Genomic DNA, 72,089 nt, shown 5'->3' on the forward strand with positions numbered 1-72,089 from the left:
AAGGAACACAGACAAGTGACCACGTTCATATGTGGAGGGGCCCCTCCTGCTCACCTAGTGCTTGCCCACCGTGGTCCTCACAGGGTGTGCTCTCTAAGAAGGGACACTTCACCATGGCCATTGCAAGCCGCCGCTCCCTCAGAGGGCTGAGGTGAGGGTGGAAAGGCATGGAGTTTGTGAAAGCACTTTGACAAGCGGAAGGGTTCTGAGTAATATTGTGTCACTGTTAGCATTATATGATCCTCGTCCATGGTGCCCCGGGGGAAGCCATCTTCCCAGATGGCAGAGGGGAGACCACCAGGTGTGGCCAGGTGACCCGAGCCTGCCTTCAACACCGTGTTGTGTGGAATGAGTCACTTCCTCTTTCTGAGCATCTGATTGACACTTTATTACCCCAGGTCTCAGTTTCCTCACAGATACAATGTAGGGAGGGACTGATAATTTGTCTGTTGCAGCTCAGACATTTAAGAGATCTCGTCCACACAGCCAGGTGGGAGCAGGGGTGTCGTGTCAGCTCATCTTACTAGAAGGAGCACAAAATTGCAGGAAACTGGACACCGGCCCAGCCTCTGACTCCAGCTCCTGTGGGACTTTCCAGGCCCCCATTCCTTCTTCTAACCAGCAAGATCATGAGGTTTACGCCAGCCCCCCCACCCCGAGCCAGCAGCCAGTGGCATCCCCCAGCCCTAGAGTGTGGGGCCGGCACAGCCCAGGTACAGACGCAAGGGGCTCAGTTCCACACACTCGCTCTTATCTGGTGGCCTCCTGTCTTTGTCCATTCTTGGCTCCACTGTTGATTGGGGACGAGATATCCAGGCACCAGACAAGCCGAGTGCCTGCCCCCCTCCCGACTCACTTTCACGCTCTCCCTGCCAGGGTTCACTCCGATGGAGCACACAACAGGGAACAGGTGAAAATTGCTTCCTCCAGCTTTACCCCTCACAAGCATGCTCCCTACAGAGCCCTCAGGAGAGTGTCACAGCCTCTTTCTCTTCCTGTGTGTCCGCTCTGATGGCACAAACAAAATAAATATCTCTGTGGATGTGGGGGACGTGGCACAGAGAGGTTGGTGGAGAAGAGCCTGGGAACACTCAGCATCCTGGAGATTAATCACGCAGCCGTCAGTGAGGGCCTGAGAGGAAGTCCCCGTGGGCTCACGCACTCCACAAGGCACTGCCTGGCCTGGCCCGGTGCCTGTACTTCCTGGACATCAGCCAGGCCATCCAAGCCAGACCCAGACCACAGAAGGGACAGCAGTGGAGCCCCGTAGACCTTGGACCCAGGGGGATTTTATCCTGCTGAGTCGTGGACTCATGGAGTTCCGTGAGTCCTCAGAGTTCATTCTTGCATGGAAAGGTCCTCCACAGTGTCCCCGTCTGCTGGTCCTTTGGCCTCTGCTTGGCCACTTCCATTGACAGGGTGCTCACTACCTCACAGGGCAGTCTGCTTCACAGTGGGACAGCCCTGGATGACCAAGTGGAATTGTATAGAATAAGGTGCCTGCCTGACCACTACCTCCCTCCCACCTCCTTTAGCTCCGTGGCTGGGGCATGACTTGGGGCCCCTTCTCTGCAACCCACCTTGGCAGCTCTCCAGCAAAAAAGTACAGAGAAATGACCACCAGGAAGAACCCTAGGGTGCCTGTGGCCCTTGGCGTTCTAACTTTGCAAATGATAAAGAAACATGAAAAAGAGCATCTTCTCTAACCTAAAAAGTGGGCACGGCCCCCACCCCCATGTGCTTTCCGTCCTCCCCTGCTTGATGTTGTCCTCTCACTGCACTCAGAGTCATCGAGGAGGCGGAGTAAACAGAGGAAAACCATGACCAGGACCAAATTCTGGGTTCTGGTCACCTCAGTCTGCCAAAAATAACCAGTGAACTGAATAACCACGTGACCTTGACAAGTTAACTTTCCTCTTCTGGCTTTCTTTGACTCACGCCCGGGGACCATCCTGGGTTTAGACTCTGGATCACAGTGTCTGATAGATCCTCTTACCGCCTCATTGGGAGAGGGTGGGAATCACGGAATTCCTTCCTGAAAATTAAGGACGGTCCCATCTTTGCCATTCCATCTAGACACAACCTAGGGGTAGGGGGTGGTCTCAGGTCTTTCTGAGAAGATCTCCATGTGTCTGAAGAGCAAAATTGGGTCTTGGGTGACATCCCAGGGTCTCTGCACTGTGAAACATGTAGCAAAGACAACATGCTTTGCTATCAGGAGGGCTCAGAAGGAGGACAGCCTCTATAGGTGTCTTGGAGACCCGCTGGGGTGCATTATCAGCCTGTGTGGGTCAACATATGCCGTGGTAAAGCGGACAGCAGGGATTGGCAAATCCCGGACGCCAGCATGACCACAGCGCGACGCTCTCTCATCAAGATGCCGCGAGTGCATGGTGCGCCGGATGGCGGCTTTATTTGCAGATCCTGGCTCCTGCTGGGCCCTCCCCCACCTTCCTGAGCTGTGAGTGTAAAATGACTTGGGCCAAGGCAGTTTTTCCATGTAAGCAGCCTAAACTAAATTTGATGCAGATACCACCATCCCAGCTCAATTCTCCAGTCCTTCCAGACACTCCTAACCTACTGTGCCATGTGTGCTGAGGGACCCCTGCCTTCTCTGAGGCCCCATGTTAGAAGGTGGGGCAACTGGTCCCACATGAGCAAGTGGCTGCCTTCTTGCAAGTATATCAGGAGTTCTGAAAGACCCTCTGGCAGGACCTGTCCTCCTTGCTGGCTTGTCACCGTGGGATAAGCAATCCTCTCCTCAATTTCTAAACGTAATTTGGGGAACTAGCCCTCCTTACATGTCCAGTCCTATATTTGGGCCCAGTGCATGACCTCACAGTCCTTCCTACTTCCATGACTACGGCCTAGCCAACCAAAGTCAAGGTAATGGCACATGATGTAAGACAAACTCAAGACAAGAGCTTCTAAGTGAACCTGTTGCAAAAAGACACGCCATTGGGGATGCTTGGCCGCCATTACCTAAGCTAAGAACTTTCTTCAGTGTCCATTTTGTTACCTTAAAGACGGGTCTCCCTGACAGTGGAGCCACTCCAGAAGAGAGCAAAGTGATAGAGAGAGAGTGTCTCAATATCACTGTCCATCTGGAGCCAACCATAGCTTAAATGGCTCTCCGTCTGAGCTTTAGATCTCTGGGTTGGAAGAGAAAAGGGCTGATACTGATTTCCAACATCCTTCCTGGCACCTCTGTGCCTCTTCATTAAGTGTGAGAAAAGTGAGCCCTCCATTCTTCTTTCCCAATAGGACACTAAATAATCCAAGTCACCAACACCAGCCCTCAGTAGACTACAGAAAAATCCTCAAGGACTGTGAGAGGACATATTGGATGGATTGAAGAGTGAAACAGCATGAATTTGGGAGTCTGGCAGATTTCTCTTGCTGTGAAACCATTGACATATATTATGATGTGCATTGGGGAGGACACCTTTTGCTTCAAAACACAGATCATTCATAGATATACCACTGTAAAAAATTTCAACTTAATACCATAAAAAAACCCACCCCCCCCCACACACAAAAACAATAGATTAGATCCTGAAAGCCTATCTTATGTTACCATCTCAAATCCACTTCCTTTTCTAGAGGTAGCTTTAGAGTGTATCCTTCTAGATGTTTTCCTTGGCATTTGCATAAATGCACACACACACACATACACAGGTAGTTTTACTTTCTTTTTTATGTAAACAATGTACCAGGAGCCATATCATAGTATGCATTCACCACATTATTACTTAACCCTGGGCATATGGCAGAAAATATTTCCCAGTTTCCTTTGCAGTTAGCTTAGGAACATGGGGCTGAGTTACAGACAGTGGGAGTGTGAGCAGAAGTCACATGCCACTTCTGGTTCAAGCCAATTATGTTAGGAATGCCTTCTCTGTGTCGCATCTTTTTCATCCCTTTGGCCAAAGTAAATAATTCTGAGATTATGGGATTCCAAGATGGAGGCCACATGGCTTCTTGGTCCCTGCTTGGAAGAAAGCCACACCAAAGAGCCAATGGGCCCACACTGGAGTGCGATGTGAGCAAGAAGTAAGCTTGGGAAGTCTCTCAGATTTGATGTTTATATGTCACTGAAGAATAGTCTGGACTATCCTGACTAACAGAAATAAAATCATACTGCTCCTACTTTTCTGCATTTGTTTTCTTCTTAATTAACAGCATGTATTTGCACATCACTTATCCTCTCTTCATCAAGACGACCTACAGCCGTTGCGAAGGGATTAAGCAAGAGCACTGAACATAAATCCTCTCAAACTCGGGTAACCCTTTCCTCTTCCTCTCCTGTATTCCCTCCTTATAGCATCAACTAAGGTTCCCCAGGAGGCCTGAAACGTTGGCATTTTCTTATTCCTCTTGGAAACAGTAGATTCTATGCTTTGAGATGCTCTAAGAGACATAATTTCCCCCATCACATCTCTTATGCTGGACCCAAAACGGCATCATTAGCCATGTATTCCTTTGGGTCTGGAGGCCTTAACATCTTCTACAAATACTTCAAGAAACATAACATGCTAAACTTCACCTAGGTAAGTGGGGATTCATGGTCCACGCTGAGAACTTGCTCATAATGGAGCACAGCGTAAGTAACAAGAGTACCCAGATAAGGAGAGGTGAAAGAAGAACACAAAGTTCTTTGATTCTTCACAGTTCTATTTCATCCAAAAAAAGGCACATTTTTTCCAGGAGAGCTCTAGTGTTTGGTACAGTCTGTTGTTTCTAATTCTTGGAAAAGTGGTCACCCACGTAGGGACTCCCTGACAACACTCCACTAGCCAGAGTGTCCAAGTAACCAGAAGGCCCCAGGGATGTTCAGTTGGGAAGAGCAATGATGATGAATTCTGTCCATATTGTTTATGATTTAACAACTGGTTTATTATGTAGGATGTTCTGGGTCACTCCTGGGAAACTATTTAAACAAATAATCTGCAGTTAAATGATCTAATAGAACAAGTGTTGTCAGGTTCTTGGAAGAGAAGCATGATCTAAAGCTATTCATAGATTCTTGGAATTGGAAGGTGCTTTCAATATCTTCTGAGAAGATCCCTTTATTATAGCAGTGAGTAAACCGGGACCCAGAGAGGTTAAGGAACTTGCCCAAGGTCAAAATTTGCATTCTTCATGCGTATCCTGACCACCAAAGGGCTGATGTCATTTTCACCGCATTGACATTTCCCTGGTGTTATGGAAAGTGCACTGGAATGTGAGCCATAAGGCCTGTTTCTAGTGCAGCCTCTGCCGCTCTGCAGTGCATGATCTTGGCCAAGGGGCTTAGACTTTCTCAACCAGGTCCACTGTAAAGCTCTGAGGAGTCTGCCAGTTAGATGACTCCCTTCATGCAGTCATTTCCTGAAAAAATTGCTGTAGTTTAGACTTTGAGTTGAGCAAAACCACCTCCTGACAACCTCTATGGCCAGGGAGAGGGGCATAGTCAAAGGCAACCCTGACCATACTCCAGCTGAGTATGGGCAAGACCACTGACCTCAGAGATGAAACAGAATGAAATCTCCCAGGAAGCACATGGGTCCTGGCAGTTCCCTTTGGGGATGCTTAAATGCTGGACATCATAAACTCACTTGGGTATCCATCCAGCATCTCTCACCCCTTTCGCCTTCCTAGAAGGCTCCTGCTTTGCTCAAGTGTCTGCTCCCCCTTACTTGTTCTACATGCCTTCGGATGTGGGTTCTAAATATACTACCTCAATCATAACAGTCTCATCTCCCTCACCAGTGTTCGGTTTAGGAACTCAGGTTTAAGCCATTCAGCACATAGCATTCCCTTAACATGCTGTTATTATCCCTGCTATTTTGTTTGTCCAGTGATAGACACATGACTTAAGTAGGATAATCGTGTAGAAGAAAACGAATTTATTCCATGCTGGAGAAGGCCTTTTATTCCATGCTTTCTCTAGCTGCCTGTATGTGAAATATTTCTCCAAATGCTGCTAGCAGCCATCTTGAAACCATGAGGGAAGATGACCAGAGCCAAGACCAACCCTTAGAGGGAAAAATAGCTGAGCAAACCACAAAGAAATGGATCCAGATGAGAATCCCTTGCTTGGAGTCCTCACTACCTCTAGATTTTCTCCATGTGAGATTTTAAATGTCTCTATCATTCAAAGAAGTGTGAGACTCTGTTTGGTGCAGTTGGAAACATCCTAACCAATAAACAAGGTCAATTAAAACACATATAAAGAAAATGTCGGTAGGTGTTGAGATATCACCTCACACCAGTCAGAGTGGCTAAAATGAGCAAATCAGAGAACTCTAGATGCTGGCGAGGATGTGGAGAAACGGGCACCCTCCTACACTGTTGGTGGGAATGTAAACTGGTACAGCCCCTCTGGAAAACAGTGTGGAGGTTCCTCAGGAAACTAACAATAGAACTCCCCTATGACCCAGCAATAGCACTGCTAGGAATTTACCCAAGGGATACAGAAATGCTGATGCATAGGAGCACATGTACCCCAATGTTCATAGCAGCACTTTCCACAATAGCTAAAACATGGAAAGAGCCTAAGTGTCCATCAACAGATGAATGGATCAAGAAGATGTGGTTTATCTATACCATGGAATACTACATGGCAATGAGAAACAATGAAATCTGGCCACGTGTAGCAACATGGATGGACCTTGAGGGTGTTATGCTGAGCGAAATAAGTCAGGCAGAGAAGGACAAATATCATATGTTTGCACGTATAGGAGGATTAGGAGGAACTTGACGGAGGAACAAGGGGGAGAAGAAGGGCAGAAATGGTGGGGGAAAGGGAGAGAAGCAAACCATGAGAGACTCTTGAATGCTGACAAAAACTTAGGACTGATGGATGTGGGGGGAGGGGGGATGGGCATGGAGGAGGACACTTGTGGGGATGAGCACTGAGTGTTATGTGGAAACTAATTTGACAATAAACTATTAAAAAAAAAACCACATATAAAGAAGACAAGTTCTTGGAAATCACAGTGTGTCCTAAATGGGGTCAAGAGATTGCTCTAGTGCCATATCTCATAGTCCTGGAAGCACCAGGTCCCACATACCATGCTGCTGAGAGGTCATATTCCATGCCATGCCACATACCTTATTCCTCTGTATCTCTGAAACAACCCCAAGAACTGCAATTTGGTCTATTGTGTCAGTTCTTATAATGTCTGGGGAACTTAGCCAACATATTCTCTAGTCCTCAGTTTCCATATGTAAACTAGCTTGATACTACTTGTCTACATGACCTTCACCGTCCACCTAAGCCCATTGGCCATTTCCAAAATCTCACCTCTTTCCCTTCTGCTCATCCCCTCTCTGTTCCCCTGAACCTCTCAACCAAGAAGAGGGTCAGGTTCAGAAGGCAGGGGTAGGATAGAAGTCATGGCACCGGGGCCATGACCTGAAAAGATATGGTCTTGCTCTATGGATGGCCAGAGCCTCTGAGACATAAATTCATTCAGATGCAAGTGCATCACCCTTCAGCCTCTAGGCCACTGCCTAGACTGGGCTAGAATCAACACTCTGTAGAATGCTGAGGGCTCCAGGCCTTGCTGTAGAGCCATCTCCCAGTCCTTTTGCCCTTTGAAGCCCCATGCATTCCATCCCAGGACCCAAGATGGGGTTGGAATGTAGCCAGTCATTTCCACTTCTTCCCTGAGAACTTCTGCCAGGTACGGACTAAGCTGTGTTCTGAGAATGGGACCCCACCACCACCACCACAGCCAAGTAGAAGAGGTACATCAAATTGCACCATATGCATCTCTTTCTTTCCTCACCCATCACTAAATGTTTCAGCCAGAGGTCCCTGAGTAACAGTGAACACTGAAGACAGACTTGCAGATCCAACATCGCATAATGGAGCGAGCGTGAGAGGCTCCATGCAAGCCTCCTCCTCTTCACCGAGGATGGATGAGGCAATCACTTTTCTCTGACACCCAGAACAGCATCCCCAAATAGTTTTCCATTCCTTTGGGACAGGACATAACAGCATTCACACGCTTTATGTGAAAAACAAAGTTGGAATAAAGAATCACTGAAGCCACTTCAGACCACGTATTCTTCATTATAACTTCTCCTAGAAAGGAATTCATGAGACTTCTGGAATTTAAGATATGAGCCAACATATCTGGGCTCGGTGTCTTCTACTGTTCATGGAGCTCTAACCTGTCCACCAAGGTCTGCCCAGAATCACAGGAGGTGAGTGGATGTGTGAATAGAGCCTAATCATTCTGTCTCTTTTCCTTATGCGAGTGGAATGGAAACATTTCTTGGGGTTTCTCTCTCTCTTTCTCCCTCTCTCTCTGCCTCCAGGGAGCATAAGAAGGGGGTGACTTCCCACCCTTGGTCTTCCCTCCATGTTCTGCCTCCAAGCTCAGCTTTCTCAAGGGCTCATGGGACCTCTTTCCTCAGATCTCTCCAGTTGGGAAAGACAGCCCAGCCCCGGGATATCAGCCCGCCTGCACAGAGCAGTCTCCACCAGCGCTCTGGGGGTTGTGTCTTTCACACGGTGCTTTCCTGCCTCTGGAGCGACTGGGGGTATTCGCACCCGACCTTAGCAGCTCAGCTGTGAGTCATGCAGGCCCCACACACATCCTATGGGTTGTGGGTTCCCAGGGTCAGGGTGCTGTCAACCAGCTCCAGGGGCCTCCTAACGGCCTTGGAATGCACGGGCAAGATGAGGGGGTTGTGAGCAGGGGCATCTCTCTTTCCAGACCAAAGTTCAAGTCAGGGTCAGGGCAAGGGACTGCTAACGGACTTCAGATTTCAGGCCCAGAAGGAGCTGAGAGCCCATTTGGGGCCTCTGCTTAAAAACGTCATATAGGACATTTTCTCATTTTTCCCAGCAATCACTTGCTGAGTACCTACTATGTGCTAGGCTCTGTGTCGAGGGCCAGGGGATACTGGGATGGGTCCTGTGAAGCATAGAGCAAGGGGACAGATGCACTGATGTGACAAAGCTGCCAACTGTGGGCATGTTTTGCATGCCAACCATGCATGGGGCTGTGAGCTCCGAGAGAGGTGACCAGAGCTAAGAAAGGCTTCAGAGGTATGTGCCTCTCTAAGGCAGGGTGATGAGGAAGGAATACTTTCTCCCATCTGAAAGCAGAACCCATCTACAAATCAGACACGGTTTCTAAAACAATCTTCCGCCTTGCCCTAAAAACAAGCTTCACATCTTGTCTCTGTGAATGAAGTCCCTGAAGTTATGCAGGACACATGACCCACGTGACCCCACACAGCAGCCCTGCCTGATGCAGGCTGGCTTGGAGCAATATTGTCTTTATCCTTTTATTCCGTCTGTCAACAAATAAATGTTAATTACATGCCTACTATGTACAATGTTTGACAATTGCATGTTTTACTAATTTGATTGTAGCTCCATCAGACTGTAACTTCATGAGGGCAAAAGATCAAGTCTGAATTGACCCCTAATCCCAGCCCTGGGCACAGTACACACAGGTTCTCAGTAAATATTTGTCGAATGAATAAACGAAATGTTGCAACCGGTGCAGAGACTGACAGCCGTGCCAATAAAACTGTGACTGCAGCCAGTACTTGTCTCTGCTTTTCTTCTCCCTTCCCCAAGTATCCGACACCCACCCAAAACCCACACACAGGGTGGGCATGGTTAGCAAAACTGGGAGAGAATTCTTTTAATTTTTTTAATGCTTATTTATTTTTAAGAGAGAGAGAGAGACAGAGTGCAAGCAAAGGAGGAGCAGAGAGAAAGACACACAGAGAATCTGAAGCAGGCTCCAGGCTCTGAGCTGTTGGCACAGAGGCCGATGCGGGACTCGAACTCACAAACTGCGAGATCATGATGTGAGCCGAAGTCAGACGCTCAACCAACTGAGCCACTCAGGTCCCCCTTAACTGGAAATTCCTACCAGGAGTGTCTGACTTCAGCTCAGGTCATGATCTCGCAGTTTGTGGGTTCGAGCCCCGCATTGGGCTCTGTGCTGACAGCTCAGAGCCTGGATCCTGGAGCCTGCTTCAGATTCTGTGTCTTCCTCTTTTTCTGACCCTCTCCTGCTCATATTCTCTCTCTCTCTTTCTCTCACAAAAATAAGTAAACATTTCTAAAAAAGGAAATTACTATGGTGGGAGGGGGGCCACGATAAAGATATCTAATCACAGTACATACTTAATCCTCTTTCTTGTTCCTTGCCTCCCCTCCTTATGTGCCTAGGGCCTAACCTAGGGCCTATTTTCACCAATCTTTGCCAAATTGTAAAAAGTTTGGTGAGGCATGCATAGGGAAGGGCTTACCTCACTAAGGAGTGCTTGCACCTAGGTAGAAGGCTCTGAAATTTAACAGTTCAGCCAAGATCCAGCCAGTAGAGCTTCTACACCAACTGCCTGCAAATCAGAGATAAGTAAGACATCTTTGCAAGGATAAAATACATGACACAAAATACAAAGCCAAATGTTGTAAGTCTAAGAAGCCTACAAGAGGAAGGCTGAGGGGTCCAAGGAGGAAAAGCTGGAAACATCCAGGAAGTCTTTGCAGAACAAAAGGCATTGAGGCAGATTTTGGGTGTGTGCAGGCATAGATGGTGTGGGCCGGGCATTCGGAGTGGAGGAAAGAATATGAACAGAGACGGAGAGATGGCTGGTCAGTTTTTCCCTTTCTGCTGGAGCTCAGTATACACAGAAGGCACCAGGACAAAATGTCAAAAATATTAGCAATAGTAGCTGGTGTTTATTGAGCTCTTGCTCTATAGCAGGTACTTTGCGTTTAATCTTAATAGAGAGTATTACTTGTCCCTTTTGACAGATGGAAGACACTGAGGCATGGAGAGGTTAAATGATTTGCCCAGGCTTGCATCTCTTTTAAGTGCTGAAGCTAGCATTTAAATCCAGATCATCTGAAGGGTGGTATCATATCACAAATAGACTGCTGTTTTAGATTGTGTTTCTCAAACTATGTTCCAGAGAATGTTGGTCTTACAAAATGACAGCTTCCCCATGTGCCCACCCCACCCCCCCAAAAATACTTTTAGGAGACCCTCTATACTATACTGCCCACCCTCTGGGAGAACTACTATGCAGAATTATTTACTAAATGACTTCTGACAACTCCTATTGTTAAGAAACATGCTTCACTTGGTCTACCCCACTGTTTTCCAAATGCATTCACCAGAAAATTCTACAATCGTGTAGTACTTATCGATGACCTAAGGCATAGAGAGCCATAGAAAACTGGGGGGAAACTGCCTCAGGACATTATTCCTCTCCCTCTCTTCCTTCCTTATAGAAATTAAAGCTTCTCTTCACTTTATTCTACAGTTTTTCCAAGTGCTTTAACAAATATCATCTCATAGCATTTGAAGATTTCAAACTATCTTTCAAATTTTCTTCTTTTTTCTCCTTGGAAACAGAACCCCAAGCAATCACAGTTATGTAGGTATATCTCAGAAAGTTAACACCCATGTCTATCTTTTATTCAGATCAGAAAGGTGAAAGATTCTACTACTTAAAAAAAGAGAGAGAAAATTTTTCTTCTAACAGATTTTATCAGTTTCTAGGAATCACTTAAAATGTGCTTGTAATAGTCAATGTCAAAGATTAATACTTCTCAATTCCTGTAAGAGAACTGCCCAACATCTATTCTGATACGAACTACTTTCTGTTAAAGATTACTTTGCAAGGAACACAAGTAATTTAAAGTAAAACATCCTAAAAGAAACTGAGACTTGTTTTTGTTTTCAACAGAACATTTTAATAGCTAAATGGCTTCCCGTCCCAGAAATATTTGTATTCAAAAACAGGGCTTTGCTGCACTCCAAGGAATGACTCTATAATATAGGTTTCAAGCTGCAGGCGGAGTATCTGGGGAGGGGAGGGATATTATTTTTATCCCACGAATCTCCCCACCCAGACCATTGCATCTCTATCTCTTAGGTTTGCTGGGATCTCTCTACTCTCTATCTCCTCCTGAATTCCTGGACTTGGTGGACATTGAAATTTGAATCCCAGCTCCATCGCTCACTCAGTGGATAGTGTTTCTTTTTTTTTAAAAAAAAGTTTATTTTGTTTTTAATCTTTATTTATTTTTGAGAGTGAGACAGAGAGAGACAGAGTGTGAGCAGGGGAGAGGCAGACACAGAATCTGAAAGAGGCTCCAGGGTCTGAGCTGTCAGCACAGAGCCTGATGCGGGGCTTGAACCCACGAACTGTGAGATCATGACCTGAGCCCAAGTTGGATGCTTAACCGACTGAGCCACCCAGGCGCCCCTGGATAGTGTTTCTTAAACTACTTTCATCTCAGTTTAGTTATCACTAATTATAAAATCACACTGTTTGATAACGCTGTGTTGTCGTGAGAATAAAACTGGAACAGGTGCAGAGGCCCTCACATCCTGTCTGACACATAGTAGCCACCAAGGAAGTGTCAGGCTGCAGACACACACTTGCCCTGGCAAACTTCAGGTGGGAAGGGCAACGAGGAGCCAAATGTTGCCTCAATGGCTCCAGAGCATGGTCTTGGGGATTTCTACTTAACACAGAAGAGTGGGTACAGGTTTGTCTTCCCAATGCATCACAACCCAAGAGGAGACTCGAGAAGACTGGCTCACCACCCACCTAATTCTCTAGCACCAAATCCCATTCATTCCACAATGGCAGCCATTTGCGCCCCGGGCTAGGGTGCCTGGCCCTTGGAAAGGGAGGCTCAGGGAGTCTTCACTGCTTCTCCTCCTTTGCGGCTGTGGACACAAAGCCACACAAGAGACTGGGGCACAGAGAGAGGCTTAGTAGGCTAGGATGGGGGCAGGGGCCAGGGAGAAAGCATGTTCTCAGCCAAATGCCAAGTTCAGTAGCTGGAATAAAAACCATCCTCACCAAGACCCAGAGGTCCCCACCTGGAAATGGAAAACCATCCCCTATAAATTGTCGCCAGCCACGGTATCTCTGGATTGCAAAAGAAGCTGGATTGCCTGAGTTCAGCCTTAATTTCTCCCTTTCACTGCCCCCATTTTTATTCCTTAAAAGGATAAAAAGCTTTTGCACTATTAGGTATTCACATGAAGGATACAAAAATGCTGATTTGAAGGAGCACATGTACCCCAAGGTTCATAGCAGGATTATCAACAATAACCAAACTATGGAAAGAGCCCAAATGTCCATCGACAGATCAATGGATAAAGAAGATGTGGGGGCACCTGGGTGGCTCAGTCAGTTAAGTGGCCAACTTCAGCTCAGGTCATGATCTTATGGTTCATGGGTTCGAGCCCCTTGTCAGGCTCTGTACTGACAGCTCAGAGCCTGGAGCCTGCTTTGGATTCTGTCTCCCTCTCTCTCTGCCCCTCCCTGGCTTAAGCTCTGTCTCTCTCTGTCTCAAAAGTAAATAAATGTTAAATTTTTTTTTTTTAATTTAAAGAAGATGTGGTACATATAAACAATGGAATTCTACTTGGTGATGAAAAAGAATGAAATCTTGCCATTTGCCACAATGTGGATGGAACTAGAGAGTGTAGCAGGGTCGGGCCTGGTTAGTACTTGGATGGGAACTAGAGAGTGTATTATGCTAAGTGAAATAAGTCAGTCAGAGACAAATACCATATGATTTCACTCACACGTGGAATTTAAGAAACACAACAGATGAATGAACATAGGGGAAGGGAAGGAAAAATAAGATAAAAACAGAGAGGGAGGCAAACTATAAAAGATTTTTAAATACAGAGAACAAACTGAAATGTTGCTGGAGGGAAGATGGGTGGTGGCATTGCCTAAATGGGTGATGGGCATTAGGGAGGACACTTGTTGGGATGAGCACTGGGTGTTGTTATATATATAAGTGATGAATCACCGAGTTCTACTCCTGGAACCCGTATACACTGCATGTTAACGAACTTGAATTTAAAACATTTAAATAGATAGATGATAGATAGATAGATAGATAGATAGATAGATAGATAGATGAATGAATAAAGACTTTTGGACCAAAGAGTGACTGTGAGTGCCCTGAAAGGGGGGGACAGGTTGCTGTGATGAGTGTGGCCTTGACCCAACACATCCCTTTAACAGCTTTACCCTAAGGGGTGGTCACAGCCCGCCATTGCTATTTTGTTCCCCTTGGTTTCCAGAGACTGAGCTCTGTGGACAAAGCCAGAAATAGCAAGCGTCTGCCTCCACCGACCGTGGACCCCTCCACCCTTCCAACCTCTACCTCGCATGGCCCAGCCTAAGGGAGAGGCCTTCTTTTCCTCTCTGTGTTCCTCCAGAGATCCCCCTGGGGAGTCTCAGTCGTCACCTGCAGCCAGAGCTTCCGTCTGGCCTGTGGGACTTTGTGCAGCCCCTGAGCCCCATCTCCCCAGCCGGACCAGAAAGCTGAAAGGCCTGGTGTGGCCGACGACAGGAAGATAATGGGCCTGCCGGGCTGAGAGCATTCTAGTCTCCCACATTCAGTAGGAAGAGGTGTGTGGTGAGGAGAGGTCACTAACGCCGATGGTTTATGTTTTCCCAAACCAGCATTCCTTGCAAACAGCTGTGTTTATACAGAAGAGGGGAGAGGGAGAGAGTGAAAGGACAGTGTCCTGGGGATGACATCACTCTGTCCCGTCTGTTTCAGCTCCGGCCTCGGGGGCAGGACGAGGTGGGCTGTGAAAGTCACAAAGGCTGGCGCTCCAGGGTTTGTACTTGCATGTGTTTATTAGGTATATAATTTTCCCACTCTCCACTCTGCACCCTCCCTGCTCTGTCCCAGACCGTCCTAATACATTTAGCAGAACACAGGTTTCCCCAGCCCAGCACCCCCCAAGGAAGGCTAGATTTGGGGGCTCGTGTTCACTCCTTCTAATCTCTTTAACAAACCCGCCTCGCCGAAGGAAAGCCTGACAGGAGGCAGAGTCATTAAAGTGAATTAAAATGCATCCAAGAAGAGATTAGCCCCCAAAGCCATTCCCATATCAGACAAAGGCCCCTTTCATAAAGACTCCAGCCGCTTGGAGCCCTGTAAGCAGAGATTAGGGAACAAATTCTCAGAACCCAGAGCGCTGGTCCTCGGGACACTGGCCAGCACAGCCTACTCTGGCTCGACCTTAAGAACTCAGCTTCTGCTGAGGCTACATTTGGCCTCTGAACACTCAGATGGAAAGGGAGGGGCTCCAGGGGGGCAAATGCACCCCCGCTATGTGGAGCCGGGTCTGTCCCTGACACAGCTCAGAGGCCCTCACCTGTTCTCGTACCTTTCGGAGGATATAATGGTAATCCCAGCCTCCTGCCTCAGTGTTTCAGGTAGGACGTCCTTCTTCCCTGGGGGTCTGGACACAGTCCCTGCTGAGCACCCCCGCCTCATCTGCAGCTGCCTTGGTGAACATCTATTTTGTGTTGGGCTGAGCCCAACATGGTGCGTATATAAGGAGATGACCAGAATAAGACCCCTGCCATCAAGGCACTTAATGTATGACTGAGGAAGACAGATACGTTAGGAGCGATTACATGAAGTATTATACAGACCTAATGAAGGCTGTCTGGAAAGATGCAGGAAGTTCACCAAATGGCCAATGCTCTACCTGGGAGGCGTGGGACAATTTCACAATGAAAGTGACATGCGAGCCGAGTCTTAAAAGAGAAGTACGTGCTGGCTAGGTAAACATGGGCCAGACATGGAAGAGGGAGGAGGAGGGAGAATATTCCAGGCAAAGGGTGCAGCGCCACCAAAGGCAGAGAGTGTGATGGAGTGTGCTGCCCTACACAGGCTCCACACTATTCACTAGAGGAGCAGAGTGGCTGAGGAGCAGTCATGCAAGAGATAAAGCGAGGGGCCCCCAGGAGCCGCTGAGAAAGGACCTTACGTGCCAATCTGCAGAGTCTGAAGCAACGTAGTGTTTGAACTTGGGAGCTGCTGGGGGATTTTAAGCAAGGGACCGTCCTTAGTCAGCCATGCTTTTCAGACAGATCGCTCCAGGCCATGTCCAAAGCTGGATGCAGGGATTCAGGTGGAAACTTATCTTAAGAACCCAGAGAAGAGTTGGTGAGATTTGATGGGTGGTGGTGACAACACGGGTTGGGGAGAAAGAACGTGTATTTAAGACCTGCGAAAGGGAGAGAAAAATAGAAGTCACTAGCCTTAATCTGATACGACAAGACTGGGAAATGGAAGAATCTAGAATGACTCCAAGACCTGGTGGCTGGAGGATGTAGCATCAGTGTCCCAAACAAGGGTTTCGGGGGAAGAAGGCTGCTGGGGAGAAGACACCTGTCCCCTCTTGGGCACCAGCTCCAGCCTCTCAGCCTCCCTTTCCACCCCCCACCCCCACCTCCCACCCTGGCTCCAGCCAAAATTTCAGCTGCTGGTTCCGGGCAGTTGTACCAGTTCAGAGGCGGTGCGGCCTGGCTCCACCTCGGTCTGGGCTCTTTCCCTGGGACATCTCTTCCCTGGCCCACAGTGGTGTGCGTGCCTGATGGAACCCCTGGGCACCCACACGTGTACAACCCAGAAGCACAGGAGAACTAATGCCCATGGGGCACCCAGTAGGTGATGAGGATGATGGGAAATGTTTCCCCTTCTCAGAAGGTACCACCGCAGGCTGGCTCACCCAGGGGTCCATGGCCAACTTGGCAATCTATCTTTGTACTGGATACTGTGTTCTATCTCCTGTTTCAATCTCCTTTTCCCTCACTCCTATTTGGAGTCCCACATAAACTATTCACATATGGGATGGTTGATTTTATATGTCACCTTGGCTGGGCCACAATGCCAAGATATGTGGTAAAACATTATTCTGGATATTTCAGTGATGGTGTTTTTGGATGAGGTTAACATTTAAATCAGTGGATTTTAAGAAAAGCGCCTCATGCAGGTGGGCCTCATCTAATCAGCTAACGGGTGGCATAGTGTAAAAGGCTGCCCTCTCCCAAACAAAATGGAGTCCTGCCAGGAGATGGCCTTCTTGCTTTGCACTGCAGCATCAGCCCTTCCTGGATCTGCAGCCTGCAGGTCTACCCTGGGATTTCGAACTTGCCAGCCTCCATCATGTCATGAGCCACTTCTCTAAAAATCAATCTCTTTCTATGTAAATATACATTCTTTTAGTTCTATTTCTCTGGAGAACCCAGACTAACACGACACATAAGTCTCTGCCTCCGGGTCTGCTTTCTGGAGAACCCAGCCTTAGAGGAATGATGTTGAACCAAGATTATAAGAAGGTGAAGATGGATGTCCATCAGGAATGCGGACTTGGGAGTCACCCATCTGCAAATGGTACTAGAAGCCAGAGGATGGATAGAGGGAAAAAGATAGGACATTGATTCTCCAAAGACTCAAAAATGTCATTGTTAGATTCCCGGTCTTCACCCAAAGTAAATGAACTCAACTACCTTGCACAAACTTATTTAAATGTTTTGAGAGGAGGAGAAAGGGAAATCTCATTAAAATAAATAAAAGCATCACTGTGCCCATGAAGGATGAGTGCCACCAGGAGGATCACAGCTTCAACTTGAGATGTTTAAAAACCATTGCTCTCTTCCCCTGGCTCTTCCGTATGAAGTCCCATTGCCTGCAGCCCCCGGGCGACAGTGGTCACTACAGCGGGCTAGACTTTCAGTCTCCGTCCCGTTTCCATAGTAGCCACATCATTCTGGCCCCCAAAGTAGATGAAGGCATGGCTTTGCCTTCTGGAAGAGAGTTAATTTTTATTTTATCAACCCCTACTCCAAGGCTCCTCAATGGCCACATTCTTCACTCTGGCCCCCCGGTGTCCTGGCAGAGACAGGGGTGGGAATGGCAACAATGAAGTTCTTGGCCTGGCTCTAATCACTGATTCTCCCTGTACGTTCCTTCCCTTCCCTGGCCTCAGTCTTCTCACACAGGAAATGGGAGAGTTGAACCAGCCGCCCCTTAAGGTCCCTTTTATATCTGGCATTCTAAGATGTCACATGCTTACTCCCAGCATGTCACTTCCTTTCAGAGCTTGCGGTAACTCCCATGATGCTCTTCTCCTCAGCATTGGCTTTCAGGCCGTTTTATGAGCTGACCTCATAAAGCATGTGTTCAACTCAACACCACACACACACATGCACACACACACACACACAGCACATGCCACATATCACATACATGCCACACACACTCCACACATACATACACACACCACCACCACCACCACCACCACCACACACATACACACCACACGCACAACATGCACATACTTCTCTATAGGTACTACTCTGTGCTATGTGTCCACTCCAGTATTCCTGCCCCCACATGGCCTTGCCTCTTCTGTCTTCATTTGCATCTGCATAGGAAAGTTCTGGAGCAGGCTGCAGATGCAACAGCTCGGGGACAAGAGAAAGGAAACAAGCATGCCAATGAATATTTAATACAAATTCCCCCCAACCTACCCTTTAAAAACTGAAAAAGCTATTTGTCTTTCATATTTGACTTAGCTACTTCATCAGCTATCAGAGAAAATCCTTTTCTTATTTAGTTCTTGGAGGAATTTTGACTCGCTTTCATCTTTTAATTATTTGTACTGATTTTAACATCTGTGCAACATTCTGCAGCCTCCAAAAGCTATCTGTTGCTTATGCTCTCCAAAACACTGAGAGCCTACGTTTGCGGGCCAAGAATCTCACGGGTAATGTTCAGAGGGGAAGGAGTCCATTGCTTCTAGGATCGTGGCTCACTGACGTGGCCAAACCCAGAATGTCTCCAGGATCATGCCAAGGAGCCCACTGGCCTCTGATCACCCCATCGGAAAGACAGAGCTCCCTTCCCCAAGTGTTTCTCAATCAGACCCATGTAAGTAAATCCATTCACACTGTCATTCCATGTTTTATTATCTAGCCAGACTGCAAGACCCTCATGGAAAGATACTCATTGAGCCACGCCCCCGCCCCCCACACCACCCCAGCTCCAGCACACTGCCTGGCGTATAATAGATGCTCGACAAATGCTTCCTGAATGTTGATTCGTGAAGCAGCTGGGCCAAAAATACAAGACATTAAATCTTATGACTGAATTAACCACCCCCAAGCTTCAGCTGTGCTCTCACTTGCAGACTGAGAAAATTAAAATGGGCTGAAAAACAACCAAGTTCGGAGGGCCGTGAGGTCCTGGAACAAGTTGAAATAGAAGGAAAAGCACTGGACTAAAAGCCAGGAAGTCTGATTTCAACTACCAGCTGTTTCTTTATCAGCATATGACCTTGGGCAAGTATCTTATTCTCTTTGTCTCTGTCTCCTATAAAAAGAGGAAATTATACCTGGTCAGTATTTTTTCAAGGTTTCAGGACATCATATTTTTTTAACAGCAGCTCAGAGTAGCATTCATCAGCATACATTATTTCCTAAGTCCAAATGTATAATATTTACTTGATTTTTCACATGAACAATAGGACTAATGAGGTTGTTTAGACGAACACAAAAATATCAGATCCAGATCTATAGAGAAAAGCTGACACTTTATGTTGAATTTAATTACACTGTCTCAACATTCAAGTCTACACAGATAAACAGTTGAAAAATGGTTACTCCTCAGATAACCCTGTCTGATTTCCAACTGTGTGCCTAAGAAAGTAACCTGGGATGGCGGCGACTCGTTAGCTGGTAGACTACATTTTCCAGAGTCCCTCACAGCTAAATGAGGCCATGTGACATATTTCCAGCCAATAGCACATGAGTGGAAAGATGCCCACAGCCCCCACCCCCAAAGAACCTCTCACATTGTTTTCTATGTTCTTTGCTCTTCTGCTGGCTTGATAGAGAGGGACACAGAAAGCCTGGAAGTCCCAGGTGAGAGATGGTGGAGTCACAAGATGAAAGGAGCCTGGGTTCCCACACCTCTGCTTGAAGGAGAGCTGGCCAGCATTCAGAAACACCTGTCTTAGGCTTTAGTCTTCTAATGTACTTAATCCATGATGTAATTTTGGCATTAGCACTACCCTAATTACCTGGCAACACAAGTTAACTTTTTGGGGTTCTCATATGCATGAAAATGTGGCCTATGATACATGTCATTTTAATTGGAACTTTTAAAATAGTTTCTATCTTTTTCAAAATGAAATGTGAATAAAAATAACTGTTTATCATACCCCTGAAATTCTTTTATGAGGTCCCAAGTCTTTATGAAATGTATTTGAAAATTCCTGGGCCAGGACTAGATGCTTTTAAAGATCCTTTCTCAAGCCAACATATTATTGTTGAATCGTATTGGTCTTTATGAAGAGGAAACAAACTCCTTTTGCCTCTCAAATAAAACAGCATCTAAGAAACTCCATAGGACATACATGGTGTTTCTAGCTTAATTGTTGCATATTTCGAGGGGGATGTTCCTTCTTTAGAGAACTTTGGTTCTAGGATCTTATTTCTTTTAGATGGAATATCATCCTAAAAATGGCCTGAAAAGTCTGTCAAGTGATGACATAAGTTGTCTGGAAGGTCCTTCAAAGCAAAGTCAAAATTAGAGCCATTTTTTCCATGGGCTTTATTTATATGCAAATGCATTAATAAATGGCACTTTGATAAATCTCACAATCACTAACAAGAACTAACAAGCAAGGCCATTTTATTCTGCTGTGGTCTTTCTTTAGGAACCGTTAATGCTCAGAAGCTGGAGGATGCCCTCAATGACCTCTGCAGTGTGCAGTCACGGTAGTAAATGGATGCCAGGCCACAGATCAGAAGCTCCCCCAGCCACAGGGAAACCCAGGCTTAACCTGCAGGCAGGCCAACCTAGGAACTTATTCGAGACTCATAGGAGGGCTAGGCTCTGAAGGAGACAGCAATGCGGAAAACCTTGACATTTCTGAGATTCTAAATTTATCTTAACTAAGTAATGTTCACCTCTGGGGACAGCATCAATCTTTAGGGAATTTAGGACCTCAAAGAGCCAAGTACTGTCATTGCCTGCCAAGCTTGAGAGCCTGGAAAAGAGGCATTAGCCTAAAGGATAAGGAAGAGGTTCAAAGACCCTTTGGATTCGGGCATCCCTGAGTTTGGATCCAATGCTTTGCATGCTGCTGTGTGACCTTAGGTAAGTTACATAACCACCCTGGGCCAGCCAGCGGCTTATAGTGTAAAATGGCACCTAGAGAGGAGCTCAGGGTCCAACCTGGCCCAACCCTGAGAACTCATGTCCAGCCGAGGCCTCTGATCCGCATTCAGCTTCACTTTGTCCCGGAGTTCTGAAGCACCCCGCTAAGTGCAGAACCTTCCAGAAGAAGAGGATGCTCTGTCCTTGCAGGCCAGAGACTCAGAAGCCACTGAGTCCTTGCCCAAGTTATGTGGTAGAAAGGGAGGGGTTGTATTCCTTTTTGTCTTTTTCTTTCTTTGTGTTTTTCTTTTGCAAAACACTTGAGAAGCTTGGGGGAAGGAATCTTTGTGAGCCCCTGCAAAGATGTAATTCTAGATGGCCTCCCAGCTGGGCCTGGCCTGCCAAGTGTCAAGCTGGAGACCACAAGGAGAAGGAGGGTTTCCACACAAAGGAGGCACAAGTGTCTGGGAGCAGATGATCTGAGGGAGAACCAAAATAAATGGGTCACAGTCTGAATGCTAGGATAGGCAAACGCTAACTCCCAGTGCAGAAGACCTCTCATCTGGGCCAGACTGGACTGGTGCTTGGAGAAGTAGTATAAAATGGTTCATTATCCACCCTCCATTCATGGCCAAAATGCCAGAAGACAAATGAGGGATGGCTGACAGGTGGCCTTTCTGACTATTGGGCCCGTCTTGTCCATCCTGTCTCATCATGCCTAAGTCCCAAGGTCTGACAATGGAAACAAGGAACTTACTGAATTCTCCCTCCATAGAGATGATATCCCCGTTCTATTGCTATTCTATTTGTCAGGCTGGTCCCTGTACCAGACTCAGTTTATTTTTCTCTCCATGTTTACTTGGCCCCTGTCTGCCCCCAAACCTCAGTTGCTTGCACAGTAGAGAGCCCCTACTCTACCGTCACGACTGTATCACCTCATCTCCCAAAACCGCCAGCTGCCTCAGCATCCCATGGAGCAGGGGCCGGCTTCCTTGTGGCCTCCAGCAGGCCTGTTCTGGGGCGAGGGTTCTGGTGGTTATGGAGCCTCGGCAGCTCCAGCACCCAGGTCTGACCTGGCTGGATTCGTGGACCTGCCGCCTTGCTCAGCAGCCCAGCAGCTGCCTGAAGGGGTGAGCTCTGAGTGATGAGAGGCGGACAGTACTGAAGATCTAGCTGATCAATTCTTCTCACTCCTGTCCAGAGTAGAGACTTGGATGGACTGTTCCAGGATATTCCAAGATTCTCCCTTCCAATTGTTCCCGAGACATTTTCCCCGTGCCCCAATGACTTGCCGTGTGTTTTCTTGTAAGACTGTGGCCAACTCCATAATGTACTTCTTTGGATTTCCTTCCCCTCCTTCTCTGCCTCCCCTTCTGTATCCCTCACTCTTGCTGCCCTCAGATTGCACTCTCCAAAAAACCATTAGTGTGTTTGCCGCAGGCCCTCTGTGCTAAAGAATGTAGCCTAAAACAGCCCTCAGTAGAGCTTCTGTCTCCAGCTGGAGGAACTAATTTCGGCAGGCTGCCCTCACCTCCACCCACTTAGTTCTTCTATTTCCTCCCTCTTCAACTCGTGCACCTCCCAAAAGGGAGTGATTGTTATGCCAATGACTTATAGTCACTTTTCCTTCACTTCAGGTATTTTTGGTTTTACACCTTGAACTTGGAGTTTTAGGATGCCCTTGGTCGATTTCTCAAAAATAAGATATAAATCCATGTACGTGCCTTTCCCAGGATCTAGAAAGAAAGAAAAGCTCATACCCCCACCCCAAGCCAGGTCTCCCTTTGTGCGGCAAAGAAGACCCAGACTAATGGTGTCCAACGCCAGAGTTCATCCTGGGGTAGCATTGCCCAAAGTCCAATCCCCACAATCCTGGTTGTGTGAGATATTAAAAAGTAGATAGTTCTATTCTCAAATACACCTGGGTGCCTGAGGGTTAAACAAAATGAAATTATTCCCCTGACCCTGTAGGGTTACCCAAGGCTTTACTGTAAATCACATGGTGTTCCTCTCCAAGAGATGAGTTTGTGGCATTTTAGAATTTGCTGGAAAACACCCTTTACTCCTTGAGCATCTTGTAGGATTGATGCTACACAAGATACTCAGTTCCTGTGCTTCCTGATGTGGCAGAAATTTTAGACGAACCAGCTCCTGGGAAGAAGTCACAGAATCTTTGGGTCCCTGATGAAAATACCACTGCTGTCTAGAGTCAGTCTTTCTCTTCTATCTGGAGTCTTCATAGAACTAATATAAGCCGAGGTTAACCACTAAGAACTAATTCTAGGCAAAGCCTACTTCCTTCTTATTCTGTCTCCACAGAATGATTTGTATTCATGATTTGCCCACTTCTTTTCCACGTAATGCTACACCTACTCCTCCTTCCCCACCTCTAACCACTGTCAACCTGACTATTCAAATCCCAACAGAAAGAAGAAACTGAGGTACAACTCACCGCCTCTCCCACACACACACCCAAAGCTACATATTCGCACACATGTTCCTACCCTGCCAGACTCAACTGAGGCCAGCAGTTACTGAAGTTTCAAGGAAGTCTGTCCTCTCCGCCCCCCCACCCCCACCCAGTAGTGCTCCCTAAAGTCAGTTTTCAGTTTGGGATTAATAAAGTGCAACCAGAAAGTTTGCTGCTGTTAGTCCTGGGGGTGAAAGCTGCCATCACTACATAAAATCTCGGGAGTGAAGGCTTCAGTAAGCAAAGCAGGCTAATGAGTCCCGGCCCTCTGGTAATAAGCAGCGGAAACGAGCTGCTGGGGAAAGCCAGCGTCCCACATAAATCCACGTGTTAGCAGGGCTGCCTGCTGGAGCGGCAGAGACGTGCAGGGATGGGGGGTGGGGGAGGCCAGGGTGGAGCGTGGAGCTGGGGATGTTCCACAGAGACCACCTAAACTAGCTCCTTTGTTTTGCAGAGGGAGAGACCGAGGTCCGGAGAAGTAAACCTGCGGCCCAAGGCCACAGCAGACAGACGTTCATGTTGAGCTAGGAGTTAGAACTCTGGGTTAATCTTCCCAAAGCAAAACCCGGGGCAGCTCGGCCAAGCTGTTTTGAATAAAAGCCTCTCTCTGGGTCTTGTAGACGTGAATGTGTGCCTCCCAAATGTGGGGAGGGGAGCCGGTGATATCAGCAATAGAGTGAAAATTGGAACGTGGAGGTTACGTTTCATCTTTCTGCCTCTATTCCCCCTCTCTAAAGGTGCACAGCACTGAAACGGAAAAACGATGCTAAAGTTCTTAGGTGGAAATTTGAAGGATAATCTGTATTCTAGATTCTCCCATCTCGACTGGTAACTAAACCTGATTTAACACTTTAATTAGAAGGATTCGCTGTTGAAATACATAACAAAGAGGAGCAGAGGAAAAATAAGAACTCTGAGCTACGATCCTCCCTGGTCTAACTAAATAAAACTTGTTTTCTTTCAACACTCGAGGACCTGTAGAGCCCCCTCCTGGGCAGCAAAGACTCTCACCCAAAGAGGGAAGAGCATCTATTTGGTGGCCTTTATTTTTAATATCAATTCTCCTTTAGCCATGCAGGGCATGGGGGAGACAGCACCATGAGGACAGCCCAAGCCCCAGGTACTGGGAAAGTTCCCTGGGGTCCCAAGGAGTCCCACAGATTCCAGCGCTCTGGAAACCTTGCCCTGTCTTTTGGCAGCTTTCCAAGTCCAGACGCACAGGCTCTGCACGCTGTGTTCCATGAGCTAGCTGCATGCGGAGAATGCTCCAGAGCCAGGGTAACCGAGAGCTCACAGGGAAGGAGTGTTCCAGGAGGACTCCTTCTCAACGTCAGTTCTCATTTCCTGTCCTCCCGCAGGACTGCCATTCAGATGATCTCCTCATCTCCGGCTTTTGGAAAAATACAGCCAGAAAAAAATAAATAAATAAATAACCTCCTGACAATCCAGTGTCCTCTCTGCTCAGTCCCCAGCCTGCGTGGAACCTGAGATGCATAATGTCACTCTGAGAAAGCCCCACCACTCAGGACCTCACACACTCGGCGTGTTCAACCAAGGGAGACCAAAGGCATCTTTAGCTAGTGTGCCTTCTAACTCTGCCTCAGGGACTCTAGGATTTGATGGCCAACCGAATGGGACAGACCAACATTTCCCAGAGTGCTTTGTCAGCCAAACTCGATGCACGCTCTCAGACACATCAAACAGTTCTTCAACCAGTATTTTCTTTTTTTTTTTTTAATTCAGCCAATGTGACTCTGCAAAGCTGTTGGGGAAAGGCTTATGATGAAGAGCCACCAATCATGTTATGGCACTCTGTCCCCCATGTCCCCGGTCCAGAACAAGTCTCCCCTTGACCTCTCTGCCCAACGGCCAAATGTTTCTTTGTCAAGACTGTCCAAGAGAGAGAAGGACTAGGCCAGTGGGACAAACTTGGGGGACACTAGAAGGCCAACACAGACCGGGCAGAGACTCGGCTGCCTCACCCTTTTTCTGGTGAGCAGGTACAGGTGATCTAAACCTACATCCTTCCTCTCTGATGCCCCCAAATTCCCCTCGGTCCACCTGAGCTTTCTCAGGCTCTATTCCACCCTCAAACTGGCAGGCCATCTTCTCTCAGCCAAACCCTGGTCAGCAGCCCCTGGGCCTCATGCGTGCAATGGGGGGAGGAGTGCAGCAGGGGGCATGTTGTCTCTCCTTTCCTGCAAGACTTGAGTTCCAAGTCCCCAGCCCCCCCTGGGCAAGGAGACTAAGAAAAAAGAGACTTGTGGGGAGCCTGGTGGCTCAGTCTGTTAAGAGACCAGCTCTCAATTTCGGCTCAGGTCATGATCTTGTGGTTCGTGATGTTGAGCCCCACATCAGGCTCCATCCTGACAGAGTGGAGCCTACTTGGAATTTTCTCTCTTCCCTCTCTCTCTGCCACTCCCCAGCTCATGCATGCTCTCTCTCGGTCTCTCTCTCTCTCTCTCTCAAAATAGATAAACTTTGAAGAGACTCAGATGTGAGGTTCTGATCCAGCTCCCAAGATTAAGATATCCCTTCCTCAGGGAGAAGCCTGCTCTGCATGTACTGGGGCTGAGTGGTGCTCCAGTGAGAGAAAACCCTAAACTGTACAAGTTTCTCAGCACACTTCCTGGGAGCCTTCCAGAACATATTGTGAATTCCTCTTGGGTAATGTCATGAAGGAGCCAAGTTGTCAGGGACTGCACACACCTCAGGTGCAATTCATTATTCCTTGGACCCAAGAGGCTGCATGGAACCAATAATTAATACCCTCTGAGGGCCTCTGGCTGATTCCAATAGAGATACTCAGCCCCCAAGACTCTCCAAGGATCATCTACACAGAGGGAAAATCACAAACCAGAGTGTCTTAGGGATGAAGACAATAAAAATTGCCTTGACTCTCTCTTAGGTCCCCCAACAGGAGGCATGACTAAAAGATCCCCAGGAAGCCCACATATAGTTTTTTTGAAATGCCTAAGAGATTGGTAACTCAGGCTCATTAACCTTGGGGGAAACTCTCCAAAATGTCTACACAAGACCCCTATACTTATACTGCCACCAAAACCCACTTTCTCATATCCTCCAAAGCATTCCTTGGCACCCTTATGCCCAGAGAAATTAATTCTAAACTCCTGGCACTTCATTGAAAGCCCTCCATGACCTGTACCCCGACTACCATCTTAAACTGGGTTCTCATTGAGCCTATTCATGCACTCTGTGCCCAAGCTGAGCCACACCAGTCTGGCCATTAGTCCCCAAGCACACTCTATAGTTGGGCCCATGCTGTTCTTCTCCTCACAGGCTATACCAGCAGCAACACCACCACCACCCATCTGTTCTTCTTATTTCTAAACAGTCAGCTCAATTTCTGCATTCCATAAAGCGTTCTGAATTCACAACCCCCACTTTGTATTTCCATGGAGGAAACATGGACTTTGAGAGTAAGTCTGGGCAGAGGCTCATTTGTCAATTCCTTCATAAACATCTACTGAGCCTCTTGAGTGTGCCAAACCCCCAGCGCTTTGCTAAGAACTGCCACTCTACAAAATTGAATAAGACACAGTTGGATCTTCGGGGGCTCACAGTCTAACAGAATGGTCAAGTGAAAGAACACAAATGGCAGTATAACATAATGATCACTCTAGGGGACATGCAAATATCGTGCTAGGGTAGAAGGGACAACTGGAACTGATGATGCACTTGCTCAACAAATAAATTAATTCAGACCCAAGTGCCACTGAAGAAATATCAGCGACCACAGGAAAGGGCCTTGGGAATTATGTGTGGAAGGATCCACACTAGTTAGAGATAAACCCAACAGAAATGGCGACTCAGCACATCCAGGGAGGTCTTCGGGTGCTCACAGCACCTCCATCAGCAAAGCCTTCCCAGATGAAATCAGACTGGGGCTTACTCAGAGTGTAGGAGAAAAATCATAATGTAAATTAAGAACCTACTTCCCCAAGTTCAACTCCACTCAATTACATTCTGCAAACATTTCTAGGGCCCTATTAAGAAGCCTCGTGAAGTCATCTCTGCATAAAACTAAGCCCAAACTTGAAGATCGGCTTTGATGCCAGAACGCCATACTTATTTCATGCAGGCTAGGAATCTTGTTCCCAGAAACTTCTTTAGCCCGCTGTATGCACCTTTCTGATTCCCAATTCTCCTCCGCAAAACTGTCAATGCTGAGAAGGAAAGGACTGCATTGACCCAATTCATTGCTTTCAGATTTTTAGCCCTGGAACTCCAGGTTTAAATGAAATCTTACTTGGAAGCACCAGTGAGTGAAACGCAGCAAAGCGAGCTGTTTTTAAGAGGACCCGAGCTTGTACCAGTGTCCTGTGGCAGCTAGAACAGATCACTCACAAACTTAGTAGCTTAAAACAATGTAAATTTATTATTCTATAGCTCCCAAAGGTAGAAGGTCAACACAGCTCTCCCCAGGCTAAAGTCAATGTGTCAAGAGGGCCGTGCTACTTCCTGGAGACTCTAAAAGGGAATCCTTTTCCTTGCCTTTTCCAGCTTCTACAGGCTAAGCACGTGTCCCCCTTTCTCGGTGTGCACAGCCAGCAACATCAAATCTCTTCAACATTGCTTCCATAGGTACACTTTCCTCCCTGACTCTCCATTCTGCCTCTCTTTTCCACTTTCAAGGACGTTTCTCATTACATTGGGCCCACTTGGATAATCAAGATTAATCTCCCTATTTTCAGGTCTGCTGCTTAACAACCTTAATTCCATCTGCAACTTTAATTCCCCTTTGCCATGTAACACAAACTATCCACAGGTTCCAGAGATTTGGTGTGGGCATCTTTGGGGGGGGGGCATTATTCTCCCTACCGCAGAGACCCAATCCACCCCAGACCCAGAGCACAGATTATTCCAAAAAAACAAACCAAAAAAACCTGGGATTAACATCACAAAGGATAATTCCACTATGTGCAGCCGATGCAGGGATTAGACCCACCACGCACAGCAGCCCCCAGCTACCAGCTGTGTCCTGCAGGCATACCTCATGCCTCCTCCTTTCCCTTCAAGGCAGGCTTCCCGGGAGTGTAGGGAGTTCTGGGCAGAGTCTGGATGGGACAGGAATGGAGGTCTGTGATGGAATGACACCTGTAGAGGATAAAGGTCTTTGGGAGAAAGTACATTTTAGAGAGGACCTCTTCCCCCCTATGATTGCTTTCTTGTTACACCAGGCTGTTTGAAAGCAGCATCTGTATTATATTCATTTCTCGCTTCCTTTTTTTCCCTCTGGTCATCGCGTCATCCCTGTGTCAGGGTAGGTAGACCAGAGTTAGCCCAGAACCAACAGCTTTGGGAGCAGTCCTCTACCACCGACAGGCAGGAGTTAACGGATAAATATGCCAGCTTCTTTGTCCTTCTATGTTTTCAATGGGACCATTTGAAGGCATGGTCTACACAGTCATCCAGGTCTACACAGCCCCATGAAATTGATTGGGCCCAGTTGCCTGTACCAGGAACCTACTAACACAACTAGGATGACCCACCTCTTCCAGTTTTCCTGAGACATTCCCTGTTTAGCACTGGAAGTGCCATGTCCCAGGGAACCCTTTGGCAAACAGGATGGTTGGTCATCTGAACAACCGCCTCACTAACACAGCTTTCTTCCTTCCCTTCCCCCCTTCGTTTTCACACACATACCCAGTGCTTCCTGATATCACCTCCCAAATAAGGGTCTTGTACCCAAATCCTTACCTCAGGCTCTGCTTCTGGGAACAGCCAAGCTAAACCAAGGTTCATGGTCCAGCCTGTGTCTTACTGGCAGGGCATTATGACCACACATGTCATGCACCCCAAAACTCCAGGGGGCGCCACTCACCTAGACTACGATGAGAACCATCTCCCTGGCAGATGCACTTCTGGCCCTTAACAACAACAGCTGGTATCTCTAGCTGGGCCCCCCGTCAGGTTGTTCTAGGGTGAAATTCTCTTTTCCCCACCTCCCACCACATGGGAAAGAAGAGGCACACACTACTAGAGAAAATCTTCCCATTAAGAAGGAGCAGTTTTAATCCTCCCCTGCCCTTATCCTCCTCGCCCCAGCCCTGCCCTGCCCCTTTCCAGATGTTCCCATTTAGTCATGGTGGGAGCTGAGCAGCGGATGAACAGCATGACTGGGGCTGAACACCCTTCACAATCGATTGAGCTGTGGCAGCTGGCCTTGCCCCCAGATGGGGAGAGCTCGGCGCAGACGGGGATTATGCATGGGAAACAGAGAGCCTCGGGGCCCAGCAGCCATGGCTGGTGCCTGTGCGATTCCCACTCAACTTCAATTAACAGCCCTGACAATGAGGAAGGGCTCTCTGAGCTCTGACATGCCTCCCACAGACACCAGTTTGGCCTCACCTGGGGAGACAGCCCGCCCCCGGGGACGGAAGGCTGCTCTAGCAGTGGACATCTGGACAGCCCTAATGAGGCCAGCCCGGGATGGGAGCTCAGCTAATTGCTCAAATAGGCCGTGATGTCTGGATTCCAGCTGCCACGTCTGGCAGCCCCGTTTGGATGTCTTGAGTTTACTGTGAGGTTGGGACTGAGAGACCCTTAGGAATGGGGGATGTCAGCCGGGGCTCATGCTGAAGCAATTAAGGGGACATTTGTTGTAGGTGAAGAATGGTGGGGTAGTAAAATAACAATATCACAGCTTGCTGACATCTTACCAGGAAATCTATAGTCTCCAGCCAAGATGGACCATTCCAGAAACACAGGGTGTGTGGTGTGTGATTAAAGAGGGAGGGAGGGAAGAGTAGGAAATGTGCTAGGTCTCGAACTGGGACCCTGGGTCCTCCAGATGCAAACTGGCCAGATCATTGTCCTTCCTCATATTCCTCATCTCACCAGACCTGAAAAACAGAAGGACTCCACTTACCCATCCCCCACCCAGACCAGATTACCTTGCAGCTCAGGAAGGTTAAGCTTAGGCCCTCACTTCTACAGGCCAGTTTCAAGGTCCTGGAAAGAGTCCTAGAGATGGTTTATATAGTAGACTTTTCTTCTCCTTTTTCCTTTTTCTTTTGTTGAGCAAAATTTGCAAAAGAAAGGCATATGAGCCACAATTAGTTAAGACCACTGTCTCTTTCCATTCTGACTTCATTGCAGTCACACATTCTCTAATATCAGGTGGTGTTGGCAATAGGAGGATTTAGCTAAAAGAGAATTGAATTTAGGGTACATTTAGTTTGGGGTTTAGTGGGATATTTTTATGTGGTTCACAGTTTCTCTTGTCCCTCTGTAGGAATGGCTTCTAGAAACTCTCTTACTCACCCAGTGTCATGGCATAAAGGTGCCAGGCCAGAGCCTCGCTGGTGATATAAATGTGTGGCACTAGAATTGGAAGTCTCTGCCAAGATAATGTAGAAGAATTAAGGTTTGAAATATAAAGAGTCAGAAGCTAGGCTGTGGAAAATTATTCTGTCATAGTATTGTAGCATAGTATTACAACACTGCATAGTATTGTAAGTGGAAGATACAGTTCTCATCAGACCCTAGGCAAAATGGAAGTACCTCTTACATGGAGTACACTTGATAACTCTCCATTTACAACTATAAATATCTCAAAGGGCCCCTGGGTGGCTCAATCAGTTGAGCGACTCACTCTTGATTTTGGCTTAAGTCATGATCTTATGATCCGTAAGATAGAGCTGACAGCGCAGAGCTTGCTTGAGATTCTCTCTCCCTCTCTCTTTGCCCCTCACCCCTCCAAAATAAATAAACATTTAAAATAAAAAACAACTATAAACATCTTACACAATAAAATTAGCTTTCATAGACTTCTATAAGAAATCAAGAGATTACTCTGACATCAAAAAGTGAATTACAACAAAACGCTTTTGATGATTCCAAAAGCAGCAATTCATTAACAGAGATATATTTTAAATAGGATTAATGAATAGACTCTTTGATTGTTATGTAGTTCAATTTTAAAAGAGAAGAAAATTACATGAACATATTAGAAAAAAAGAGTTTCATTTCTCACTGATTATCCTGGTACTAAAAAGTAACAAACCCCACAAGATGCTAATACAAAACCACCATGAAAGACAAATTGGTTAATGAGTGCAATCAGTCAAGAGGAATTTAAAATTAATCACTGCTCAAGAAAGCTTGACCAATATCAACAACAAAACAACGCGATTGAAAAATGGGCAAAAAGGGACGCCTAGGTGGCTCAGTCTCTTAAGCGTCCAACTTCAGCTCAGGGCATGATCTCACAGTTTGTGGGTTCGAGCCCCGCGTCAGCTCTGTGCTGACAGCTAGCTCAGAGCCTGGAGCCTGTTTCAGATTCTGTATCTCCCTCTCCCTCTGACCCTCCCCTGCTCACACAGTCTCTCTCTCTCTCTCTCTCTGAGAGATAAATAAAACATTAAAAAAATTATTTTAAAGAAAAATGGGCAAAGACTTGAATAGACATTTCTCCAAAAAAGGATAATACAGATGGCCAAGAAGCACATGAAAAGATGCTCAACGTCACTCATCATTAGGGAAATACATATCCAAACCACACTGAGATACCACCTCATACCCATAGGATGGCTACTCTTAGATAGATAGATAGACAGATAGATAGATAGATAGATAAAAAGGATCAACAAGGATGTAGAAAAATTGGAACTCTTGTGTACTTTTGGCAGAAATGCAAAGTGGTAAACATGCTATGAAAAATTTCAAGTTATAAATGGTGGTTCCTCAAAAAATTTTAAATGAATTAACATAATATCTAGCAATTCCATTTCTGGGTCTATACACAAAAAGAACTGAAAGTGGTGTCTCAAAGAGATATTTGTGCGCCATGTTCATAGCAGCGTCGTTCACAATAGACAATGGGTAGAGGCAACCCAACTGTCCATCAGTGGGTGAATGAGCAAACAACATGTGCTATACACATACAATGGAATATTATTCAGCCTTAAAGAGGAAGGAAATTCTGACACCTGTCACAACGTGGATGAACCTCGAGAACATTAGACTAAGTGAACTAAGCCAGTCACAAAAAGACAAATACTATATGACTTCACTTCGACAAGGTATGGAGAATAGTCAGATTCACAGAGATGGAAAGTAGAATGATGGTTACCTGGGGTCCAGGGTGGGCGCAGAAGGGGAGTTGTTATTTAATGGATATAGAGTTTCAGTTTTGCAAGCTGCAATAAGTTCTGAAATCGGTTGCACAATAAGGTCATTGTATGTAACACTGTTGAGTGGTACACTTAAAAAATGGTGTAAGATGGTAAATTTTATGTTTTGTGTGTTTTACCAGAAATAGAATTTTTAAATCTCAGCAAGGAAAGAAAACTTGAAGTGCCTTAAATCTTACAGCTCATATATGAGAAAAAAGTGATTGAGCTATTCCCAAATTTAGGATTTGAAAACCCTAAAACTGTGCTCGCTTCGGCAGCACATATACTGAAAACCCTAAAACTTACATGACATTGCGCATAGCTGGGTATCAAATGGACAGAAAATATACAAATGACCAATAATAAAGAAGTTAATTGTAATCAGTGTGAAACAAAAGACGATTGTCTTTGTATTCTCACCGTAGAAAATATTACCAAATTGTGACATATTTTTAAAAAGCAGTGGAAAAGGATGCAGCTAACAATGTAGAAAAAAAGCATTATAGGTTTGGTCTGGCTAACAAAATTAGAAATGTTTTTTTCTGGATACTGTGGTACTCATGGTATTTTGTAAACATTTTTGGGTTTGTAATGTGCTGTGATTTCTTATTTCAACTAAATGTTCCCCTGTGTATGGAATTTTGTTTTATTTTTCTTAAAGAGGGTCCCCCAAACTGTACCAGCATAGAACCTAGCTATGTCCTTCCTTATGCCCATCCCCCAACACAGCAGTGATCTCAGGGAAACTTGAGCTTTGGTCCATTTTCCTACCTAATAGACATGAGGCCAGAGGAACCTCATGGCTCTGTCACTCTGTCTGTATGGTCTTGAGTCTGTCCAGTCACAACTTGAGCCTCAGTTCTCTATCTTAAAATGGGGGGAAATTCCTTGACATTCCCTACTTCCCATATGTGAGAGTGGGATCCACAGGAAATTGCCATAAAACCAAAATCACCTTAGAAACACAGTCACTAAAGAAAGAGTAAGTCAGTATTTCTTGAATCATATACCACCTTTATCTGAATTTTCCCAGGGTGCCTTGTCCCACAGGATCCCCCCATCTATGTTTGGGAGTAAGGGTTAGCATGCAATGGCAAAGGCCATAGAACAATAAACGAATATAAAGAAAAAGTGGGGGCACCTGAATGACACAGTCAGTTAAGTATCTGACTCTTGATGTCATCTCAGTTCATGAGTTTGAGCCCCATGTCAGGTTCTGCATTGGTGGTGTGGAGCTTGGGATTCTCTTTCTCTCCTTTTCTCTCTGACTCTCCCCTGCTCGCTCTCTCTCTCTCTCTCTGTATCTCAAAATAAATAAATAATCTTCAAAAAAATAAAAGAAAGAAAGAAAGAAAAGAAAAGAAAATGTGGAGGGAGCACAGGCTTACTTGGGCTCATTTGGGATCTATTACACAAGGAAGATCCTTGAGGGAACTTGATGGCCTACTGGTCTGGAGAAGCATTGAAAGAAAATCTAATTAAGAGTAATTAAGCTGAAACACCTCTCCAAGTTCTTTCTTCTTCATAAATCAAAGCAATAGAATATGGACCTAGTAAATGGTTTCGGTGCCAAATGTAATATATGCCAATGACCTTCAGGAAAGAAGAAAAAGGTAGAATGAAATTCATTCCTTCAAGACTGTTAGATTGGATATAGGAAAAAAGAACAAAAGTTGAATCAAGAATGATTCCTAGATTTAAGGCTCAGGCAACTAGATGGCAGGAAATGCTATTTATTGAGATAAAGAAGGCCGAGGGAGAAACAGAGTGGAGAGGACATCGAGTTCCTTCTTATGCAAGTTAAAGGTGAGAAATTTCTAAGGCATTCAGAAAGGAGATGCCAAGTAGGCTGTTGGTTATATAAATCTGGAGCTCAGAGGAAATGTGTAGTTTCAGGTTGTAAATTTAGGAGTTAGCAAAATAATGGTGGTATTATTTAAATCCATGAGAATGGATAAGATCATCTGAGAGAAGACAAAGGAGGGGAGCAAGGGGGAGAAGAAACTAGGATGGAAGAACCCAAGCATTTAGATGGCAAGTGAAGAAGCCAACAAATTAGAAGTGGCAAGAGAGGCAGGATAAGAACCAGGAGAGAGTGTATCATCTCAGAATCTAGGAGAAGAAAATGATTTAAAAAGAAGAAAGTGCAAAAAAGAAGTATTAGGACTTCATCAAAATAAAAAGTTCCTGCACAGCAAAGGAAACAATCAGCAAAACTAAAAGGCAACCGACAGAATGGGAGAAGATATCAGACAAAGGGTTAGTATCCAAAATCTATAAAGAACTTATAACACCTCCCCCCTCAAAAAAAAACAAATAATCCAGTGAAGAAATGGGCAAAAGACATGAATAGATATTTCTCCAAAGAAGACATCCAGATGGCCAACCAACACATGAAAAAACACTCAACATCACTCATCATCAAGGAAATACAAATCAAAACCACAATGAGATACCACCTCACACCAGTCAGAATGGCTAAAATTACCAACTCAGGCAACAACAGATGTTGGCGAGGATGTGAGAAAGAGGATCTCTTTTGCACTGCTTGTGGGAATGCAAACTGGTGCAGCCGCTCTGAAAAATAGTATGGAGGTTCCTCAAAAATTCAAAAATAGAACTACCCTATGACCCAGCAATTGCACCAGTAGGTATTTATCCAAGGAATACAGGTGTGCTGTTTTGAAGGGGCACATGCACCCCAATGTTTATAGCAGCACTATCAACAATAGCCAAAGTATGGAAAGAACCCAAAATGGATGAATGGATAAAGAAGACATGGTAAATATATACAATGGAGTATTACTTGGCAATCAAAAAGAATGAAGTCTTGCCATTTGCAACTACGTGCATGGAACAGAGGGTATCATGCTAAGCAAAATTAGTCAGAGAAAGACAAATACCATATGACTTCACTCGTATGAGGACTTTAAGATACAAAACAGATTAACATAAAGGAAGGGAAGCAAAAAGAATAAAAAAACAGGGAGGGGGACAAAAACATAAGAGACTCTTAAATGTGGAGAAGAAACTGAGGGTTACTGGAGGGGTTGTGGGAGGAGGTTGGGCTAAATGGGTGAGGGGCATTAAGGAATCTAATCTTGAAATCACTGTTGTACTATATGCTAACTAACTTGGATGTAAATTTAAAAAGTAAATTAAAAGAAGAAGAAGAAAGTGCTACACTATGCCAAATGCTGTTGAGATACTAATCTAGCAAAATCTAATTTACTGCCTTCATGTTGTCAGATGACCTATGTGAGTACCATCCAACAATACCATCCCACCTCCTGATCAAGGTCAAAGGAAGTTCTCCACATGCCAGCAGGGGAGTCAGTCAGGAAGGTTTTTCTGACTCCCACTGAACAGGAAGTCACAGAGCTGTCCAGAGAGGAGACAGGCATTGATGCATCTATCCTCAGGCAGACAGGAGACCATTCAAGTTGTAGCAAAGGTAGGTCTGCCCTAGAGTGGTTCCTAGGGTCAGTGCAGATGGCCAGGAAACTACATCGAAGAATCTGACATCCATCATCAGCTGCTCTCAAGCGGAGAAGGTCCACTCACATCATTGATCAGAGAAGTGAGCAAAAATTCAGTGGACTGGGTCTTTCCTTTCATCTTCTCTTCTTGCTTTGCCAAGGAGACCAACACCAGTCACATCCACTGGCTTTTGCACATGTCCCCATTCTCAGCGGAAAGAGGGGAATTGCTGAAGCCAGCTCATACCAACTCACACCAGCTCAGAGTGCTGCTTGTGTGCACCTCATCCAAACTCCTGATTTCATGTTGGTAGCTGAAAATCTGCTCTGGTGGGAGTCCTTACCCCGCAGAAATGAACAAACATAACTAATAGGGCTTCCCCCATCACTCCTGGAAAGCCAGTTGTTAGATATTTCCAGCACACTGTCTGTCAGTGTTCTGCAACATGTAACCTGGTATGCCAAGACAGAAAAATGTGAAGGTCCCAGACTTTGGGGAAACACAACTTACCTCTCTTGAGATTTCCCATGCATGTTAGAATCTTAAGGACGCAGAGAAATCTTTCTATAAAGAAATCTATTTTTTTTATAACAAAGAGTTTTCCAAACTTATTAAGCTATCGAATCCTCATTTTGGAGAATGTCTCTCACTGGCGTCTGAAGTTCACACTGCTTTGGACCTTTCTTTTTAAATAAAGCTAAGTTGTTAGCATTGACATAGAAATAGAAATTGGCCATAACAGTTCTGCTGTTCATTCCCATGGCTATTTTGAGAGGTGTGCAGATGATGAATGGTTGTGACGGCTGAAAGACACTTCTTATTTATGACCTGAGTTCTGGATGGTGACTGCTGTCATTAATAATGATAGTGGAGCCCCAAGGCTGGAGAGACGGCAGCTCTGGGGTCTCTCTGCTTAGCCTGACATTCCTGTGATACAGGAGTTAGGGCTGTAAAGCTCAAAGCACTTAGTACCAGCACAGGGAGTGCTAGATTTCAAGTTCTTGCCTCAGTCAGGGGCAGGCTCTTGGAGACCCAGGACAGGGATCTCACTCTAAATGTGGAAACCACCGCAGGCTAATAGATGGAAGTGGGGAGCTCCTGGGGACCTGGGGAAACAGAACAACTGTGTTCATTAAGAGAGCCAGGAAGCAGCCGTGGGGGTCTCGTCTATCGACAACTTGGCAGGACACAAAGTATTTTACCAAAAGAAATCTCACAGCTGGAAAGAGCAGGTGCGGGCAGAGCAGAGCCAGTGCAAATGCTGGAGAGAGATTAAGGCAGGAAGGAAATTGGATTTTCCCAAGTTCCGCAGGGGAGGAGTGCACTAGGAGGGAAAAAGTGGTAAGAGAAAGAGAAAGAAAGACTGAAATTGATTTAGGACTTGAAATAAATACCCTCGACCAGCAAAAGGGTTGTCGGTTTGCATTTTGACAATTTAACAGGCAAAAAGCCTCCGCATTAACTGAGTCCATGCCTTCAACAGAAAGGGAGATTATCAGTTGCTGAACAGGAAAAGCTATAACTAAACAGACAATTTTCACATGCTTCATTCCCCCAGGAGCTGGAGCTGGTGCCAGGAAAAATACTTCTCCCTGCTCACCCTCCAGCCCACCAGTGTTCCCGTGTCTGGACCCTGGGACATGGCTCCTAGCCCTGGCCCCGCAGCTCTGCAAGTGGCAGTGTGTCCCCAGTACTAGCAACTGACAAGCAGTGAGGCTTTCCTTCCAGGCAAAGGTAGAGTGGAAGGTGGCCACCACATTTCCAGAAAGCTGCGGGCTTCTGTCCCTAATCTCATTAGGTTCAACTTGGAGCCACGTTCCCTCCCCCATTTCTCCTTCTTCCAACCATTTGAAGTAGTTATTTTACTTCTCTAGATTTGATTCACAAAACAAAAGAAAACAAAACCACACATACAAACAAACACACAAAACTGAGAAGGTCAACAAGATGTAATAGCACAAGGAATTATATTTTAAAAACCAGTACAAGGTCATGAAATGTCAACAACAAAACCAAAACCTATCCTGTGTTCATCCCCTAAAAGGCAGGGTGCCTCGTGCATACCCTTGTGGATTTATGCTGTGGCTGAGAACACAGCCCTTACGTGTAAGTACTGATGCACCTGGTCATCCTTTAGCTACCAGACATGAGCCCTTCCAGATGTTTCAGTGCGGGTGCTTGCCTTCAAGGACAATGGCAAGTACATTGGAAAACTTCTTGTTACTATTTGGAGCCAATCTTTAAACAGTAACCAACATTCTACAAAGTCATTCATTTGTATAAATGAACATACATTTTTGTGTTTAGTTCTTAAAATAATCCCATGAGTCAGGTGATATTCTGATCCTTGCTTTCCAGTTAAGAAACTGAGGCTCAGAGAGCTTGAGGCAAGCAGAGCTCAGGTCACACAGCTGGTAAGTAGATCCACGTGACTCTAAATCTCTTGCTCCTTCCTCTACTCCTTACCATAATCCTCTGGAAGGCAGAGATCGGCAACGTACTCTGTAAGGTTCCCAACACGGAGGTGTGAGCAGGCGGCTGTTTAATTGAAGATGGAGGAAGCAGTCTGTTTTCCCATCACCCTTCATGTTGGTTCTTGGTACCTACTCCCCAGCAGATCCCAATCTGCACTGCCCCCTTTTCTCTGCATACACAATGTAACTTCAACTCCCAAACCCATTACTTAGACCAGATTGCTGAATTTGCGGGAGTGGCTTGAAATGTACACAAATACCCAGTCTAGCAGTCCTGCCAGAGAGCACAGGGATCCTTGGGCTGAAAAGTGGAAGAAAAATCACTGGAAAAAATTTTGTTTAATGTTTTATTTATTTCTAGGAGAGAGAGAGAGAGAGAGAGAGAGAGAGAGAGAGAGAGAGAGAGAGAGAGAGAGAGAGAGAGAGAGAGAGAGAGAGAGAGAGAGAGAGAGACAGCGTGAGCAGGGGAGGGTCAGAGAGAGAGGGAGTCACAGACTGAAACAGGCTCCAGGCTCTGAGTTGGCAGTCAGCACAGAGCCCGATGCGGGGCTCGAACCCACGAACCGCAAGATCATGACCTAAGCGAAAGTCAGACACTTAACCGACTAAGCCACCCAGGTGCCCCAAAATCACTGGAAAATTTAAGGAGAGTGTACACAGCAAATATCTGTTGAACTGAATATTCCCCCAAACAAGTCCACTGAACATATCACATCAGATAACTTGCTCTCTCTGGCTTCCAGCCAATTTTCACACTCTTCCAACCCAAATGTGGCTCAGTAGCTCAGCTAGAAAGGAGATGCATTCAAATTCACCCAGGAGACCTGAGAGAGGACAACATCTGGCCTCTTTAAGCTGCCCCACTGTCCCTGAACCACTTCCTGCCTTTAGCCATTCCCTCATCCTGGAATCTTCAATGATTCCTCAAGGACCCTAGGATTAACTCCAGATTTATCTTCAGGGCATTTCACAACTCTTTAAACACTACTCATGCACAGCATGCATAGATATACTAGATGGATGGATGGATGGATGGATGGATGGATGGATGGATGGATGGATGGAGGGATGGAGGGATGGAGGGAGGGAGGGACAAATGGATTTAATACTCAGTTTCCTGTTAGAACACTTCCTCTGTGTCAGTGAGGGAGCACCAGTCTTCTGCCTCTGGGACAATCAAAGAACCTTATCCCTTTTCCCTGTATATTCCTTCCCCTAAGCATACACCATTACCACTATTAACATATAAGTCTCTATTGTTTCTATGGCTCATAATCCAACCCACCAGCCTAGAGGGAGCAGGGGAAGGGCCATCCCTTGAAATGTGAACTATTCTGAAGCCCCAGAATCTAAGACTTCTAGAATTAATGGACAATTTTGACTCAAGTAACTTTCTTCTCACACTTCCATTTCCTAGTTTGTGAAATTGAGGCCTTGAGATACAAATTAGAATTGGGAACTCAAAAGCACATTTTTGTTTGGGGATATGCAATATTCCCCAATTTCTTAGATATCAGCCATTTAGAGAATGCAGCTGTTGAAAAATACTTGGAACCCCCCCCCAAAGTATTTGCAAATGCAGTATCCTTGAGTGTAACCAATGGATTATGACCCCTGCTTAAGGCTATATGAAAAGCTGGGGGAGTCCAAACCAGGTAGCTACTGGAAGGGGCCCCAACGGTGTCTAGGTAGTTGGTCAAAGTCAAGGTCAAGCTCACCTCTGCTATCTGCTGCTGCTTCTGCAGCTGGAGCCATGTAGGAGGTAACCTCAGCAACCTGAGAGAGACACAGTCTTTCATCACTTGCCTCTGCCTTCCCTGACCCTTGGTATTGCTGGGACATAGTACACATTCTCTTCCATTTCTCTTTCATCATCCTTAATCTCTTTAGTCATTCTAACGAAGCATTCTGGGGCCTATTTATTGTTCCCTAGTGAGCAGGAGTTGGATTTTTATTTCATACAAATTGTGAATAAGAGCTGTATTTGTTATTACTTTTTATGAGCTCACACTCCTTCCCTGATGATAGTTGCTTAATGGGCCAGGGTTAAGAAGTAAGTGATTCTAAGCAAGCTCCCTTGCTTGCTCCTCAAACTTCTCCTTACCCTATAATGCTTCCATCTGTGAAAGAGGAGGGACTCTTACATGACCTCTCAACCATTCCAAGCTCAAAGTCAGTCTGTTCCCAGACCCAGCCCAGCACTTTTCAAATGGATCGATGAGCATTGACCAGAAACAGAACACAGTACCTTGGGTCTAATGGAAGCTGGCCTAGAGGCTCCATGGGGCCAAGGATAGGGCAGTGGGTATTGGGAATCATAAGCCTGTATTTCATTAAAGCTTGTTTCCTGATTCTGTGTGGTCTTAGATATGTCCTTTCCTTCTCTAGGCCTGTTTTTCTTCTGTAAAAGAGGAATAACTGACTTATTCCTAATATCAATGAAAATTATAAACCACCATTGAAAAACCTACTACCAGGGAATGTGAAAGAACATTATGAAGATCTAATTAACGATTAGATCTAATTAAGAAGAATATTGTGTTTGTGTGAAGATATCAGTTGTCCCAGATTTACCTGCAAATTTAATGCAATCACAACTTTTGGGAAACTTGGCAAGATGATTCTAAAATTGATATGGAAGAACAAGTGTATAAGAACAATCGAGAAAATATTAAGCAAATGAAAACAAAGTACACAAAGAAACTCTTCCCACTGGGTAAAATAATTATAATACCCCAGTCATTTTTAAAGTACAGTATTAGCTCAGGAATAAATGAAGAGATCAGCGCAACAGAATAATTGAAAGCCTACAAATAAACTGTGTGGTTGAAAGCATAACAGTCTTCCAAAGATACCTTCCCCACCCTCGCCATGTCTTTATCTCCAGAGTCTGTGAATATGTTGTGTCAAATGGTGTATTCGTTTGCTAGGGCTACCATAACAAAGCACCACAGACTAGGCGACTTGTACAACAGAAATTTATTTCCTCAGAGTTCTGGAGGCTGAAAGTTCAAGATCAAGATGCCAGCCAAGTTGGTCTTCCCTAAGGCCTCTCTCTTTGGCCTATGGATGGCCACCCCATTACTGCCTTTTCACATTGTCTTTTCTTCCATACTCATGCATCCCTCGTGCTTCATTCTGTGTCCAAGTTTCCTCCTTTTGACACCAGGTGGATTACATTAGGGCCTCCCCAAATGACCTCATTAAATAATCTTAATCGCCTCTCTAAAGAACCCATTTCCAGATTCAGTCACATTCTGAGGTACTCAGGGTTAGGGTATCAGCACATAAACTATAGGGAGACAAGACTCAGCCTATAACACATGACACGGAAATTTAGATTGCAAATGGAATAAATCAACTGACCTCAAATGAAGTGAAGAGAGTATTCTGGATTATCTAGGTGGGCTCGTTGTCATTACAGGGGTCCTTAAAAATGAAAGAGGGCATCATGAGAGTGAGTTTCAGAGTAACCAGCAAGAGACTTTACTGGACATTGCTGACTTTAAAATGGAAGGGGGCCATGAACCAAGGAATGTGGGCAGCTGGAAAGGTAAGGAAACAGATTCTCCCTAGAACCTCCAGAGGTAATGCGGCCCTGCCAATACCTTGACTTCATCCCCAAGAAACTATTACACATGCTGATCTCTAGAATTGTGAGATAGTAAAGTTGTGTTGTTTTAAGCCACTAAGTTCGTGTAATTCATTACAACAATAAGAAGCTAATACATCATGTATATGAAGAAATTAGGATATGATAAAAGTATCATTTCAAATAACTGGAAAAAGACAATTAGCTCATCATCCAGTTAAAAAATAAATAAAATGAGATTCCTATGCCATGTCACTCACAAGAATAAAATCCAGATGGATTAAAAGCCTTAACAATATGCACATGAAAGTACTGGAAGAAAATATGGGAGAATGTGTTTATGATTTTGGAGTAGGGAAGGGGAAATAAATAAGAAAACGTAATGAAGTTTATAATATTAAAATAGAAAACATTTGTTGCAAAAGATGCCATAAGCAAAGTCAAAAGACAAGCAAAAAATGAGAGGACTATAACATACATACTCTTTGAATTTTGTTGTTGTTTTTTCTTGTCAGTGAGCATGGATTACTTCACTAATTGAAAACAAAAAAGGAAAAAGAGGTGGGAAGAATCTTCTCTACCACCCTCTTCTTCCTATGAACAGGATTGGAATAAGTGAGGAACCTCTCAGAAAGCAAAAGCACCATGGGAACACAAGAGTGTTTCATTGAAGTAAAAACTAAATTATGATTTATTAGGGCATTTCCTCCCTGCAGCTTCCTCACCTTCTGTGGCTCCTCTTCCTTGCTCACACCTGTGGGGTGAGCTAAGCTCAGCCAGCATTCATTGGAAGGATTGCTGAAAGATTAACCCATCTAGGACTTGCTAAACCTTTGGCTGAAACTTGCCTGTTTATTCTTCTTCCTGGGCACACAGCTAGACCATACTCCCCTAACTGCTCCCTGGCAACGAGATGTGTCCCCCTGGGTTCTAGCCAATGGACTGATAGCCGAAGTGTCACTTCTAGGCCAGGTGCATGAGAACCTCACATACTCCATGGTCTTTCTTCTTTTGCTGGCTTGGTACAGCTGAGTATGTAAACTTGGATGTCACATGCTGAGGCTATAGAGCCATTTAATGGAAGAAACTTTGTTCCCTGAATTACTACCTAGAAGAGAATCACTTGGTAATCAGAAATACCCATAATGGGTTTATGAGAGCTAGAAAAAATATATACTGTATTTGAGCTAAAATACATTTTTTGAATTTTGTGTTTGTTTCAGTAGCTGATGCTGCATTAACTCAGAAACCAACCTGACTTCTTTTGGCAAATATCTTGGTCTGACATCTCCTCAACAGCCCAACTGAGCCTAACAATTATTTGGGCTAAGTTACCTCTGGTAGAAATCAGGCCAGTTGTTTGACTCATGACTGGGTCCCGGTTGATACATCAATATGCTCTGGGAGATGCTTGGGCTCTTTGGCTATCTCAGTGGTACCAATAACACAGAAGGAGCAAAAGAGATGACCTTTGTCTTCCTCCACCCAGCACCCTTACCCTCCCTACCTCTTGCCACACTCAGACAAGAAACAAACAATAAAACATGTCCCTGTCTCCTGCTGGCATTCAATAGACCTCACCCAGGGCTATGAGCTCGAGATAGGAGGACCCCATGTTGTGTCCCCTGTGTCATGATGTCATTGTTTGGACAGCCACATATCAGACACCACCTCCACCCCAAGAAAGGTCAGATGAGCCACAGAAATGAATTCCCTACTCCTGTCTTCTGACACCCCTTCCAAGAGGCCACTCTATTCATCAACTCCCTCTGATCCAGCTTCTACACCAGATCCAGGGACACCTAAAGAGAGAAGCTGCTAGAAAAATGGAAGCTCCTTAAAGACCAGGTTTTGTTTATCTGTGTATTCTCCATCTCAAGGCACATAGCTCTGAGGGCACAAATATGAACTTGCATTCGAAAGCTCTTTAGTGCATGTATATTGATGTTCATTCTCTTCGCCTTTCACATGGCAACATTCAGTGAGCCTAGATGGACTGGATTGGAATACAATTGGATTGGGAACCAGCTATCAGCTGAAAAGTTGTCTCTTTTAAGAAGCCTTCCCCTATTGTCCCAAGAAGACCTCCTTTTTATTCCCTTTTATGCATTTCCATGGCTCTTACTTGGTGCTTCTATGTCACTCTCGCCATGCAAAATTGCAATTGATCTGTTTCTGTGTCTGCCCTCCCAATATACTACAAAATCCCCAAATACAGAATACCTATTTTTGTATGTGCAGGCCTGGCAAATAGTAGGTATTCAAAAGATGAGAAAATAATCTAGTGAACAAATCCTGGCCTAATGAAACAACCTTTTCACCAAAATGAATTATAAGCTCTAATAAATAAATAAAATAGCCCCTTCTACTGTTCTACATCTTTGGTCATTAAACATTCTTCCTTCTGGCCAAATCCTTCCTCCTGAAAACCTCTCTGTGGGCTCTAGTTGTACCCACTCAAAAGACATCTCTGAAATACTCCTAACTCATAGCAGAGATCTAGAAGATGCCACACTCCTCTGCCCTGGGCCACCTCCAATCTATCACTTCCCATAAGTATGACACACAGCCAGGGAGTTCATCTCCCTGCCTCTGGCTAGGATTCTCAAATATATATTTTATTCCTTTCTCAAGAACATCCATGAGAAAGCAACCCAGCCCATTCTCTGTTTGTCCAGGTGCTGGAAAATTCTAGTGCCCAGTTCTAACTTAAATCCTTTTCTTTGCAATCTCTATCAATTCCATCCGTGAAGAAAGAGTACTTTCTGTCCCCATGCAGTATACAGAGAGTAACCAATTCCTCTCTTTTCGTCCTCCTCCAACACATGCCCCTGGCAACCGGTCTTCTTTTTTATGCGCTGATTCATAATTTCTGAGTGAACCAAGGCCCTCCTTCTGCACCCTGTACTGCCACGTGTGGGTGAGTCTGCAGTATCCCAGTGACCAATGCATCCAGGATGTAGAGGTTCCATGCACTGAGCCAGCACAGCCCAGGGCACATCCCAAAGCCTCTGTGCTCACAATGTCACCACTTGGACAGCCACGTGTGGGATCACCTCCAGCAGGGGGTGGAAAGACGTGAGAACCAGCAGGTCCCTCCTGGCAGACCTATTGTGGACTCTAACCCTCCCCCGCTGGCCAGCCCTGAGGAGTGCTGGCCCCCATGCTGTGAGCTTAATTACTTTGCAAGAGGACATTTGTAACTGGACTTCCTCTTTGTTCACAGAGAAAGCTGGGAGTGGGCAACAGAACAAAGGCAGGTCTTTGCAGAACACAAGTGAGGAAGAGCCCATGCTGTGAATCTGGGTCTGGGCCTCAGGAGTGGAGGGGGCTGGGGACATGGGAGCTTGGGCAGCATGAGGATGGGCTCAGACGGAACTAAATCCCCACCTGAGGGCTCAGGCAACCCTCTCACTGGGCTCCCACGAGATCCAGCCATATCTGAACTAATTCATGGAACCTGAAAGGAAAAAAAATGCCTTGTGAGCATCTTTCTCCTGTTCCCCTGATCCTGGAAGGCCATTCTCTCAAAACAGGGTCCTTTTTCTGTTTTGGGAGAATGTATTGGGTTAGAGAGAGTGTGAAATATTTGTTGTGCCCCTGATATAGGGCTTTAAGTCTCATTGTTAGCATATTCTTTGTGATGTCTAGCCTAAATCCCTCCAGATACTTGATAATATGAATCCATGGAGACTCAAAAAGGCAATCTTTCATGTATAGAACAGATCTGATGGTGCCTCACCCTCTGACTCTCCCTCCTGACTTGGCTGGGGAAAGATTCCTTTGGCACAATAATTCTCTGAGGAATTCTCTGCACCTGTATTAAGAAGGGAAAAGTCTGTGTGTGATCGGTGCTCCTCTCTGCTTCCTGCTTCTACAGAAGACAAAAGGGTTCCTCTGGCTCACAGCAGCCAAGGTGGGTGGGGAGAGAGGCAGAGAGAAGATCCAAAAGTGGGGAAGAGGAAAGGAGAGGAGATAAGAGTGAGAAGACACTCATAGGTGCCTATCCAAGACTAACAATCTACAGGCTGAAAGACAACTCCACAGGACAGGTCACCTTTGCCACCCACCTTCCATTCCCTCACTCTGCATGTTTGCATCTCCCTAAAAGTATGTGCTTCCTCTGCTGGACTCAGCCATTCTCCTTTCTGCAAGGAACAGTGTGCATGCATGTGAGTGACCTCCCTGTGTACGTCAGGGTCACTTCCAAATCATCCTTCGGCCTTCCTTTCTCCAGAATGGCTCTCTCCTCTTTCGCTTCTCTCAGAAATTTAAAAGAAGGGGGAGGAAAGGAAACTTATGAATTGAACATATAACTTGAAGAAGGAAAGGAGGGAAATGTTTTACATGAATGTTTTCATTTTAGCCTCCTAGCTACCCTCAAAGGTAGGCGTGATTTTATCATGAAAGGGAGATAAACTTTTCTCAGATGAGGAAACAAAGCTGGGAGGAATGAAATGAGTAGTTCTGGGTCACTGAGCTGGTCAGTGGCATCTGTCAGGTTGAGCCCTGCATCTGTCAGACTCCAAGGACAAGGCCTTCACGGTCCTTTCTTCAGCTCTAAGTCTCTGCAACCAAAACTGACCCACCCCTGTGTCCCCCACATCCCTTTAGCCCTGCTATTGATCTGAGTACCTGGCCCAGATCTGAACATAAAGGGAAAGCAGCATCATGTAGCCAAGTTGGAAGGCAAGAGACAAGCTTTAAGTCTGGGTGAGACTCATGCACAAGACTATGGAAGCAAAACTTCTAGGAGAAGATAGAGTACCTGGGTACTATCCATGGCACACAAAACTCAAGGGCAGGAAAGCGCCCTGACTCACTAATAGTTAAGTTTCACTGTAAACCACAGTGTATGGTGCCCAGGGCCCAGCCTCCATGATTACCAAAGTGGTGTCAGGAAGATGCATTTCCCAAAGGTGGTAAATTCCCAGATCTTTTTTTCCTCTTTAAAGCATGATGTGAATCCTAGAGAGATCTCTGAATGCAAGAAACATGAAAGAGGCGGCCGTTAAGCTATAGAATCACAGAATATGAAGGCTGGACAAAAATCTCAGAGCTCATCTAGCCAGACCTCCTTATTACAGCTCTGGGAAACCAGCGGTAATGAGTCTTTCCCAAGTTGGACAATTGCAGAAGGTGAACTCAACCCTGAGACCCCCAAACTGCCACCCAGCTCTCTTTCCACTACCCCAGGTATCCCAGGTGTCCTTCCAGCTCAAGGGTGCAGCGAGGGCTGTAGAAGTGGCTGTTAACAGGAAACCACAAGGAAAGATAAGCACTCGGCCATATCTAGGAAAGAAATCTGCCCGGAACTCTCCCGAATGTTGCCACACCTACCATAGAACCCAGGTAGGAATGATTTCTGTTCCCTTCCAGATCCCCAACAGCCTAAGCTCATGTTCCTCCCAATTATTTCTGTGTTATCTGAACCAAAGGAGACAAAGAAGATTCTGTGCACTGGGGAGGGAGGGCTCAAAATGGGAGAGGGGTGAATTCAAGGATAGAGCCTGGCTCTTGTAGTAGGATGGGTAAGGCCTAGGTCTCTACCCAGAGCCCTAGGAAAATGCAGAGGGAGGAAGCCACCGAACTCCAAGGAGCCTGCTTCTGTCTCTCCAGCCAGAGCTGTATGACCCTAATTCATCAGAGCTCCTTGACTTCAACTGACTTTGGCTTCAGATTCTTTTGTGTTGTTTTTATCTCAAGAAGAAGAGGAACTAGAAACTTAGCTGGGAAGACACGCATTTAAGCCACCTAGAGAAGGCCTAAACCACCCTTTGCCCCAGAGATGTTCCTGAAGTCTGACAGTGAAGAGTCCTCTCCTGGTCTAGGGAGAAAGCCTGTCCTCGTTCTGAGGGTGTGAGAGCCTCCAAGTTTGTCTGTTCCCCATGGCTGCCATGCCATGTCATAAAACTGCTGGCCAGCCCACAGTTTCCCTAAACATGCTCAAAGATCATCTTACCACGGAGGGGGTTATTTGACACAGAGATCTTGCTGTGTGGCTCAGGAAAATATCCCAACAGCCACAAAAAGGTAAACCGAGACGCCAAACTCGCGCCAGCTGGGGCCAGTAGCAACATGGCCCTTCGCCTGGCAGTTCTAGACACTTCTCAAATGTAAACACCTCTCCTCTTCCTCTTGTTTCCTCCCCCTTCTCTCTTTGTTTTCTTTCCTAAGGATTAAGAGATTTCATTTTCATTGTTCCATAGATGGAATGGGAGGTCTCTCTGAGCAAGCGCCAAGCACTGTGTGTTCCTTACGGCTTGGTTTGGAAATAACTTGAAGCTCTCTGTCCCTTTCCCGCCAGCCATCCTGCATGTGTCCTCAGCCCCTGAGAGCTCTCCTATCAGAATCTCATGAAGTTGTTCCAGAAGCCGCAAGCCTTTCTCCAACCTGCCCTGACCATGCGGAAACCAGAGACGGCCAGTGGAAGTGCTGCCACCCTATCTGAGACACAGGGGTAGGCTTGTACTGGAGGAAGAGTCACCTCTGCTAAGAGTCTCTCTGGGAGCCCTGATGTCTCTGTGCAAGAGCAAGGTCCCAGGCTAAGGATGACTATAGGCCTTAGGTAGACCCTCTACTCTCTTGGGTCAGTGGCTTCTAGTAAGCTTCCAGAAGAAGCAAAGGTAGACGTCGAGAGATGGGACAGAGTGAGGAAGAGGAGTAAGGTCTTGCCCTCTATGCTGGTCATTTGCACCCTCTCACCCCGCCGCACCCCAGGTCCACTCTCTGCTCTGTTCTGTGCCCTGCGACGCATAGAAACAATCATACTCATTGCTTCCCAGCCCAATGGGGCACTCCAGGAGGCAATGGGAGAGCAAAAGAACAGAGGTCCTTTCTTGAGCTGCTTTTCTGGCATGTTCCCCCACGAAACTAATCACCCCTCACCCCCCCGCACCCTACAGAAAGCCCAGCCTCCATGAACCCAGCCCTCCCCAAGTCTGGAAACACTGTTTCCTTCCATTTCTGCCTAGGATGGTCACTGCTTCCTGCTGTTGCTGGTCTCTGAGTGCCTAAGTTTCTCTTGTGTGCCCCTTTGACATACCCCCACACTTTGTAAGTAACCCCTTCACTAAGATTTTGTTTGAACCAGCCAAGATGAATGTTATTTCTTTCTGAGAGCCCAACTCTCGCATCCGGTATGTTCAATGCAAGTGTGGAGGGTAAAAAGGAAAAGAAGGGAGCTGTCAACCCTGAAGAGGTCATGTGTCCCAAGCCAGCTGGGGACTTGTTACAGATGCAAATTTGTGGGCCCTGCCATAGACCTAGTGAATTAGAAACTCTAGAAGGTCCTGCAATCTTAGTTTTAGCACCTACTTGAACACCTTAGTTTTAGCAGCCCCCTCTGGGAAAGTCTGACACACAGGAAAGATGGAGAAGGAGCCAGGGACCAGCACCTCTCTCTCTCTCTCTCTCTCTCTCTCTCTCTCTGCACATCCAAATTTTCCACAATCATGAAATTCGGTTCCTGCCCCACTTGATCAATCAAAGAGGATGACGCAGGTGGCATTTACTACCTGGGTGGTGGCTTGGGCTAAAGAGGTCACTGTGAGCAGACAGCCCTTCCTCCGCTCCACTGTGCAAAGGAATCGGATGCTCTTTGATGCAGTCAGTAGCTCATGTTGCCATGTCTGCTCCTCTCTCAGATTCTTCACACGTAAACACATCCCAGACCCTTTGTTCTCAAATGTATGAATCTTCAACACATTGGCCATAGAGACTGTCTAAATGCTTCCTTCCAGCTGTGCCCAGCTGTGTCACATGAACTGCAATGCTGTGCTTTTTCATAGTTAGGAAAGTTCTCTCCAGCTCTCTCTGTTCACATATGGTCCATTCTGACCCTCCTCATACCAGCTGCTCAGGAACTATTCACATTTGCGATGGAAACCCTCAGGCTCTAGGGGCAAGACAGACTCCAGTTGAAATCTGACTACCCACTGTGCCAGCTGTGTGCCCACAACCAGCTACTCTGTGTCGCCTTTGTCTCCTCCATCTGTAAAACAGGAGTAATAATTTCTGTCTCTCAGGGTGGGGTGAGGGTTCATTGAGATGATACCCGTGCAACACCTTAGCACAAGAGGCGGCATGTACTAGGTGTGGATGAAAACTTTTCCTTTCTTTCCACTTTTCTCCTGGGAGACTATGAACCTGTGTTTTCTGTGATGACACAGTGGTGGAGAGCAAACAGGGCAGAGCTGGAGTCAGGTTGGCCCAGCACTGCCACTTACTGTCTCTGTGTCTTTGGGCAATTTACTCAACTTTTATGTGCCTTGACCTTCCCATCTGCAAAATAGGGATCATAACAGTACTTACCTCGCTGGACCATCCTCATGCTTAACTCATAGCCTATGTAAAACCTAGCGTATCTGTTCACTCTAGATATTAGCTCCTATATTATTCATTATTAATAACATTATTATTTTACATTCCAAGTGAAAAGCTGAGATGCAACATCTACTAGGGAGGGATCAACAAACCGAGACAATGTGACAGAACATTTGAAATTAGGACCACATTAATATGGCTCTTTGTATCTTGCTCATTCCCAGTGTTGGGGCGGGGGGAGTTTAATATGCAACTCAAGTAAGAGGTTAAGAAGATAGAAGCAAAAAAATCATCAAAGAAGGCGTGAAGAATCTAGAAAAAGGAGGAAAAGGGTCCCACTGGGCTAGTGGGAAGAGCAATGGTGAGACTGAGCCAGATCCAAGGATGGGTCTCTGAAAGGGCCTTGACACAAAGTACTTCTCTTCCGCAAGTTTTTCCATTGCCTAGAGAGGAACGAGTCTGTTTTCCATCCCTGCATCTCTGCAGAATCCTCGTCACTACTGCCCACTTCATTCACACCCTTTCCTGCCTTGTGAAGTCATTCTTTCTTTCTTCCCTTCCAAATCCTGCAGGACCCCACTCCATTCCCACTTCGTCTGGGTCATTCCCTGGTGGGTCTGTCCCTCTCCTCCCTTCTCCACCATAGACACCCATGTGGACCGTGGTCAGCTCCATGCCACTCAGCGCAAATTTGTCTGCATTCCTAGCCAGTTCGCTGTGGTTTCACACATGCAAGCCTTTTTCCCCAAACCAATCGTAGGTTTCTCCCTAAAGGCAAGGACCACATCTTCCATTGCTTCTGGGCCCAAGGCTATGAAAGAAATTAGACCCAAAGGAAGCATAAAGTGTACATATATAAGCTTTGAACAGCAATGGGATCCTTTGCACCAAGTTCTTCCATCCTCCACCATAAAACAGCACTGGAGAGAGGTGTCAACTAACAGGACGTTTCTCCTCAGTGCCCTCCATTCTCTCCCTCAGCCACAAACCAGTAATGAGATGTTAGATGGCAGAGTCAGGCTGGATCCAAATATGGATTCAAAATATATATTAATAGGAATTTATATAAGATTCCAAATTTTAAATAAAAGAACTAAGTGTAGAAGCATAGCATGGTGAGAATTAAGTTGAAAGTAGCTTCAGTATAAAATAATAAATATTATTAAGAAAATTGAAGCAACCTGGATACATCAATAAATACTGAATGTTCAAAACATTGGAGGTGATATTTCTATCCTATTAAATTCATTAGTCAGGTCAGAACTAAAACATCTGGGATTTTTTTTTTTTTTTTTTTTTTTTTTTGGGGNGCATCTACAAACCAAATCACAAAAAGAATGCTAAAAGAACTGAAAGCATTTAGCCTGGAGGAAAAAAATGTCTCATGAAGATATGATCCTTATTTCCAAATATTTGAAAAGTGTTCATGGCAGAAAGAGACTCTTCAGTCTATTACTCCAGATTAAGGGGAAGCAAATTTCAATATGAGAAGAAAGTTCCTTTAGTGTTCTTAAAAATGTAATGGATTACTTTGTGAGGTAGTGAGGTCCCCACCACTGGAAATATTAAGGAAATATGGTTTCTTGCAAAAGCCTGTTATTTTCTCTAGGAGTTCAGTGTTTTCTTGTTGCCCTGAGACTATTCAGGATTCCCCCACCCCCATGGGAACACACAGGGGCAGGAGAGACAGTTTGCTCCCGCAGAACTGACTTATCCAGCTCTCCATCCCTTGGCCCAGTGGGGATGCAGTGTTGTAGGTAAATCAGACAGAATTGGGCTTATTGATGGACTGACTTGCTGGGAGACAGGCATGTCTCGGTGCCCAGGAAACAAAGAACCATAATCAAAGCAAAACGTTTAATAGTGTTCTGAAATTGTTTCACTCCCTAGTGGAAGCCCAGGCATCCAGCAAGGTGATGGTGTCCACTTTGGTCTACTGCATCACATGAAGAGTGGCTGCCTGTTCCCCCTTCATGAGGCAGATAAGGCCAAAGGTTAAGAAGGGAAGGAAAAGACTACATAAGCTGAAAGCCCAGCTCTGTCAACACTGTGTGACCTTATGCACATAACTTCATCACTCCACTCCTCCCTGCCTCATCTACAAAATAAGGATGTTGATTCCCGTGGTTCTTGTGATGGTTAACTTTCTGTCAACTTAGCTGGACCCCGGAGTATCCAGATATTTGGTCAAATATTATTCTGGGTGTTTGTGTAATGGTGTTTTTGGAAGAGATTAACATTTAAATCAGTAAATGGAGTAAAACAGATTGCCCTACATCGTGCAGATGGGCCCCATCCAATCAGTTGAAGGCCTAAATAGAACAAAAGGCTGACCCTCTCCCTATGAAGAAAGAATTCTCTGGCCTGGAGGTCTTTAAACTTGGGCATCAATTCTTCCTGATTCTATAGCAGCCTGCTGACCTTAGGACTTGAACTGGGACATCAGCTCTGCAGATTTGAGACTTGACAGATTTCATAATCTCATGAGCCAAACCCTTATAATGAATCTCAATAGATGATATATTAGATAGATGATAGATAGATAGATAGATAGATAGATAGATAGATAGATAGATAGATAGATAGATAAGAAAGAGAGATTGAGATCCTGGTTCTCTTTCTTTGGAGAAAGCTTACTGATATAGTACCTATCTCAAGAGTTTACATTAAGATTAACCAGGATAATGTACCTAAAGCACTTTTGCAATATATACATATATATTTATGTATATATAAATAAATATAATAAAATAAAATAAATATATATATAAATATATATATACATATATATACATATACATATACACACAACTGCTCAGTAAATGCAAGGTTCTTTTTATAAGGCCATTCTTGAGAAGCAGTATCACCTAATCGGTTTTATTTGGGGAAGAAGAGGAAAACTTGTATACAGGACTGTAAAGCTTGGGGACAGATGTGATCACATCCCTAGGTAGGGAATGTCTACAACCTGGATAGCAGCAGTGTCCTCAAGAGCTCTTGAACTCTTCTGTTGAAGGACTCTCCTCAATGACAGATTTTCCACTGATTCTCTGGGGAGTTGTAGCCACTCACATTGGTCTAGACCAAGCCCTTCTTTGAGAAAGATAATAGGGCAGCCCTGAGACAAGGAGGGGATGAAAGGTTCCCCAGTGATGCCTGCCAACCATCCACTGCATTTCTCAAAAATCCCAACTATGTTCATCCTCCCTGATTCCAACACCAAAGCTTTTGTCCAAACTTCAGATATGTCACACCTTCACCCCATCACATCCTCCTCTTTTAGCTTCCTTGCCTTTCTAGACCTGAAGCCTTTAGCTGAGTTCACCCTCCCCATTGAAATCCTACTTTTCATTCCAGAGGGGCTCACATCTCCCTCCCTTCCACCCTGACATTCTCTGACCACCCCAGCCACTGTGATCCCTTGTTGCCACTTGGAAGACCTTCATCTATCCTTTCCATAGTCTATTCTGTTTCAGTTTATACCCATTGCCTCTTGTGATCCCCTTTACATGCTCCCCAAGGACAGAGACCCCTGTGTCTTATATCCCAGCCCCAGGATGGTCCCAAATTTGTTCAGTTGCTTCAGCCAAATGACTGTTATGCTTGAAGCTCCTTGGCCACCAGCATCTCAGTTTTCTCTAACCTGAGTGAGTATCAGCTTCCCCTGGGGGAACTTTTCTAAACTAAAAATTCATGGCTCTCATTGAAATCTACAGAATTAGAACATCCAGAAATGAGGTCTTAGAATCTGAGCGTTTTTAAAGGAGTTCAGGTGATTATGATGAGTGTCTGGGTTTGGGGACCACTGATCTTGGAGATACAGAAACATTTCCCCATGGCCTTGGACTTTCCTCTCCAAATGACTCAACCCATCCAAGACTATGTTGTTAAACCCATCCCCCATTACCCCGTGGCACCCTTGCTCCAGTCTTCTGGCTCTTGCCTTTTCCTAGTCTGCCCAGACCTCTAAACAGTCTTCTTTGATTGCTCCCACCTTCTCCTTCCCTTCCATGCCATGAATTTGTGCATCCCAGCTCTAGCCTCCTCCTGAATGGACCATCATGTTGTCAGTCTCTGGCTTGGCCTTCCTAACCAGCATGCTTTGCCAATAATGAGCTGGGGGGAGCTACAGAAAATTTCTTAGTTTACAGGCTGGCTCTTCAAGGTTGGTTCATCCATGTGTTTGTTCCAAGATAAACACTCAAGAATGTGGCTGATTGGGTAGAATATACCTAAAATATCTATTTGTGGTCTGTCTCTTATCTTACAATAGGTTCTTACATAGAAAAAAACCCCTCATTTAAAGAAATTTAGTGCCTTTGAGAGCACGAGAGGGTTTCAAAAAGATGCAATCTTCCTAAATGAGATCTTCATTGACAGAGCCAGTGGCCTTTATCCCTGGCTGTTTATGATGTTTGATGTGCCTGAGATCTAGAATCCCAAGGCTGTGAGGAACCTTCCATGCCATCTTATCCAAAGGCTCCCAGATTCACAAAAGGTTCTTAAAATACAAACCAAGTGTTTAAAAATTCCCTTATAATTTTGTTGTCTGAGGTCACACCTCTGTCTTGTCCACCAGGAGACAGAAATAGTTAATGCTTTTCTCAGGCTGTGTTAACCATTCACACATTTGTGTGGGCTGTTCCAGAGATTCAGCCACAGATTATTGATTCCCATGGCAGGTTTCTCAACAGCGGCACTACTGATACTATGGCCCCAGTAATTCTTTGTTGTAGGGGGGCTGTCCTGGGCACTATAGGATGTTTAGCAGCAGCTCTGAACTCTGCTCACTAGGGGCCACCAACACTCCTTCCCTTTCCCAGGGAGAGGACAAAGTGGTCCCCAGTGAGAATCACTGCTCTTCAGTGCTTTGACAGTCCTGTTCTCTAGGAGTACACCATCCAGCTGGGACACCAGCATTTCCACCAATACTCACCAAACCCCACGACAAAGCTCTTTAACAAACTATAAGACGGAGGTCTGGCCCCACCTAGGAGAGTCAGAAAAGACTTCACAGTGGGGAGCTTTGGCGTAAGTCTTAAAAAATAAGAAGGCCTTTCCAGAGGAAGGGTATTTTGGGTGAAAGAAACAGCTTGCACACAAGGCATGGAATAGCATGTTGTATTCCCCGGAGAGAATCGTTCATAGGAGCTGGAGCTTTGAGTCCCCAGTGAGAAGTCCCAAAGGTAGAAAAACTGAACCTGAACTTTCAGAAGCTCCAGTTGAAGACCCCCTGACTGTACTGTCCCTTCTAAGAGCCCAGCCCACCCTGGAATTCTAGGAGCATAACCGCCATGGCCCTAACCCAAGAGTTTGCATCCAGGTTGTGTTGGGTGGGGAGGCCGCCTGCCCATTAAGGGTAGATCTACACTGACAGGAGACACTAAAGGTTTTGCCAAAATAGAGAAGCCTGTTAATAGCCATCACTTCTGGCTTTCCCAGCATTCTGGTGGCCCTTGCCACCAAACTGGTCTGCCGTCCTTCTCAGCCTCTCATGCTAGCCCTGCAGCCTCCCCTCTGTCTCCCATTCCCTCTGAGTCCCCCTGCGTGTGACAGAATCACAGCAGAATAGCCGCATATCTGCAGCAGTACATTTTCTCCATCTGTCTCTGCCCCTTGTCTCCACATCTGCCCTCACTATCCCTCATTCAGACCCTGCCCAACTCAGACTCTGTCCATGTGAGCAGGGAACACAGCAGATGACCTCTGGAAGGCCCTTCCAGCTGACATATCTGATTCTATGTCACTGAGGAAACTGCAGAAAGGAAAATGTTTATTAAAATCTGTGAGATCTAACAAGGGGGTGGAGACAGGGGGAGCGCCTGAATTCCAGCACTCTCCCCACGGAGAGAGGGTGGAAAAACCCAGGCCTTCCTGCCTGGACATCATCAGATCCCAGCCTCCCCCGGAGCCAGAAATCAGTGGAAATGTATATGTATTTTAATACACCCTCATTACCAATAAAAATAGTGTTACATCAATACAGGGGTTGGTTGAAATGCGTCCCAACTACGCTAAACGGGGAACGCATTGAAACGCCTATAATAATATCATTCAAGGCAACCCTCTGCCAAACGTGGACGGAGGGGAATTCATACTGCCAGAGAAAATCTGGTCTTCATCAGGGCTTCGATATTTGAGGAAGCCGGGGACATTTTTCTGCGATTGAAGCAAATTGCCAGCTGCCAATATTATGATTTAATTCCCCTTTCCCCCCCCTCATCTGAAACAATTGCCACAGGCATTTGGTGGGCTGTGAAGTCCTTGTGCACAACCCACCTTGTACCTGAATGGCAGGAAGGGACATGTCGAGAGATGAGGAAGAGAAGGAGAGGAGGAGCAGGCAAAGAGGAAGGGTGATGTCAAAGGGAAGTGGGAGAAGAAAGGAATGAGGGGAGCAAGAGAATGAGGAGGAGAAGGAGGAAGTAGAAGGAAAGCAGGAAAGTGAGGTGGGGAAGGATGAAGAAGAATGAGAAGGGTGTGGGTGAGGAAAGGTGAGCAGAGGGAAAATCACAGCCAGAGAGAAGACAATGCCAAAGTCCGATGTGAAAGATCTCAGAGATCATACGGCTCAGTTTTCTGTCGGGAGGAAAGTGTTTGCCCAAGGCCATGGAGCTCAGAGGGAGAAGGAGGCCCTCCTGACTCTGATCCAATGCTGTCCACCACCCTTCAGCAGGCAGAGAGCAAGGTGAACAGAGGGGAATTAAGAAGAAAAAAATGAGGGGTGTCTGGGTGGCTCAGTCAATTAAACATCCAACTCTTGGTTTTAGCTCAGGTCATGAGCTCATGGTACATAGGTTCCAGCCCTGCATTGGGCTCTGCACAGACAATGAGGAGCCTACTTGGGACTGTCTCTCTCTCCTTTCCTCTCTGCCCCTCCCCAGCTCTCTCTCTCAAAATACATAAATAAACTTTATAAAAAAGAAGAAGATGAGATCCTATCTGTGTGCATATCTGCCTGTAGCATTTGGCTTCCTCACCACCTGCATCATCTAATATCATCTACCATTCCAAAATCTAATGTGATCTAATGTTCATAGTGTCCTGACTGTCAGGTCCTAGAAGCTTCTCATGAAGTGTTCCCAAGACCTTGAGGACACTATGTGCTCCCTCATCAAGTCATAAGTGGTAGAATCTAAGCCCCTCAAGGCCTCTGGCTTCCCAGGGTGGTAGGGACGCTGACAAGACCCACCCCTGTGTGCCTGGAAATCCCAAACTCCATGGCGGCCGTTCCAACTTTGGGAGCCCCATCAGCTCCTCAGAGATGAGGGTCTTTCTGGCTTTGGCATCAGTTACTAGTTTTCAATCGTGTCATTTAGTTAATAGTATTATGTCACTGTTGGTTTATTTTGATAATCGTTCTAAGGTTGTGTCAGACCTTAATATTGGGGGGAGCTGAGTTAGAGATATATGAGACCTTTCTGTATTACTCTTGTAATTCCAGTAAAAAAAATTTTTAAAAGATCCTTCAGCATGATTTCCAGGGCAGATTTGAATATAGAAAGGGCGGTAAGTCCCTGGGCCCCAGCCTCTGGACTCTGGCCAGTGGCTCACCTCTCTTCTCTTCCCCCCTCCAGATCCTTCCCTTACAAGGAGACACATGTGGATGCTCTTGGCTGCTTGCCCAAGCCCAGGTCCCAGCCCCCTGATCCTGCAAGCAACCTCTCCTCTGCTACCCCGAGGGCCTAGCAATGTGCACCGTGGCCATGCCATCCACCCTGGGAGGACAGACCCAGCAAAGGCTCAGGGCCATTTGAGCAGGGAATTTCAGAGTCTAAAGGAAGACGTGACCCACTATCTCCCGGGAGCCCCAACCTTGGCATTGCCTCCTGAGAAGGGGCATGGGAGGAGAGCTTGAGGTTAAAGATACCTTATCAGTCTCGCACTCAATGTAAGGAGGTAGGTCCTGTGCATTCAGATGCTAATCAGATGCCCCAGACGGCCCCCCGCCCCAGCCCCTCTCAGGAAGCATCCCCAGATTCACTCCTCCCCAGACACAGGGATGCTGCCCTTCTCAATTCCATATCACCTCCCTGAACTCCTACTGAGTCCCTGATTATAATTATTTGTGTTCAACCTGTGTCTCCTCCACTGGCTTGAGAATTTCTCAAAGGCCAGGATTGTGTCTCATATATCCCCGCACTCCTAGCCCCAAGTCTGGCACAAAGATGGGCTTTCTTACTGGATGGCTGCCTTGTTATATCCTCCAGAGAACACGAGCGCATAGCAGAGGGGTTAGAAGATTATGTTGCCTGAAATCACGCAATTCTGAGTTCAAATTCTGACTCACACACTTAATTGCTACGTGACCGTGAAAAAAGTTATTTAATCTCTCTGAGGCTTAGCTTCCTCATCTGAGCTGTCAGAATTCAATGAGGCAACGCTGTTGAAACACTTGACAGCACCCCTGGTATTCAGCAAGCATTCAATAAATGTGACGGATGGTAAGATCAGGCTGCCAGTGTCATGAGCAGGTCCATGGATGAGCTGGTATGCTTATACCTCAGTAGCTGTCTCACGGTTATCTTCAAGTACAGGGAGCATGAGCAGGAGAGAGACGGGCCCCACACACTCCAGAAAGAAATCACCCAGGCCCCAGCAGCTGGGTCAGAGGCCTGTCTCTGTAAACTCAGGCCAGAGCAGCACCTCAGCCCCCTCAGCCCGTTGCTGACTGATGGAGCCCCAGACACCTTCCAGAGAGCTGACAGTCCATAATCTCCAGCGAAGGCCATCATATTTCAGCGTGGCTGGTGACAATGCTGAGACACAGCGGGAACTGACAAACAAAAAAAGATTGTTTTCAAGAGATCAACACATCAACACCTTAGTCAAAACTAACCAATTCCAGCAGCCCTTGAACGCCCAGGAAAAAAAAAAAGACATGAAAGATGGATCCCTGGATGGTAGTAACAGAGACTGAGGTCTCCAAGCAGATGACCCTGTGTGCTCACAAGTCTGGCATGTGGGGAGAGGGTAGCGGTCCCCTTGGGGGTCCAGGAACAAGGTCAAGAGGAAAGTGTGGCAACTGAAAGTTAGGCTAAATCAATCCCAGTTGCGATTAAAATGACAAAAAGCAGAAGGAACAAGAAAGTAAAGGGTAATATCAAATCAACCTCCACATTTTTAAAAAAAGTCTTTAAGAGAATAAAATGTAAGCAAATTAAATTTACAAACAAGAATTTCACTAGATAAAGTGCATGTCTGAAATACAAAGTCAAACGGTTACAGCTGTAACCAAGTGTAGTCATTCAAGGGTCTAGTTCTGGGGCAGTAAAGCAGTGGTGTTCTGGAAAAGTCCGTCTTTCTCATCGTCCCCTTCCCCAACAACGAAACTCTGGTTTGTGGCATTTGTTGGTTTCCATGGTATGAACATTCCCACCATAGGTGACTTCAAGCTTTCGACATGACTGTCGCTGGACTAGACTTGGGGAAGCAATTTAACCATCACCTCCCACAAACCACCCCAGGACACCCGTGGAAGGGAGCACAGAGAGAAGCAAGAAAACAGTAAGCAAATAGCCCGAAGGAGTCAAGAAAAGTAAAAAGAAAAAAGAAAAGTAAAGAAATCAAAGACCTTACAACTCCACCCCCCACAAAATAAATAGCTAATTTACATTCATATTCTGTTACTGGCACCATGACCTAGAAAGCAACCAGATCAAAATGCAGAGTATTTCTATCAGCCCAGAAAGCTCCTAGGGCAGTTTTAGAACCTGGCTGCAAATTCTTTGACTGTCTTACTAATGAGTGGTGGGGTCTATCTGCCCTCTCTCTAAATCGGAGCAGGTTCATGACTGCCTTGACCAATAGGTACGGCAGAAGCGACACTGTCTCACTCCTAAGGCTGAACCAGTAAGGACCATCCAGCTTCTATCTTATTTCTGAATACCCCTTCTCAACTTCCTGAGCACCAAGCATGAAGTCTGGCCACCTGAGGTGGCCATGGTGGAAAGGCCACATGTAGGTTCTCCAGCCAACAGTCCGACTGAACCCAGCCTTTCAGCAGCCTGCCATGACATCAGATGTGTGAAGAATCCATCTTGAGCCCTTACGACCAGCCTGGGCATCAGAGCCACATAGAAAAGAAGACTCAATCTAGCCTAGCCTGAACTCCTGACCCACAAAACTGGGACTAGAATGAGCCGGTTGTTGTTTTAAGTCACTGAGTTTTGGGGTAGTTTGTCACATAACAGTAGAAAACTGGGAACAGTTTATAAATTGCCCTTCCCACTCAAGCATCTCCCCTCCCACTCTGAGATAATCCTATTTCTGATGTTATCATCAGAGATTAACTCTGGCTGCCCTCCAACTTCACATAAATAAACTCATCCAATATAAACTCTTTCTGACTGGCTCCTTCCACTCAGTATACTGTTTCTGAGAATCATCCATGTTGTTTTAGTCAGTGACTTTTTTTATTGCCAAGTGGTATTTTATGTTATTAACATACTATAATTTATTTACTTCATATCTTGTTGAGAGTCACTGGGTTGTTTCCAGTTTGGGGTTTTTACTAATAAACCTTCTATTGAACATTCCTAGGCAAGTCCTTCTCAGACATAAATTTCTATCTCTCTTTGGTAAATGCTTAGGGGTAAAATCACTGGGTCGTAGATTAAGTATATGTTGATACTTATTGGAAGACGTCCATTTTCCAAACTGGTTTCAGCATTCTCTATTACCACCAGCAGCTTGTGGAATCCCAGGCCTTTAACACTCTTGCCGACACTTAGTATTGTCGTTTTCATTTGAGCCCTTCTAATGCCTGTACTGGAAGACCTCTATTAATTTATTTTGCCTTTTCTTCATGACTAATAATATTAGCACCTTATTGCCCATCTGGATACTTTTGTTTGTGAACTGCCCTCTCATCCCGTGCCTGCTTATTTATTTGTTTGTTTTAATTCCATTGTAATTAACATACAGCATTCTAGTTTGTTTCTGGAGTACAGTATAGTGAGTGATTCCGCAGTTCCGTATATTGCTCAGTACTCATCACCATACACTGTACATGCTTTTGTAAAGTGAGTTGTGTATCTTGTAATAACTGAATTGTAAGAGCTCTTTGGGTCTTCTGGATATTGGTCTCTTGGCAAATGCTTTCTCCCATACTATAATTTACCTTCCCACATTCTTCATGGTATCTTGTGAGGAACAGAAATCTGCTTTTTAGTTTTGATGAGATCCAAATCTTCACATTTTTTTTTGTGGTTATTAACTTTGTGGTCTGCCTCGGAAGTCATAGCCTACCCCAAGGTTTCAAAGGTATTCTCCTCTGTTGCCTACTAGAAGCTTATTGTTTTAGTTGAGCAGGCTAAACATACATATAAATATATACACACTTATTTCATGCACTCCTAGGTGGCTCAGTTGGTTAAGCATCTGACTCTTAAAATTTATGAGTTCGAGCCCCACATCATGCTCTGTGCTGACAGCATGGAGCCTGCTTGGGATTCTCTCCATCTCTCTCTACTCCTCCCCCACTTGTGCACACATACTCTCTATCTCTCATTCTCTCTCTCTCTCAAATAAACATTTATAAATAAATAAATATACCCTTTCAAATTAACTTTTATTTTTGGTATGAAGTAGAGGCCAAGAGTTTCTTTTAATCACACACACACACACACACACACACACACACACACACACACACACACACACGTTTCTCCAGTACCATTCACTGAAAAGAACTTTCTTTTCCCCCATTGAACTGCATTGGTGCCTTTGTTGAAAAACGAGTGACCATTTATACATGGGACAATAATCTATACCTTTCCAAAGTGGATCTGTCTGTCCAGGTGACCAAAATTCTGTCATTAGAGATCACTTTCTTGGTAATTTGCATGATTTGAGTCTTTACAATTCCAAATATCTGCCCATGATACAACAAATTAAGCCTTGGAGTCCTGGCTTTCATTGAGTCCCAGAGAGTAGAAATGCCCTGGGCCAGAAGTTAGAGGAGCAGGGTTCCAGAAAGTTCTAGTTCAGGAAACATCCACTGAGGACCTTCCCTTTGCCAGGTAGGATGCTTGGGTATGTTGGGGTAGGGGGATGGGAGAGAATAAAAACCACATTCCCTGTCCTGAAGGACTTCACAACTGGGTTACAGATCAAATGACCTGTGACCACCTTCACTGACCCTATGCCCTACAAAGAACCCTGGAACCCAGAATGGAGAATTGGATTTGGATGATTTTTTTTTTTTTTTTTACTCCACTGGTAGTTTCAAGAATTTTAAAACATTCTAATCAGTTCTCTAATGGGTCTCCTGAGCCTTAAATTTTTCCACTATTGAAGAAAAATTAAAAATGTTCTCATCCCTGAGATAATTCATATAAAGTGCTCAGCTATGAACTTGACATCTCAGGATTGCTAAATAAATTAGCTGTGGTGATGGTGATGTTGATGATGTTCATTCTTCCCAGGGCTGTGATAAAAATAAAATTGTAAGGACACACAATCTCAGGTTGGAAGGAAACTTCTCTCTGGAGGTCAATGGTTAATTATCAGAAACGTCTGGAGATCTTACTAGAAAATACCAATCGCCAGGCACCAACCCAGGATTCCATTCTTTTTCTCTAAGTGAGGCCTGGGAATCTGTATTTGGAACAAAAATCTCCAGGTATTCTATGATCAACCAAGTTTAGAGATCACTGACCTCCATCACAACCAGAGAGGTGAGGATGTGAGGATGCCTAAATTGTCTTAGAAATGTTGTTATTATACAAATGTAATTGGTTAATCAGAAAAAAAAAATGGCTATAGTTGTCAAATACTTTCCAGAGAAACAGCTAGCACTTGGCAAACCCAGGGAAGGAAAGGGCATGAGATAGGAGGGGGACTGAAGAGGGAGGCAGTTGGATACCAGAAGCATATATCAGCTATTTCACAATTTTACCTGGGGCCAGGCCCTACTTAAGACCCAAAACCAACTTACATCAAGTTGGTGATGGATGAAACCAACAGGTCTGTTAGCCAATTCAAACTCTAAAATGAAAAAAATAAATAAATAAATCGGAGCCAAAAATTAATTGAGTGCAAGATAAGACAAGCTGATATTGCAAACTCCTTGAAAAATGATTTTAAGGAACAATAGCAAATTTTAAATTCTGAGTGAGGCATGGTGACCCATCAGGACTGCTGAGAATCAGGACATCTCCAGAGTTGTGCAAATCCTACAGATGACAGGCCAAAGAACATTGATTTCAAGACTGCTGATGGAACAAAGCAGGAGAGGGTTGGGGCTGATTTGGTCTGCAATAAAATTTTCCATGGGTCACTCAGATTTCTTTTTCTTTTCCAAATTTCAGGGTGCGTGAGCAGATGGCTACAGCACAGGAAGTGAGGAATAAAGGGTCTGGCTGAGAAGAACAAAGTGGGGTGAAGTCCCATATGTCACAACTGAGACCAGGAAGCAGAATGATCTCACCCCAAAATCTCCAGAGAAGACACCCACAAGCACACAGTCTCATGGTAAAGGAGGTAGAACTTTTGACTGTTACACAGGAGATCTTGTGTCAGCTGGTAATAACCAGAGTGACCTTGGGTAAGCCAATTCCATTCCCTTGACCTCAGTTTACGTATCATCACTGATCACTAGCCACTAGATCCTACAGTCATGTGACCCCTAAGTTCCCTGGAACACTGATGGTTTTCTTTTCTGGTTCACTAAGACTTACTGAGAGATTAGGGAGCCCACTGAGGTCACCAAGAATTTCTTGTTCACAAAATATCTCCTACTTTTCCTCATATCCACTTGTGCTTTTCAGGATGGGTGACTGAGCCCAAGTTGGACTCAGTGGCTTGTTGCTGGGGAAGAGAGGGTTCTGTGCGTCGCCTGCCTAGCAGCAGCAGCCCCCACCAGATCTGAGTAACAGATGGCCTCAGAAGCACTGCTGGGGTCTCAGCTAACCTTTCCCCTACCCAGCCTCAACCCCAGTGCCCATCATCACCTCCTCATCTGGACTGGGAAAATGGAGACTTGTCCTCCAAGAATACTTCTGCTCAAGAGAAAGATGAGAAAAGCCAAAGGGAGCACTGCCTTGCATGTCCAGAAGACAACTAACAAAACATATTTCCTTTTCCAGTCTTAGGCAGACTCTAGAATGGCAATTCCATCGTTGAAGGAAACCAGAATATTTGCCAGATGAGCTTTAATTCTGATCTTTTGGTATTCACATTAAGGAGAATATCTTTGACAGTCAAACATGGCACTAATATTCTCTCTCCTTCTTTTACACACGCACACGCGTGAGCGCACTGTGGACACCATACCCTACCAGAGCAACAAAGCCCAAGAATATCCCCTAACAGAAGTTGGTGAAGAAGTTGGTTTTGTTCCTTTAAGTGTTTTCTCTACCTTATTTTAATGGTTTCGTGGTGAGGTGATACCTTAAAGGGTCTTAATTCTGACTGGGCTGCCCAGGTGACTTCCTAAACCATATCCCCTTTATGAAAAGTAGCAAAACTGGCTTGTTCAGTTGAATCCCTAGAAATGGCAAGTCCTCCTGAACTTTCCTTCCCATAGAAAGCATGCCACCATCATGAGGGCTACAGCAGAAGTTCAAATGAAACATAATCATAGTGGCTGTGATCATGATGATGTGGATGATCAGTTTAGACTAGCATTTAAGAAGAACCACCCTTTAGATACCCTTTCATCCTTGAAAACATTCCTGTCTTTCCTTGGGTCTAGCTCACTGCCATATGTTGGTTGGGACAAAAGGCAAGGCAGTTCCACACTTTGAGACTTAGAGCCCTTTATTGGCAGGTCACCAATTTGACTCACCCAAGGAGATCTGAGGTCTTATCTATCCCTACTTCCAGTTCCTGGCACAATGTAGACACGCAAATGTTTATGGAACAGATTTTCAAGTTCAAGGTGATGGCCAGTTGTTGGTACACATCAATGCAACAAAATTTCATTAAGACATTAAGACATAGTCTAATTTAACCTGCATAGATACAAAGACAACCAAGCAAATAATAGATTTCTAACAGAATCACCTAGTGCTTTTATCCCTTTCTTAAGAACAGAATTAGAGTATTTTCCTTTGTTTCTAATTTGAGTCTTCTGGCTATTTTATGTATCCACTTTCTCCTTTTGAGGGAGGAGAGAGGGCTCCCTAGTAAACACAGAAGAACTCATCCAAATTGTTACCAGTAAAACAATTCATAGCCCAGAAAAACATACAAAATTCCTCAGACTATACTTCCTGTAACTTGTAAAATGTCAGTAGGCCCAATCTTCTACAATTACTTATTTTCCCATATTTTGAAAGATAAGGCCCCCGAATCCTTTTTTATAGTCATAAGCCACATTTGATATATTTCCTGAGGTTGATGTATTCCTGAATTCTCAAAACCTCAAATCCACTATTGTTGGTAATGATCCCAGAGGCTCCTCTACCAATACAGTGGTCTATATAAGTCACTTCCACAATGTATGCATTCTTGTCCAGGAAGGACAGGACTCGCTGTATACCAAGTGTGAGCATTGTGTATTTGAAATATTTTCCATTTTTTTCCAAATAATAATTCAATCAGTTAACTTTCACAGTAATATTCCACAGCTGATATTCTTCATGAGATAACAACCAAATGGCCATTTGGGAATCTAAATTCCCGGAGCCTGGTGCAGGATGCCCCACCCACATGGGTGAAGACTGTGTATGCACACAGGAAATTTTTCCATTCTAGACTTCCTAGAGATGCCAAGATCTATTTGGTCCTCATCTTAAGTAAACTAAATTACAAGCTGGAAATATCAGTTCCTTGAAAAAGGAGGTGTGCTAGGTACATTCCATCCCCAGATCAAATTAAAGTTTACTCCAAAGCGATCTTTCATGCACACCGAGGCTCATCCGAGTTTCTCTGCAGTAAGAACAGATTATTCTCAATGGGAAAAGCCCCTTTTCACAGACACCTAGCCCTTCCTCTGAATCATGGGCATTTCCCCTGAAGCTTTGGTTTATTCTTACAATTTGAGGGATTATTAAACTGATATTTTTGTTTATTTCTCCTGTTTCCTCCTCTCCCCTCTACCTCTCTGCAAGCCCTGAAGGAGAAACTGATTCTCAAAGGCCAGAGAAACTAGGCAGCCTGAGGAAAGTTATTTGGACTTTGGAGAGTATGCCAAGCACTAGGAGAGTTGGAGAGAAATTTCACAGAGTCACACATGGCTACAACTGCATGGTCAGTGGGCCTCACCTGCCTGCACTTCTGTCACCTGAGCTACCACTGGAGTGCAGGAGCCCTTTAGAAACTAGCCCTTCTCTGAGGTGGACCAATTATAGGTACCATACAGAGCCAAATAGGGACATGCAAACTCCCTTGGCCATGTTTGGTTGTTTTCATCATTTTGGTTCTTTGGGTGGTTTTAAAATCTGTTTTGGGGGGTGCCTGGGTGGCTCAGGCACCTGACTTACTCTTGACTTAAGCTCAGGTCATGATTTCACAGTCCTGAGATGGAGCCCCACAGTGGGCTAGTGCTGGGCATAGACCCTGCTTAGGATTCTCTCTTTCTCTCTTCCTCTACCCCTCTTCTACTTGCTCTCTTNCCTCCCCTGCTCACGCTGTCTCTCTCTCTCTCTCCTAGAAATAAATAAAACATTTTAAAAAAAAAGTAATAAAATAAAATCTGTTTTCAAATATCTTTCCAACTTGCCCATTTCTAAAGTTGTAAATGTCAACAATAGAGATTTGATTCCATTCAACAAATCATGTATATGTAACTTAACTGACTAGCATCTGAGATCTTCTCTGCTGAAGTATGAACACCCTGAAGAATGAGAGCATGGCTTTTATATCTGTATCTGCAGATCTTAGCCCAGTGACTGGCACATAGCAGGTGCTTAATGCAGATAGTTTAGTGAATGACTAGAACAATGAATGAAGGCTCAACATAAACCCACCACTAGCTAGGCAGACATTGGGTAGAAGGAAAGGAGGGAAAGAGGGAGGGAGGAAGGGAGAGAAAGAGGGGAAAATCTTTAAAAAGATAAAAAAAGAAAGGAAAGAAATAGCAGCATAATATACAGTCCTAGCTCTCCCAGAGAAATAAGATTTTCCTGCATGAAATAACTGGGAAACAATAAGATTCTATGTGTATAGTTCCCTCCGCTGGAAGACAAATAAATCAGATGAAAGAGTGAACTTGAGCTTTCACAGGCAGAAAAAGAACATGTGTGTGAGGCGAGGGGCGGGGAGGATTGGGGAAGGAAGGTAAAGACACATAGTCTACTGCCAAAGAAGAAAGGGTTTCAGGTCTGATTTTGCCAGGTCAGCCATCTCTATTCATCAAGCTCACTTAATTGCTATAGTCTGGACTCCTTTTTGCCTGAGTAAACGAAACCTAAAAGATTTTTAGAGTTTATACCCTTGTTTTCTTAGCTCTTCTGAATGTGCTGTCAGCCAAAGGCATTGGCCGCACCCCTCTCTTTCAACACCCTCCAGGGGTTTGTTCTGTTTATCAAGCAAACAACTGGTTTGCAGCAAAGACTATCTCCAGCTTTGGGGAAGCTGCCCTGTTGGCTTGCTAACCTGTTTGAGAAGCTGACAAAATCCATTTTCTCTGTAGGAATCCTCAGAAGCCATACAAGTTCCTCCAGGATCCTCACTTTTCGTCTTCTTGGATAATCAATCCATCCCCTCCCTAAGGTGAAGGATGATACTGACGAGATTCCCATTCTCAGAACTTGTGTTGGCCTCTTCACTGTCATGGCCACATTGTCAATTTAACTCCATCGCTAGATCCTGAAAGTTTTGCCGCATGTTGATGGCAACCCCACCCATCTGACTAGCACTTCTTAGATTACATGCTGAGTATAAGGCATGTCTGTTAAACATCTAGAAAACTATGGAATGTCGCAAAGTATGCATGCATGTGCACATGCACAAACACATACACACACACAAACACAACCTGAAAAATCCCATTCCTCACAGGATTCTGAAGTCCTTCTTCTCCCCAGGAAGCCATAACATACTGTGTAGGGTTTATGCTTCTATGCCCTAGAAACTGCTTTGAAAGAAACTGCTTTGAAAATTGAGCAAGCCAAAAAGATGGTGGAAGGGGAGAAGGTCACCTTGTGTTGATTAAAAGAGAAGGCGTATTCCAGTTAAAGGCCTACATATTTTGTCATTGTCTAGATTGATTGTGACATTCCAGTAACACAAATACATTTATCTTTGAGTTCTATGTAATGTATATATAAATCTTACATATTTGTTCAACATTTACTGCCATTATTTATAATGGTCTGAGAGCACTGCAGATGTTAGGTTGATGCTATCTGTTTTACATCAAAAACTTCCAGAAGGTAAAAACCCAACTCTGAGCAATGATTCCAGACACAGAGGTTTCCAATCCCTACTACACACTAGATTCATTAGGGAAAAAAATTAATATTGATTGCAGGTCACTCCTCTGAATTTCTGAATCCAGATCTCCAAGAGGGAGTCTTAGACTCCCTTTTAACCACATTTCTTGGTGATCTTTAGCCACCAGCTCAGCCCTGACACAAGTAGCAGAATCAAGACTCAACAGTCTAGCAAATGCAGCTGCAATTATTAGCAGGATCTTCTAGATGGAAAAGCATCTTCCAGTCCCCATATCTCTCCGAAGTCAGTTCTCCCCAGGACCTGTGAGAATGAGGTGAGAGAAACCCTGCACTCCTGGGGAGTGGAAGGGACCTCAGAAAAGGCATTTCTTGAGTGAAAACCCCAAAAGATCTTCATGGTGGACATCAGCTCATGCTGCTTCTTTCAATAGTGTCAACCTCTTCCCCTACCTCACCCTTCTCAAACTGTCCTTCCACCTGCAGGCTTCCTGTAGGCATGAGGGAAAAATGAAATCCTGAAAGATCACTCAGGATTGCTCCAGAGACAACCCCCCCGACGTATGTTCCAAAATTACCTTTTCTGCTGCTTGTTCTAATTCCACACTTAGATTCCACGCTGGGGGTAGCGTGTCATCTTTTCTCTGTTCCCCAAACACATGTTGCTCAAGCTAGTGCCATAAGCAGTGAGGACAATTGTGAACCTAACATAAAGCTCTTCTCATTTCATTCTGCATCATAAAACCCAATAAAAGTCCAGAGAACAAAATCTCTCCTCCCCCCACCCTTCATAGGCCCCCTATTTCTGGTCATTCAAAGAGTAGATGAGATGGATTCTGGGAATGCTCCCAGTTCTCACTTCTTTATCCTCTATTCTGGCAACATTCATCCCTTGTTCTCTATGTTGCTTTTCTCTGCAGATGTCCCTTGGTACGCTGTGCAGACCATCAGCAGATCCTAAAATGCTATCCCTTAGCAAGGCAGAAACAGCTCAGTAGGGATGCTAACCTGACCTCATGCTGGGCTTCCAGACCCTCTCCCCTTTAAACCTCCTTCAGACTCTATCAATCCAGGGATGCAAACTCTTGTCTAGGAGTTCTTTATAGCTGTGGTTCATCAGCATCCCCAAGGTCATTGACTGCCCTTCCCCATGACCTGCAGCTGTATTTGTTTGCAGCCTTAAATAGCACTGGCTTCTGTGTCTAAATAACTGCCTCTCTGCCCCACCTCCCACCCACCACTCCTCATCCTTCAGCCCTGGGTCAGCCAGTGGTAAGTCAAGGGCAAGTACAAAACAAATTTGCAGTTCTCCTTCCTGCCCCAGGTTTCTCTCACTGCTAATTTGTTCCAGTTTTTCCTTAATACCCAGATATTTGTATTTGAGATTCCTGTCTCCAGATGTATTCATTTGTGTGGTTCCAGGCTGGACTTTTAAGTTCCTGTCTCTTCCCACCAAGAAAGGAACTCTAAATCTAGAAAGTTCCATCCTGGAATTTTTCCCATTGTTCCCCAGCAGCTCCTGTTCCAGAATCCATGCATGGCTTGGAGAAGAGGCTGGGCAGGGGTGAAGCTCTGCTCTTTAATGGTTCCGTCTGCAAATACCCAGCCAGCCATCCCACAACACATACCAATATTGGCAACCAATACTGTGGCTGCTACCACCCCTCCCTCTGACCTTCGCTTCAGCAGAAAACTGGCCACGGTGCCTCCCAAAATAATCTGCACACAGCTTAAACTGGAATTTACAAGGAGTCCTATCACATTTTTTCCTAAAATTCCAAATCCATAACATCTACAGAACTCCTTTTATCCAATTATTGAGTAATTCTGTGGATGGAAAAAGAACAGCGGAAATGAAGACCAACCCATCCTCCATTCACCCGTTAGGGCTTCTGTGTTTTCTCATTTTGTTTGCCTGAGGTACTGGCCTTCCAGCCAGGCCTTTGCCCTTTGCCTGTTGTGATCTCAGTTTGATTTTCCACAAGTGCTCTGGTGCATAGGGAAGTGTCCACTTGCCTCGATGAGCACTGGGTGTTGTAGGTAAGTGATGAATCACTGAATTCTAGTTCTGAAACCAATAGTGCACTGTATGTTAACTAACTAAAATTTAAATTAAAAAAAAAATAGGGGATCATGACTGATTACAGCTCCAAATGTTCACCATGCTCTTGAAAACGAATAATGTCTCCCGGTTGCCATACTCACCACTTTTCAGAGTCTTGGTGCCGAATGAATTTATCCATTCGGTATTCTCTGAAATATAGCACTCGAGGCCAGGCCTGTGGTTCTGGAGGTCTGTGAAAAGGTGGCTTAACTGCACTGACTACCCAACTGCCCCATGTGATACCCCATGGGGCCCCCAGTCCCTTAGCTATATATGAATCCCTTTAGCTAAGAACTTGAAATCCAACCATATAGCAGTTTTAGGAGAAAGAAAGCACAATGAACCCAGTCATTACCATGTCACAGATTCTAAAAGTTGGTGAATTTCTGCTCTCTGGAATGTCAGTGGGCCAAAGTGACAAATGGATTGTTCTTTTCCATCTGGGCAGTTGGCATCATGTGGACATAACTGGTATCTGATCCTATTGCCTTGACAAATACCTAAACTATGCAGACCAAATTTTATTACCACAGCCTCAAAGGGCTGTCCACTTATATCATGCTGAATTTTACTGCATCAAAGACTTTGTAAAAGAAGAGGCCACCTGCTTAGAATTCTTGTTGCTGCCCACAGAGTTTGAAGAGAGCAATAAGGGTCCCCTAAGAAACCAGCCCTCACATGCAGACCTCTGATACCTGTGGTATCAGAGCAGCACATGCTATTGGGCACTTTCCAGCCCATGAGAGAAAAATACAGAGAGATATGGAGAAACATAGACAGAGAAATTAAACCCAAGCCACTGGGACCTCGGGCTCAATTGTCACATCCTAGCAACCCCGGAGCAGAGTTTAACAGGCTATTCCCTGATCCAGAATGTGTTCTGAATATTCTGGTCTAAATTCTATGGTTTACCTAACTTCCCTATGCTTGTCTAAAACTTCCAAACTCATACCAAGCTGGAGCTCTGGATTCTGGGCCTGTCTGAGGTCTGGTGACTGGTGGGCACCTGTGGCCTTGGGTGACCTTCACCTTCTAGTTTGGATCCTAAATCTTGCCTGTGTCTTTTTTCCAACTTGTTTCTACCTTGCCTTCAGGACTCACTATACAAACCCAGACCGCCCAGGGCTCCCAGGCATGAGGTTGCCTCGGTTCAGTGACCTGGAACTAGCTATTTTGGATACCTTTA

At 45.3% G+C, this 72,089-nt stretch overlaps 1 long non-coding RNA gene across 1 annotated transcript; it reads right to left on the reverse strand.

Moving 5' to 3' along the window:
• Positions 1-24,475: 24,475 nt before the first annotated feature.
• On the reverse strand, positions 24,476-29,192 carry LOC144218747 (uncharacterized). Its single transcript, XR_013331249.1, has 3 exons — positions 29,169-29,192; positions 28,462-28,565; positions 24,476-24,837 (listed from the first exon to the last, which is right to left on the reverse strand). It is a non-coding gene; the product is annotated as an uncharacterized LOC144218747 (long non-coding RNA).
• Between the last annotated feature and the right edge of the window lie 42,897 nt (positions 29,193-72,089).

The sequence above is a fragment of the Crocuta crocuta genome, unplaced genomic scaffold (assembly GCF_008692635.1).
Source record: "Crocuta crocuta isolate KB4526 unplaced genomic scaffold, BGI_CrCroc_1.0 scaffold229, whole genome shotgun sequence".
NCBI classification, from domain to species: domain Eukaryota; kingdom Metazoa; phylum Chordata; class Mammalia; order Carnivora; family Hyaenidae; genus Crocuta; species Crocuta crocuta.